This window comes from Balaenoptera physalus (genome assembly GCF_965194825.1).
Source record: "Balaenoptera physalus genome assembly, chromosome: 4".
Lineage (NCBI taxonomy): Eukaryota > Metazoa > Chordata > Mammalia > Artiodactyla > Balaenopteridae > Balaenoptera > Balaenoptera physalus.
Genome location: NC_138891.1, coordinates 101,705,783 through 101,777,871, shown reverse-complemented (window position 1 = coordinate 101,777,871; position 72,089 = coordinate 101,705,783).

Below are 72,089 nucleotides of genomic sequence, written 5' to 3'. Positions count from 1 at the left end.
CTATCTCACCTTTTGGGAAATAAACAATAGCATACTATTTGATGGTCTACCCACTGGGAGGATTTTGCTTCACCACATTCCATCAGGGCCACCCAAGTATAGGTCTGTAGTGTTTTAGCTGTCCACTTTCATATATTACCAATAAATCACGTAGAACCGTTACTCCTCATGAATCTATAGAACAGTTGAGAGGGAATAGTCTAAGTAGCAGGAATATGAGCCATGGGCTTCTGGGAAACAAGCTCAAGCATCTTATGCTTTCAACTCTTGCTTGAACTCCCAACTCATATAAACAACATCCAGCTGATGATGCAGTGCTACAGGCATACTCAACATTACGGTTTGGTGTGTGAGACAAAATATAATTCCTTATGGACACCTCACATTGCATGTTAATGTGGGGGTCCATTATCAGGCAAACATAAGACAGTGCAAACCATAAATTATGTCAGGAGAATACGTCTCAGCAAAGGATGGTGAAGTTTTCCTCTTAAAATTCTAAAGATCTGCACTATAATTCACATATAAGTAACCAGAAACAGGGATATTCACTAAAATATCTGTAGAAAACTTCACTTTTCAGGTAACTATATATAATGGTACTGCTGCTGAGGCCATCTCAACATAGAGATGTAGCGATTTCTCCTCAAATTGCTGGCCTTGAAGTTATCTCCTTATCTCCCCTTCCCAACAGTTAAACTTTTTTTAACTATCGGCTCTTTGATATCTAATCTGCATAAGAGAAAAAATATCTACCTACCTACTTATTTACTTCCTTTAGTCAATTTTCCATTACCCTTTAATCTTATATATAAATATTAAATTTTATCATTAATACACACTCTCTTAGATGGAGTCCATTTTTGACCACATATATGTTCATACATGAGAATCAATCTAAAAAGTAGTATCACTAAGCACCAGTGAAAAAAAACTTCTTCTGAAAAATAGAAGATAATTTATAAAGACTCTATATCTTATTTTCAGTGAAACTGAAAAATGTTCAGTTAGTAAAACTAACAGGAACATCTGATATGAAGAAAAGTTAACTATCATTAAAATGAGCAATCAGAAATATTGTAGAGTCCAGAATCAAAAACATCCTGGCATCAACATTTATAAAACAAGAGATGTTGGCACTATTCTGACTTCCACTCTTGTATTAATAAGTATTAGAGGGTCTGTCATTTTTTCCTCTTTTATAGCCAGAACCCATTGCTTTGTTACAAGACAAGGGCAATTACAATATAATGCTTGAATATTCTTTTATAGTATCCTTGCTTCACAATAATTTAAGGAGAAATGTCTTGTAGTTTCTGATACACGATGACAATAATGACAACAAAATAATGATATGAGGATAAGAATATTTAACATAAATTAACTGCTTATCATGTGTCAGATATTAGGGTAGTGTTACCAAGCAAGGGCTCACTGCCTGATGTACATACCAATAAAAACCAAAAGTATGGCACTGGCTTTTGAGAAAAGAAAGCTTTATTGCGAGGTTGACCAGCAAGGAGACAAGAGGGAGACCACAAATCTGTCTCCCCTACCTGGGGTTTGTTCAAACTTTTATGAGTTAGGGAGGATGGGTTGCTATGAGAAAGCACTGGCAGGGCAGGTTTTGATTGGAGGGCTTTGGAAGTTAGCCATTTATGGTAAAGAGAGCTTCAGCACCAGATCTTCCTGGACAATGGACCCTTTACTTCTGAAAGGGTTTGAGAGTTCAGGTTTATGTCATGTCCCAGTCCTCTGGTTCTGTGTGGTGGGGTTGGGACTTGATTCTGGGAGTTATTTAGGTCAAAATTGTCTCCTCTGCACATGCTACAGCTGAATGACTAGTGGTTTTGTTCCATTGTCTCTGGAAAACAACTCAGTATCTTGTTAGACAAAGGATAGGGCCGGTTTGGGCTGGTTCTGTGATTACAATAGGAATTTTGAATTTAAACTGAATATGTCTTTCCAATTTTATATCTCCCAAGTATATATTCTGATGTCATTCCTATGGGATTCTCAGAGGGAGTTTTAGGCAAATGCTTTTGCATTGACATCTTAGCTGCAAACAAAAAAAGAGTATATGTTTTTTATGTGTAAAAACTATTCCAGTGTGATTTATAGGAACAAAGCAAATAATAGTATGATGATGATAAATAGTGATTATAAAGCTAGGCTTACATTTGTATGAGGAATATAATACTTTCTCCATTTTACAGGTGTAGCTTGCCTATATATCTAATTACAGCTAGTAATTAGATAATCCAGACTCAAACACAGGAATTATTCTTTTAATACTAGAATTTTGGTTTTTGGTTAAAGTAACTCTTTGTTGGTGATAGCAGGTAAAACATCATGTTTACCAATTCATCACTTGAATGCAAGAATAAAACAGAAATCACATTTTATGTTTTGATTAAATTATACAATGGAGATATAGCTAGAGAAATTTATTAGCAGAAATATTCACTATTCAAATAAAATTTGTAGTGATATCAATACATTTTAAAAGCATGTCTCTACTGTCTGCAACTACAGAGATCTTCAATTATCAATTGCCACCATATATGGGAAGGCATACTACGGTTCAAAAATAAAAGAGAACAGTAGCTATGGAAGAAAATATGACATGAGAGTGAATAAAAATAAATATATAAAGCGTCAAGTTGTTTTCTATTTTTAAATGATTAAGAGGCCCTTGGTAACTATGCCCAACTTATAGATGATTGGCCACTCTTTGTAATCAAATTGCTTTTTGGTATAAAAACCCAGTTTGAGAAAAGCATTCTGTGGATTGCTGGCTTAATGTCAATAAGCCTAGCAAAGCTCCCCAAAGGGAACAAAAGTTATCTTGAGGTCTACCTGCCCTTGGTGTACATCTCTGCTCACGCTGGTATATGCCAGAAACTAATTCTAGAACGACTGGCAGCATTCCAGGTGAATTTGATTGCACTCACCAAAGTTAGCTAGGAAACTTATTCTCTTTTGACTCAATCACTACAGTGATTTCAGTTATAAAATATGCAGTATTTTGTTAATAAAACAATAATTAACTTCATTTGGATCTTAATGAAAATACGTAGATAATGAGAAAATGGGTCTGAAATATTTTATAAAGATGATTGACACTTTTCAGAGTCTGGGTTGGTATGTTTCATCTACCCAAACATGGAGAAAAGGACATTGTATGAAATATTTTTCTGTGGTAGTATTTTATCTGAGGCTGTACTTTTTACTTTTATTACTCTGGATACTTTTACAAAGGCATAAACTGTTAGCATTCACTTTTGTAAAATCAACGTGAGTATATAATGCGACTGGAAGTGAAATGTTAAACATTTTCTCATACATTTTATAATTTGTATGGAAAATTGTTAGTCTTCTGACATTTCAAATTTTATTAATAATATTATTTGGTCTAAAAATCCCATATTTATATTTTATAACTTTTTTCACTATAATATATAACATAATCCCTATAGGGTATTGATTGCCATTATATTATGCTGACATAATAAAAACAAAAAGAAACGGAAATATATGCAGACAGATAGATACAGAGATAGATAGTTAATTTTGTTTTTTGGACCTTCTGTAAAGAGAAGGTCCAAAAATTCTCCAAATTTCACAAAACAATATTATTATTTGTACCCTGTTCCTTTTACCTCCCTTACTCCAAGAAAACATTTTCATATGTTTTATGAATATCCTTTAGTTTGAATGTATCCTTTAAAATTTTTAATGCATATTTTAAACTGCATATAATAATATTACATTATGTATCGCATTGTTTCTTACTTTAAAAAGAAATAAGCTACATATTTTAAGATCCATACATGCTCTTAAGTTTGAGAAGAGCCCATTAATCTTAGTTCCTGTAGACCACACCATGATGTGTATCTATTTTGCCTGCCCACGCTCCCACTGCTGAGTATCCAGTTTGTGGATGCCTGATGTATTCTCAAATCGCTGACATCAAAAGCTTGCAAAGAACATAATAATATATGTTCTCTTATGGACTTGTGTAGGATGTCTTTGGGATGTATAGCTGAAGTAAATTTTCTTAGTCATAGATAAGGTGACCAAATAATTCATCATTAGATTGTGACACGCTGGAGAGTAAAAGGGGGTGCTGTCAGTAATCTCACAAGGACACGAATAAATCTGCAATATTCAAGCACACTGGAATATTGGATGTGCGTATATTTAATGTGACTGAATACTTTGAGATTGATCCCCAAAATGGCTTAATAAATCACTTGCCAACAAATACATGGCAATAACTAGATTTCTAAATTTTGCCAGTATAATACAAAGTGATATTTTATTATATTTTCATTATATATATTTTATATCAATAAGTTAACATATTCACATATATTACTGTTAGGCTTTTGGGTCACCTGACCTGTAAATTGCTTATTAACTTCTTTTACATATTATTCTTTGGAGTTCTTCTCCTTTTCTTGTTGGATTTACCAGATTTCCTATATATTCTTAACATTATTCTTTTATTCATTTTTTTATGATATAAATACCTTCATCTAATCTAGCATCTCTGTTTACTTTGATCATGGTCTATATCATAGAGATCTTATTAAGCAACAAAGATACATTCTTTCATTTTTCTTAATCAGTTCTATTGAGGAGTAACTTATACACAATAATTTTCAAAATTTGCAAAAAAAAAAAAATTGCAAATATGCAATTTTATGAATTTTGAGAAATCTGTGCACTTTTGTACCTTACAAAAAAAAGCAAGGTTACAGAACATTTTTATCATTCATTGAAGTTCTGTCCTGCACTTTTGTAGTCAGGTTGCTGTCTCATCTCTGAGTGCTTTCTTTTTGTCACTCTACTCTTGCCTTTTCTAGAATTTTCATATAAATGGAATCAGAGTATACAGTATTTTTTGTCTAACATTTCATTTAGCATAATGTTTTTTAGATTTGTCCATATTGTTCTCTGTATCTGTAGCTAATTATTTTTTATTTCTGAGTAGTTTTCCATTGTATGAATATACCAGTTGTTTATTCCTCCATATTTCAAAGATATTTGCTGGCTTCTCCCAACTGTTTTTGTTTAATAAGTATTAACAAAACTTCTATGAAATTTGAAGTACAAGTATTTGTGTTAACATGTACTTTCACTTATCTTGAATAAAAGCCAGGGGTAGAATCACTGTTTTATATTATGTTTAAAGTTTAATTTATGAATATTTTTCAAGGTGACTTTATCATTTTCATTTCACCAGAAAAATGTGAGTTCTATTTGCTTTACATACACAAAAATACTTGCTACTGTCAGGGGGTTTTGTTTTCTTGTTTGTTTTAGTCATTCTAGAAGTTGTACAATCATATATCATTGTTTAATTCTGACAAAAGACCTTCATTAAATAAATGTTTAGCAAATATTTTTCCCAGTGATTGACTTGCACTTTCAATGTCATAACAATGTCTTTTGAAAGGTAAGATTTTTTTTAAAAATTTTAATTATGTTCAAGGTGTCAATATTTTCTTTTATTTTTCATGAGGTTTTTTTATTTTAAACAACCTCTACCTAAGTTTCACTTTGAGCCTCTCCTCTTTTCATCTAGAAATTTTATATTGATTTCAAAAAAATTAACATTTTAACAATTTTGAGTTCTTTAACATCATTAACATAATATCTTTATCCATTAATTTAGATTTTCGGAAGTCTCTCAACCATATTCTATAGTCTTGAATGTACAGATTTAGCATCTTTTGAATAAAATTTATCACAAAAATAGATATCTAGATCAATGGAACAGGGTAGAAAGCCCAGAAATAAACCCACACACCTATAATCAATTAATCTACGACAAAGGAGGCAAGAATATACAATGGAGAAAAGACAGTCTCTTCAACAAGTGATGCTGGAAAACTGGACAGCTACATGTAAACGAATAAAATTGGAACATTCTCTAACACCATATACGAAAATAAACTCAAAATGGATTAAAGACCTAAATGAAGACCAGATACTATAAAACTCCTAGAGGAAACATAGGCAGAACACTCTTTGACATAAATTGCAGCAATAGTTTTTTTGGATCCATCTCCTAGAGTAATGGAAATAAAAACAAAAATAAACAAATGAGACCTAATTAAACTTAAAAGCTTTCGCACAACAAAGGAAACTATAAACAAAATGAAAAAACAACTCACAGAATGGGAGAAAATATTTGCAAATGGTGTGACTGACAAGGGCTTAATTTCCAAAATATACAAACAGCTCATACAGCTCAATATCAAAAAACAACAAACAACCCAGTCAAAAAAGGGGCAGAAGATCTAAATAGACATTTCTCCAAAGAAGACATACAGATGGCCAACAGGCACATGAAAAGATGCTCAACATTGCTAATTATTAGAGAAATGCAAATCAAAAAACTACAATGAAGTATCACCTCACACTGGTCAGAATGGCCATCATCAAAAAAGTCTACAAATAATAAATACTGCCATGTATTCTGGTATTGCTATAACATTATTTCTTTATGTTTGTGCATTTGCCTAATAAATCTTTGTCAATATAATTAAATTTGACCTTTATTTTTATGATTTGTTCCCTTGTAAAGAGCACACAGATAAATTTTTAACCCAAGCTGACAGGGTTATTTAGTAGGGTTATTAATTACATTAATTACAGATATTCTCTTTGCTTATATGTTTGAAATTCTGACATATTACTTCATACATTCTGTTTTATTGTGTCACCTTTGTGACATGAATAGACATTTTTCCAAAGAAAACATACAGATGGACAACGTGAAAAGATGCTCAACATCACTATCATCAGGAAAATGTAAATCAAAACCACAATGAGATACCACCTCATTCACATCAGAATGACAACAAATAACAAATATTGGGGAGGATATGGAGAAAAGGGAACCCTCATGCACTGTTGGTGGGATTGTAAATTGGTGCGGCAAGTATGGAACACAGCATGGAGGTTCCTCAAAAAACTAAATGTAGAACTGCCATATGATCCAGTAATTTCACTTCTGGGTATTTACCCAAAGAAAACAAAAACACTAATTCATAAAAATATATGCACTCCAATATTTATAGCAGCATTATTTACAATAGCCAAGATATGGAAGCACCTACATTCTTGAGAAGAAAATGATGGCAGCCTGTTCCCAGAGAAGTTTCAGGTATAACAAAAAGGCACTAGTAGATTTGAGTAGTGCAGAGGTAGTTTATGCCTTTCTCTACATTTGGTCAGCTCTACTTTCTTATTGGCCTTGGCCACTTGCTCTGTTTCTTGGCTGATGGTCAATTCCACAGTTAAAATCCTTCTCACCATTGTCATTGCTCTTCATCGAAAACCACTGCCTCCCTCATATGCTTTGTATGACAAGAGTAAGACTTCAGAATAACTCTCACTATTATACCTGAGTGGGAAGTTATATAAACTCCAGCATCCAGGTCTGACCTAATGCAACTCACAGAGACTATGTTTTTACAGAAGTACTGGATAACATAATCCTAAATCAGAGGGACTCTGGCTGCCAAGAGGGGCTGGATAACATAAACCAGATATGGTGAAGGTAAAGTGCCATGTGGTAAACATTTAACATTGAGAGACAGGTGATAAGAAGGAGCCAGCAGATTATTTGCTCATTCTTCTGGACCAGATGGATGTTCTGACATCTCACCAGGGGTGACAAATGTGACCAAGAAAACAACTAAGTTTCTTATGAGGCAGGGATAAATTTAGCTTTGCAACACTTTTTATTTGCTCTCTCTCAAGTTATGGTACTTCCTTTCTTCAATCACTCTTGCTTCACTGGATTGTAACCAATAAAGAAGAAGCATGTAAGCTTTGCCTCAAGCCAGTTTTTAAGGAACCTATGTGAAGAAGACGATTTTCATTGCATTATACATTATAGTAATAGCCACATATTTGACAAATACAATATTTATACCTTATTAATGATAAAAATATAGGAGATGTTATATTCTTCTGAACCCTCATTTTTTTAATTTTTGCTTCAAATCTCATTATTTTTTATTGAAAGCCATTAGTTTTCCAACCATTATTAAATTTTATATTTAAATGGTTCTCTTGTTTGAAAAATACAATATATGTCATCACTATTCATTTTATAATTTAAGATATGACACATTATTTTTAATTCTGAATTTCCTATACTTGGTACATTCTTCAGGTGCAAAATTTTTGTGTAAAATTGTGAACAGAATCTAAATCAAATATACTCCAATGATACATTATTCTGAGCCAATTAATATCCTGAATTGTATGAAATTTTTGCTCAAAAATGATATTTTGGCTAGATATCTATTTTTAAATTCAAATATTCTCATCTTAATTTCTAAAGATATCTCTTCTGATGTGCTTCTGCTGCATTTGCTTGGTACATTTAATTAAATTCCACCATTTTTTACATATTTTCTAAGTTTGCTCAAAGGATCTATTCTATCATCAATGCGTTTCACCACTATTGCATTTACTCTCATTTCTAAGTTTGTTAAATTTTCAAATTGTTGCCCTAATATAGTGATTCATAAAAAAATGCAATATCATTGGGACTATGAGAAGCTAAATGAGATAATATATTTAAAGCACTTAGCACAAAGCACAGCACACAAGAAGCCCTCAGTAAATTTTAGATATTATTATTACTTTTGTTTTTACTATTACCATTTGTACTAGGCTGAAAAATGTTTCCCCAAAATAACAGGCACTAATTTCCAGAATCTGTGAGAATCTTTTGCCATACCTTATATGGCAAATGACGTTATTAAATAAAAGACCTTGAGAGGGGATAATCCTGGATTATTTGGGTGGGCCCAAAATGCAGTTGCGCATGTCCTCATGGGAGAGAGGCAGAGGGAGGTTCACACAGACGGAGGAAGGGAAGAAGCAGACAAAAGAGGAGTAGGAAATGTGACAGTGGAGGCAGAGATAAGAGTGAAGCAGTCACAAATTAAGCAATGATGGCAGCCACCTAATGCTGCAAGAGACAAGGAACAAATTATCCTCTAGAGCTTCCAGAGGTAGCACAGCCCTATGGACGCTTTGATTTTGGCGACGTAATACTGATTTCAGACTTCTGGCCTCTAGAATATGAGAGACTAAGTTTCTGTTGTTTTATGCCACCAATTTTGCGGTAATTTGTTATTGCAGCCATAGGATACAAATACACTATTACAATTATTACTATTTCAGGTTACATAAAATATTTTATTTAAGATATATCTCAAACAGAGAAACATTAAAATATAAAAATAAATGCACTATTTATAATTCAACATGATAGTAGGAGTTTTTAAAACAGGACATTGTCTTTTGTTTTAACTAAAAGAAATTAAATAGCAGTGATACTATTCAGCTTTCTGTTTTGCACGTGTGAAATTTAAGAAAACTGGGCATATTCAGCTTTTAGGCCACATTTAGCAGTAGTGACAGAAATTGAAACATCCTAAATTTGTCAAGGTAATCGTTCCTGAATAGCTTAGATACAGTCTCAGAATTCTTGACACAGCACCAAGAAAACCATTATAAAGTGATACAAGACAGCACATGTATAAAACAAATGTACTATCTTAAGCAAAAATTGTGAAATGAGAAAATAGAAGTAGAGTATATTTTTGTGACTAGAGTTTTGATTTCTATTTTATTCTCACTTCCCTACCCTTACATTCTTATTTTTTATGTTTCTCTTAGCATCAAGATAAAAACCATAAAAAATTTTCCAGGAAAGATGGCAGCATCAATATATTCTTTTGCTGAATATTTGGGATTATACTTGTGGTTTCTCCTAAATAATGTCTCAGCTAAGTATGAATTTCTAGGGAAATGATATCTTCCTCTGAAATTAAAGAAGTGCAGAAAGATAGCTATTCAGCCTGAATTTTATTCTTTTATATAAACTACATTTGCCTTTTAAAAAATTTCCCCTTATTGGGTTGATTATTGTATATATTGCCTTAATGATTGGAGATGTAAAAAAAAAAATTAATCAAATACTCTATGTATCACATGGATATATAAACAGTGTGAGCCTTAAATCTACAATTGTTGTATAAAACTGAATACTAAACAACTAAGGCAGAATTTTAGGTAAAATCTGATATATTTTGTCCAATAGCCATTTGGTCACAACATACTATAATGACTAAGAGTATGGATTCGGGAGCTAGCTTCTCTCCATTTTTATTACACTTCTGCCACTTACTAATTATGTCTTGATTTTCTCAGTACTTATTGGGCTATTTAATACATGTAAAGCACTTAAAATATTGTCTGAAAACATAAAGTTTGTTCAGTAACTTTTATTAGTTTTTTATTATTATACAAACCTTGAATTTCTAGGGAAATATTTTAATGCCAGGAAGAGTCAGTTTTGTCAGGGCAATACAGAGCTAAGGTATAGTGCAGCTGCTTCCAAGCATTTGAGGGGCAGCAGGGGACTGAAGAAGCAACCATACTGGGTCATAGTTAGCTTTTTTCTAGCTTGTTTGACTTGTAATAGTAAAGACTATTACGCCAATAATCATGAGAATTATTGATCTGTAATTTTATTTTTTAAGAGCCTTGCCAGATTTTTCTATTAAGGTTATGCCAGCTTTATAAATTGAGTTGGAAAATATTCCCTCCTTTTCTACTTGCAGAAAAAAAAAGTAAGATTAACGCCATTTCTTACTTGAATGGTTGATAGAATTTATCAGCGAAAGCCTCTAAGCCTAAAGTTTTCTTTGGGAAAAGTTTAAATAATAAATTAAATTATCAACATATAGATGTATTTAGAGTTTATTTTTTTACATAACCTTTTGTAAATTATATTTTCAACAAATTGAAACACTTTAAGTTCTCTAAGTTTGTTGGCATGAAGTTGTTTATAGTATTCTCTGATTATCATTTTAATGTCTGTAGGGTCTTTGCTGACAATCCATTTATTTTATTTCTGCTTTTGCTGATTTGGGTTCTCTGTTTTTTGCAGGGGTATGGGGAAAGATTGTCAATATTGTTTATATTTTCAAAGAACTAGGCTTTGGCTTTGTGAATTTTTTCTGATTTTAGTCTTTTATCTATTTCATAGGTGTTCTACCTTCATCATTTTCTTCCTTCCATCTATTTTTGTATTACTTTTTCTTTTATTGTATCTTAAAATGGAAACTGAGGTCATTGATTTTAGAATATTATTTTCTCTTTTTATTTTAACTATAACTTTTCCTCTAAGTCCTGTTTTAGCTGCATCCTAACAAATTTTCATAAGTTATAATTCCACTCACATACTAGCTCTGTCTTTTATGGCTTCACAATGAAATTTTATATATATATATATATATATATATATATATATAAAATTATATATACTTATGTATATATAATTATATACTTGTATATACTTATACTTCATGAAATCTGTCACCTCTGCTTCTCGTCCTGCTTTTTACAAGGAACTTATCTTTCCTTTCCCCATTGGCCCTATCCTGCTAAATTTGGATTCTTCCCCCTGAATTGTCTCCATAGTGTGGAGCTTTCTGTTGGCAGGGGGTTGAGTTGTGTTAATTTAGAGTATTTATAGGGTTCAAACTGCTCTGGCACTTTAATTCCTGCTTTAGTCATGAAATTAATCTTGAGTAACTCTCCCTGGTTCCCACTGTTCTTTCAGAATGGCCCAACATTTCTCCAGTAACTCAAAATTTCAGCAGAAGCCAAGTTTGGTTCCTGTGCTTCTTCCCATACAGACACAATGTAAGTCTTGTAGCTGCCAGTGGTTTGTCCCCACTCACTTGTATTTATGAATCTTTAGAGATATTCTGCCACCAAGTTTTGCAACAGACATTTCTAAATGTCTTTAGTTTTACTATCCTAGTGGCTTTGTCTGTTTATATGGAAGAATTTGAGGAGATAAAAAACAATAACTATGATCATGCCACCACCATCTTCTCCAAAAGCTCTCTTCTTGTAACTCTTTTATCCCCATTTTATATAACTGACCTTTAGACATCTATGAATTATTTTATAAATTATCTTATAATCTATGCATATTAAAATATAGAGAGATTTCAATAAGCATAGAAAATTATAATTATTCTAATGAGTAGTCACTCAGTAACAGATTAATTTCTAATCTTCCTTAAGGATGTTAAGTACATATTTAATAAACTTACTACATTTCAGCTTCTTTTGAAAGTAAAATCTAGATGTCAGATATATAAAATGCCTACATTGTGAGCTTTATATTATACGAGTAGCTTGATGGGATTTTTCAGGGAATTTTCTAGGTAAACCATAACATTGATTGGGTAACAAATATACAGCACAGAATAATTTCTGAAACTAATACCTATTCATTTCAATTCAGCAGAAAATCAGTTGGGTCAGTGATCATGCAAAATAAATATACTGTGAAAACAAAGTGGCTTCCTTGTATTGGGTTTTAACTGCCTTTAGGGTTTTACATGTTTTGCTAAATTGAAATTTCATACACTAAGAATAACTCTGATAGCTCTATAGTTTCCTAATCCCATGCTTTTCTGACAACGCCCCTTCTAGAATAGAAAAAAAAAAAATGAGAAGTTAATTGCTTAAACTCTGAAAAATGCTTTTCTTTGAACTCAATGAAGCACAAAGATAAATAGTGTAAAGGGAATGTAGCTCTATTTGTGACTGCTTGTAGTGTGAAATTGGTTGTTTGGTGATCTCTAAAGACTTATTTTCTTTTCAAAACATTGCATGCTCCTCCTCGCTCTGACTATGAGAGAAAAATGGGAATGTAAAATAGAATTTGGATTAAGGGACATTCCTTTACTTAAATTTTAAATCGTTCTGTTTCATTTTTGTGGTGTTTTGAACTTTATGAAAACCTTAACTGAAGGCGTCTATCATGATGTACTGTAGTATAATTACACCATGTCTTTTTTTTGCCATTCTTTCATTTATTATCCATGATACTCATTCTATTTAATAATCATTTATTGTAATACAAATGTTTTGTTTTCTTTTTCCATGTGTATTTTGAAAATTTTCAACTAGGAATACAGAATCTCTTTGAAGTCAGTTTGCAGGTTTATCACAGCCCTCTAGCCTCTAAACATAGCTCTTGACATAGTTTATAACATAAATTATATTTTCACATGGATTTTATCATTTGGAAAAACACAAAATGTGTTTTATAAATAACGTAAATTATATACACAACTGAAATATGTTTTGAAGTATTTATTTCACTAAAAAACTAGAATGAAGTTAACTAGAGTATGTAAGTTAATTTTCTATGAATTTGAAGTTGGTAACATGTATATTTAATACACCATGGAGAGAAGAAGTCAGTAAATTACATCTTTTGACAATTTATATATAGGTATTTCATGAAGTACTAGATTAAATGTAATTTCTACTAGTCTATATTGCACTATTTTGTCACTGTTCTTATTTACCTGAAATTAATAGTTCAACAAGTCATAGTTCCTTAAAGAAAATATTTTTTCACATTCCTTTTTTGTCCAATATTTATTATGAAATAAATGTAAATATATAAAAATGTCAATACAAAAGATCAACTGATATTTTATGCATCTACATACACATACATATACCTTAACTATCAGGTTTATATTTGTATATACATAGGTCAACTCATTTGAAATAAGTTCCAGGGCTAAGATACATAAAAAGTGAATTTGCTTCTGGCCATATTTGAATAACTGGCATCTCCAATATACAAGGTTTCATACTGGGCACGACACAGTAAAACTACTGAAAATCGGTGAGAGAGTGACCATCTTGCATGTATCCAAAGTGAACAGACACATTTATACAGTTAAACATTGATATGAACAATGAATGATTCCTTATAGAAGTAATACTGACATGAAGATTCATATGATCCATAATGAGTTAATTTTTATATGATTCAAGGAAATAGTGGAGGTTTTAAAATTTTTTGTCTATTTCTGTCAATGATAATTCATATATCTAATCTAGGTCATCACTCAGTATGCCTCTGTTACTTTTCTTTCTTAACAATGGGTCAAATTACCTTCCCTTGCTTCTTGGTTTTTGATTAAATGCTAATATCTGCTTTACAAAATTAGAGACTGCAGTATGTATTATTTGTTCACAGGAAAAGTCATGCCAAGTTAATAAAATCTGTACGTGAGCTGAATCTGACTTTAGTATTGCCTTAGTTTGATTCAGCTCACCACTAGCTTCACATATTTTGAAGGCAGCATGAGGACTTATCCCTCAGTAGAGCACTGGATCTGAACACAGTGGAGATTCTGGTGTTCACTACCTCATCTGCATCCAAGGCACCAATGTTCCTAACTATGGAAGAGCCCTCTGCTTTGAAATGTGGACACCTGATTTGGGGGTTACTCTAGTTCTCCTTGTTCTATCATCCCACCAGCAGTTTTCTATCTCTCATTATGGAGGGGCACTTCCCCCTCTATAAACCTGCCTTACACAATGAGGACCTGACATTTCTTAGCAGGTTGCCCGTGGCTCTCTTTTCCTGACTGCAGCTTGTAGCAAGCCATTGCCTTTCACTTATAGAGGATGTGTTCAGACTTTGAGGATACCTCTCTCAGTTTTCCTGCCCTGATTCCAGTCTTTGGCCTACTATCACTATACACTTGTTAAAAGTCCATGGGGAAGTGTTGGCCAGTAGCTACAGATGCATTCTGTGGCTGTGGTTCCTGCAGTCTTTAATCTCTTATGCCAGGCCAGTTGCAGCTAGTTAAATATGATTAAAACATGGCTAGTTTCTCCTTAATCCCATCTGTAGTGTATTCCTCTTTGTCCCACTACTTTATCAAGGATGAAGGCCGAGGTGGATCACTTCTCTACTAGAAATGACAACTTACATTCTGAAATTTAGTTTAATTAATTTTCTTTCATGCTCAAGCACCTGATAGGCTTGAAAAAATATACTGTTTTAACTTGTCCAGTTTGCTCTTATGTGTAGGATGGGAGCAATCTTCTTTTGCAAGTTTCTACATCCTAATTAGAAGCTATAGTTTACTGGATTTCTCTTTAAGTTGGTAATTATAAAAGCATATATAATTCAAATTTTAATTCTACTTTCATGGGTATGACATACTTATAAAGGAATAAGCTCCTACTTATTGTTTTCAGCCCCCTTGTACATCATATTATGTCTAATTATCATCACTTCTTCATTAACTATCTAAATTCTATTGTTTGATTTAAAAACTATAATTCATCCATAGAACTCTGTTTCTTCAGTTTCCTGTATCACATATATTTGCTAGAGTTCATCTGTCTCATATATTGAAATTTTATATTGAACAGCTTTGATTTTGTTTATAAATTATTGTCCACTTTATGGTGGAAATGAGCGTATCAAAATCGACATATTAGAGAAAATACATAATAATATATCTTTCTAAGCATTAAAATGGGATAAGTATAGTACATCCACTTATGCGAGTCATCAATTTGAGTACATTTCCAATTGCAAGAATTCATTATATTGACACTCAGAAAGAGCCATTCAAATGTCAACTTCTTTTAAACTCAGAATCTGAATAGCTCCTGAGAGATGTGACAGAAGTGAGTAAAAGAAAAAAACAAAATTAAACAGATACACACAAAAAAGTCACAGTCAGGTAGCCTACAAATATTACTGGAAAAAAATCTAGGTCACTGAGTAAGTATCTTTTCTTTAGGGATACTGAGTAGTATTTAGATTAATCAGTGGTTGTCATGAACGACAATGATAAGAAATACATGCATTACCTAAAGAGTATATTAATTTTCCCTAATAGATTTGTTCTAATATATTAAATGTTGATTAAGAAGTAAATTACAGAAAAACTACTTAAATATACAATCTTGAATAAAGTTGTCAAACTAATAGAAATTCAAAATAACAGCCATAAAAAGAAAACAAAACTAAATATAGAATCAACTATAATTCTATTTATTAAGCTGAATCTTTAGAGAAAAACATTTATTTAAGAATAAACAGATGTGGAAATGAAAACTCAAGAAACCCAGTGGGACCAAAAACACTTAAGGTTTAGTCATTTCTACACCAGAGATTATTCCAAGACATGTTTTATTGTTACCACAGCAGTTTTCATGTTAAATAGTGACATTTATTCTTTTTAAATGACAATATGAAAAATCAGGATTAACTCTTCTTCCACTGAATAATAAAGTTGACTAACTAATCATTTCAACAATAAATATGAGAAATGGAGATTCCTTAAATGTAATTCAAATATGTGGAAAAGTTCCAATATCTACAGAAATGAATGGTACATTTTGATTTTAAAAAGATCAAGAAGCCAGAGCCTTGAACATGTCTGGTAAAGGTTCAGCGAATATGTGCTATGGAAGACCTGGCTTTCACTTAGACAGTCAAATAAATGCATTTATAAATGTTAGCATACTATGACACTGAGGAATACAGTTTAACTGGAAATCAAAATTAAGAAATGGAAAATAGAACCAAGCTGGATTTTGAATCTGAACTATACCTTGTTCATTTTTCTCTTTAGAAGAGAATAATTAGAAAGTTGTTTTAAGGTAAATAAACTGTTAAAAAGAAAAAATCAGCCACTGAAGAACAACAGAGTACTGTGTTTTGCCCATTCCAGAGATCTGATCTGGGGTGTGTGTGTGTGTGTCTGTATGTGTCTAGATCTAAGGACTGCACTGTAAATATAGAGATAGGAGGCTATGGGGTTTGAAGAAAGATGCAGCTGAAAAAGAAAAAATGGAAAGGAGTGTAAAAATCAAAAAGGGAACTAGATATGTTGTAATAAAAAATAACTTTGAGGGACTTCCCTGGTGGCACAGTGGTTAAGAATCCACCTGCCGATGCAGGGGACACGGGTTCGATCCCTGGTCAGGGAAGATCCCACGTGCCGCGGAGCAACTAAGGCCATGCGCTGTAACTACTGAGCCTGCACTCTAGAGCCCATGAGCCACAACTACTGAAGCCCGAGCGCCTAGAGCCCGTGCTCCACAACAAGAGAAGCCACCGCAGTGAGAAGCCCGCACACCACAACAGAGTAGCCCTTGCTCACCGCAACTAGAGAAAGCCCGCACGCAGCAAGAAGACCCAATGCATCCAAAAATTTAAAAATAAATAAATAAATAAATTTATTAAAAGAAAATAACTTTGAAGCATTTGACTTAAGTTCCAGTATATAGACTCTACTGAGAATCACAGGCTTGCAATGTCCTAGGCATTTCTTTCTGTAACATTCTTGCTCTATATTTGAAAAACCTCTGGTGATACCAAACTGTCACTCCTTCTCACTTTCCATTAAGACATAAAATTGCCTTCATAAATTATAAAAAATTGATTTGTTTTTATATCAGAAATTAAAAACAAGCAGAAGGACAGTGACGTCATGGAGAGGAATATGAATCTTGGAGAGGACAACTGTCTCAAATTATATACACAAAAGCTTTCACCTCCTGCCACATTCAGATGTGCCTGTTTTCTATCCCTACTGTTACTCATTGTATTAGTCAGGGTTCTTCAGAAAAACAGAACCAACAGAATGTGTGTGTGCATGTGTATATATCTATATCTATATCTATATCTATCTATATATATATAGAGAGAGAGAGAGAGAGAGTGAGAGATTTATTTTAAGGTGGCTCATGCAATTGTAGAGGCTGGCAAGCCCAAAATGTTCAGGATAGGCCTCAGGTTGAGACCAGGAAATGCTGTAATTCAACTCAGAAGACCATGTGCTGCCACAGTTCCTTCTTTTTTGGGAGAGGTAAGTTTTTGTCCTGTTAAGGGTTTCAACTGTTTGGACAAGGTCTACCCACATTATGGAAGGTAATCTTCTTTACTCAAAATCTACTAGTTTAATTGTTAACCTCATCAAAAGCCACCTTTCAGAGACATCCAGAATAATGTTTGAAAATATCTGGGGAATATGACCCAGCCAAACTGACACATAAAATTAACCGTCACACTCATCTTATTTTCTTTTGGGTCACACTTTGACTTCCATTTGTCTTATCTCCCACATGTAAGATAAATTGGGGAGATAAAGTAATGTGTCTCCATTCACAGTCAAACTTCTGAAAGAGTTATTCATTTTGTTTTCTCCACATCTTAATATTCTTTTCAAAAGTTATCCTTGTTTTCCCTTAAAATTTCTTATGTTAGTTTCCATTAAAACAAAATATATTTTCCCTTCTTCCTTCCGGATTAATTCTTAATATTATGCACTAGTCCTGTTTTCTCTATCCAATTTCTAAAAGTTGAAGTTCTTGGAGTTCAATATTGGGACATCTCATATATCACTTTCATCAGGAATCTCAGTTATTGCCGTGATTTTAAATTCCATCTGTAGGGTAATTAAAACATTAATATAGTCAAAATTATCTTTGCTTCTGCTCCACACCCACAAAGACAACTGCATATTTGATGTCACCATTTAGTCATCTCATGAATATCTCAAACTTAAGATGTCCACATATTTAAAATACTTCTCCTCCAGTCTCCCACACCTCAAATAGATGCTCCATTTACTAGCCAGTGAGACATTTTCTTGACACCATTCCTCTCCTTCATCTCCTACATTTAAAACAGCACCAATTTCCTCTGAGTTTCTGTATTAACTTCCTATTGCTGCAATAACAAATTACCACAAAGTTAATGGTTTAAAACAAAACAAATTTATTCCGTTATAGTTCTGAATGCCGGAAGTCTAAAATCAGGGACTTGGCAGGGCTGTGTTCCCTCTGAAGAATTCATAGGAGAATTCATTTCCTTGCCTTTTCTAGCGTCTAGAAGCTGCTTACATTCCTAGGCATGTGGCCCCTTCCTGTATCTTTAAGGCCAGCAATGTAACATTTCCTCTCTCCCTCTCTCCTTCTCTCGTCCCCTGCCTCTCTTTCTCACCTCTGCTTTCATCATCACATTCCCTTCTCTGACTCTGAGTCTCCTGCCTCCCTTATTTTCTTATAAGTACCCTTGTGATTACATTGGGCCACCCAGATAATCCTAGATAATTTCTCCATATTCAAGATGCTTAATTTAATCACATCCTCAAAGTTTCTGTCACTATGGAAAGTACCATATTCACAGGTTCCAGGAATTAGGATGTGACTATCTTGGTGGGTCATTATTTGGCCTAACACATTGTCCTTCCAAATCATTATTCAAATCTCTATTCTACTTTTCTACTTATACTTTCCAAGCCCAAGATAACATTAACCCTTTCCTGGAATGACTTCCTGACTGGTTTCTAATTACCACTATGCACTCTTCCAGTGCATTTCCTATTTAGTGACCACAATTGGTCTCATTAAAGAAAAATATGATCATATTATCTATCTTAAAAAATTTTAACAGCTTTCCATTGCATTTAGTGTAAATGTCATAATCTTCAGTGTGGCCTTGCATAATCTGACTCCTGTATAAAATTTCATACTTCATCTAATGCTCCTGCTTACTTAATCACTACACAACCGATACATGGCTTCCCATTTAGCCAAACTCATTATAAGTCTTTGCAAATTCTTCTACTCTGTAATGCTTTCGTCTAACTCTTTATAATGCAATATGGTAGTACAAGGTCTGTATTATAAAATAAGTTAAACCTACAAGGTCTTTATTATCCAGGATATTTATAAGTATAACTCTTGAACTGTATAGTACTTTGAAAAGAGCTCCAAATGCTTTCAGTGTCTCTTCTTTCTTTAAGTTCATGAATTTCAATGCAAATGTAAATCTTCTATAGCAGTAGTTTTTCTTTCATCTTAATAGGTAAGCAGTTCATCTGCATTTGCTTTCAGATTAACTCTCCACCCTCATTTTCTATGTTTTATGGTGCTGGTAAATAATTCTCCTGACTCCTTTGCAAACTAACTTCCAGTTCTATTCAGCCAATGGGAGGTCGTAGTGGATGAATGGAGGACAAGAGAAAGAAAGAAGCTAAGGTATTCTCACTCACTGCATTGGGTAGCATGTTTGGCAGAGACTGAGTCTTCTCCATCGCTCTAGTTTCTGATAGTCAGCACCTCCATCATAGTTCCAGCTACTCTCAGCCAAGTCTCCAAATTCAGTTGTGTGGCCACAGCTCCTGGTCTCTGTCCACACTAAATGCTCTAGTCATAGGGATGAAGATGGCTTCCTTACTGATTACTGAACCCTACTGATTACCTCCTTACTGAACCCTAAGTCAGGGTTCTCCAAAGAAACAAAACCAATAGGATGCACATATACAAATCATGTAATATATATGTATAAACATATATATATGATGCATATATACATACACTCTATATGTGTGTGTATATATACATATGTGTGTGTGTGTATATATATATATATGTATGTATGTATATTTGTGTGTCAACTGAAGAAAAATGCACAACCTAAAAGCTGTGAGTTAAGTTCTATTAAGGGATCTTACTGAGGACTGTAGCTTGGAAGACAGCCTCTCAGTAGCTCTGAGGAATTGCTTGGAAGAGGTAGGGGAGGAGCCAGGATATATAGGAGGTTTTTTTCTTTCTGGAATTGAATATGTAGTCGAACATCGAAAGATGACTGCTGATCACAAAAAACAGACATCTCAGGTTAATGATTTTAGTGCTTTTCTATGTGTGGGAAGATGTGAAAACCTGGGTTAATTGAAATTATTCCTTTGATATGCATCTTAACTATCTAGGGCCACTATCCAAAGCACAGAATGCTTCCTGTTTTTCTTCATTCTGAATTCCCCTCAGGGTGGGCAACTGCAGTGGCTAACGGGCTTAATCTTTGCAGAACTGGAATGGTGGGCAACATTCCTTGTTCACATGTGATTGTAAATATATACAAGGGTATAGATATACAAGGATTTATATATATAAGGAGACCATATCTATCTATAGATAGATAGATAGATCAATATACATATAGATATGGTCTCCTTATAAAGGCCATTCAAAGATTTGCAGGCAAGCTAGATACCCAGTAGAATCAGTGGTGTAGTTTTAGTCTGAGTCTGAACGCCTGAGAACCAGGAGAGCTGATAGGGTAGTTCCAGTCGAAGCCTGGCAGTCTCGAAACCCAGGAAGAGCCGATGTTTCAGTTTGAGTCCAAAGGCAGAAAAATTTTTTATATTCTAGTCAAAGTCTGTCAGGCAGAAGAATTCACTCTCACTCAGAGGAGGGTCAAAGTTTCTCTTCTATTCAGGTCTTCAAATGATGTGTAAGGCCCATCCTTACACATTGTCCTACATTAGACAGGGCAATCTGCTTTACTCTTCGACCCGTTTAAATGTTAATCTCATCCCAAAACCTTCTAACAGAAACACCTAGAATGTTTGACCAAATCTGGGTGCCCTGTGGCTCAGTCAAGTTGACGCATAAAATTAACCGTCACACGGATGTTGCTAATTTCTGGGTGGCATCACTACATACAGTGTGTATTTTCAGGTCTTCTTTCACATGAAAAAAAAAATTACCTGATATAATTCTTCTTTTTTACATACATAGAGTACTTTCCATTTTTCTGAATGGCTCTTGACTGATATACCAGGTTTCCTTTCTGAATGGGTAATTTCCCCTTCCTTGGGCTCTAATTACCTATCTACATCTACCCCAATTTATTCATCTTTTTAAAAACAACCCATGATTTGTAAATAAGTATATAAACATGATTTGTACTCCTCTTCCCAGTTATTTTCTTTGGTAAATCAGGGTACACATTTATGCACTCATTGCCCTTTCCCACATTTTCCCTTGCTTCTAAAGGAGCACTTTATGTACCTCAGGTTAAGACTTAAGAAAAATTTTTGAATAGTTTCTCGCCTTGATTCAAAACAGTCTTTTCCCTCATTTGTAAATTGTCTTATCAAGATAATTGTTTCAAAAATTAATGAGTGAAAGGTGAGGAAAACGGCATGCATTTATATAATAAATTGTAAGTTTATATATTATACAAAGACTTGTAAAATATTCTGTTGTTCTATATTATTGCTTTATTTAAATAAATATCTATAAATAAAATTGAAACATGGTAAAGCTAGTATCTAAATTAGCTGTTTTAAAATGATTCAGATATAGTTAAAATAGAAAGTTACCCTTAATAATGTGATTTCTCAAAAGAAAATTACAAGCAAATAACCACTGCATGTTAACATGAGTTAGAAAACACAATAAAGAAATGTGATAGAGTTTGGCTTGGCTAGAAAGTTTCTAATTGTCATTGATCAAAACCTTAGCTTTACTAGAATTTCACCTGCATCAGGAAGAAATCACTCAGGCTTGAAGTTCAGAAAGGAAATTTTGTAAATAAAACAGTCAGAGTAGCATGAGATACAGAAAACATATTTAACTAGATGTTATGTATAAACAGTGAATATCCAGAATCCTTCTGACAATTATTAAAGACCCACCCAGAACACAGATAGGAAGGCTCTTTGTAAATAAGATTCTATATTAAAACTGGTGATACATAATTATCACACAAACTGAACTCACTTGGAATTGCAATAGGTTTAATGTTTTCTTCTAGGTTTAATGTTTTCCAGATTAAATTGTTCATTAAAGATATTTAAGTCCAGATGGACAGACAAACAGTGGTAATTCTATAAAAACCTCTCTTTATATAAAAGGCTTAAACACTCCTCAAATATAAGACTTATGATAGAAATTTAGAGTTAAATATGACATCAAATATATTAATGTTTGAACAGAAATAATTTTCTCTTAGTTCAATTACAAGATTATTGAAAATAGCTTTTAATATTTGTAGGTAATTTAGATCATCTTAGAAATTACCAGCAACTTTTTTAATCAAATATTTTATGAGAGACTAATGTGATTGGAACATGTATTTTTCCAACAATTGAACAAAATTATTTATTAGTAACTCTGATTATTAATTATATTAATATTAATCAAATATTTTCATTTCTTGACTAATGAGAAATTTTTAATTAAGCTTTCACTTTCTTATTGATTTGAGGACCATTTTCCCAAACATATCCCCTGAGGTTTATTTGAATACTTGTCATCATGGCTACCTCTCTGGATTCATGTTCATCTTCTTAAAATCAAGTCTTCGCAGGAAGTATACATTGCTCTATAATTCCCATACAAAAAGTACTAATTTTCAGTGATCTCTACCCTGGGAAATAATTATTTCCATTCTATATTCTCTGTTTTCTGCTCAACTTTTGCTTATTCTTTATCTGCCTACCCAGTTTAGAGTAAAGGGTCTTGGTGTCACATACAGTAACCAGGCTTCTTTCCATCCTTTCTTCTCCTGCAGAGTACCTGACACCTGCTAACTACACCATGCTCAGATTTTATATCTTAACCCAGTTATGGATGCAATAAAATGTGATAATTAGTAAAAGGGAGTCTTCTTGTACTGGGCTGAGGAAATCTGCATCTAGAAGATGGGAAAATAACTGTGTGTATGAAATAATATAAAAGCATTATAAAAATACTAGAAAAGTGACTAAAAGACAGTGTGCAGCTTGTATGCTCTAAAGAAGTTCCAAAGAGTTCAAAAAAAGGAGACAACAATTATTTCCTTCTTCCCACACACCCCAAAAAATCAAGATTCAGATGGGCTAAAGGAAAGATTTCAGTTCTAAATAAGGAAGAAATTGTGTGTGTGTGTGTGTATGTGTGTGTGTGTGTGTGTGTGTGTTTGGGGGGGGGTGTAGTTCAAATACATAGAGTTAAAAGGTAACTGGCAACCAGTTACATACCCAAGTACCCTTCTTCCAGCAACCAAATCACTAAGTGGCATTTAACCAAGCATTCTTTTATTTTTGCATCTAGTCTAAAAATGATTATCTAACCATTCACTTTCTATAAAATATCACAAGTATCAGTCAAACTTTGGGCTACTGGAAACCAATTTAAAAATTTACTGTTGATACATTTTGTCTATTTGCCTTTCAAATGTGTTTTAAAAAATAGAGATGATATTGGGTTTGGTGACAATTTTTTAAATACAACACCAAAGATACAATCCATGAAAGAAATAATTAACCTGGACTTCATTAAAATTAAAAACTTCTACTTTTTGAAAGATATTGTCAAGAAAATAAAACAAACCACAGACTAGGAAAAAACTGCAAAAGACATATCTGATAAAAGAGTACTATCCAAAATATAAAAAGAACTATTAAAAATCAAGAGTGAGAATATAAAAACCCTGATTAAAAACTGGAGAAAAGATCTGAATAGACACCTGACCAAAGAAGATACACAGATGGCAAGTAAGCATATGAAAAAAATGCCCAACATCATACATCATAAAGGAATGGCAAATTAAAACAATGCTGAGATACGACCATACACCTATTAAAATGGAGAAAAACTGAAACATTCACAACACCATGTGCTGGTGAGGATACGAAGCAAAAGGAACTCTCGTTTATTGCTGGTGGAAATGCAAAATGTCACAACTACTTTGGAAGACTGGCAGTTTCTTACAAAATGAAATATATTCTTCCCATAAGATCCAGAAATCATGCCCCTTGGTATTCTTTCAAGTGGTTTGGAAACATGTCCACACAAAAACCTGCACAGGGATGTTTATAGTAGTTGTATTCATGGTTGCCAAAATTTGAAAGCAACCAAGATGTTCTTCAATAGGCGAATGGATAAACAAACCGTAGTATATCCAAACAATGCAATATTATCCAGTGTTCAAAAGAAATGAGGTACAATCCATGAAAAGATATGAAGGAACTTTAAATGCATATTAATAAGTGAAAGAAGGCAATATGAAAAGTCTACATACTGTATGATTCCAACTATATGACTTTCTGGAAAAGGCAAAACTATGAAGACAGTAAAAAGATCAGTGGTTTCCAGGGGTCAGGGTAGAGGGAGGGACAAATAGGCAGAGCTCAGGATTTTTAGGGCAGTAAAAATACTCTGTGTGATAATATAAAGGTGAATATATGTCATTATACATTTGTCAAAACCCATAAAATGTACTACACAAAGAGTGAATCTTAATGTAAACTATAAACTTGGTGTGATAATGATGTGTTGATGTAGGTTAATCAATTGTAACACATGTACCACACTAGTGTGGGATGTTAATAGAGAGGGAGGCTCTGAATGTGTGGGGGCAGGAGGCATATGGCAACTCTGTGTACTTTCTGCTTAATTTTGCTGTGAACCTAAAACTGTTCTAAAAGTAAAGTCTATTTTATTTTATTTTTTAAAATTTTTATTGGAGTATAGTTGATTTACAATGTTGTGTTAGTTTCAGATGTAGAGCAAAGTGAATAAGTTATATATATACATATATCCACTCCTTTTTTTTTTTAGATTCTTTTCCCATATAGGTCATTACAGAGTATTGAGTAGAGTTCCCTTCGCTATACAGCAGGTTCTTATTAGTCATCTATTTTATATATAGTAGTGTGTATATGTCAGTCCCAATCTCCCAATTTATCCCTCCCCCCTCTTATCCCCTGGTAACCATAAGTTTGTTTTCTACATCCATGACTCTATTTCTGTTTTGTAAATAACTTCATTTGTACCCTTTTTTTTTAGATTCCACATATAAGTGAAAAGACAACCCTCCCAATGGGAGAAAATATTTGCAAATGAAGCAACCGACAAGGGATTACTCTCAAAAATATACAAGCAGCTCATGCAGCTCAATATCAAGAAAACAAATAACCCAATCAAAAAGTGGACAGAAGATCTAAATAGACATTTCTCCAAAGAAGACACACAGATGGTCAAAAAGCACATGAAAAGATACTCAACATCATTAATTATTAGAGAAATGAAAATCAAAACTACAATGAGGTATCACCTCACACCAGTCAGAATGGCCATCATCAAAAAAATCTACAAACAATAAATGCTGGAGAGGATGTGGAGAAAAGGGAACCCTCCTACACTGTTAGTGGGAATGTAAATTGGTAGAGCCACTAGGGAAACATTATGGAGGTTCCTTACAAAACTAAAAATAGAACTACCATATGACCCAGCAATCCCACTTCTGGGCATATACCCAGAGAAAAACATAATTCAAAAAGTTACATGTGGGACTTCCCTGGTGGTGCAGTGGTTAAGAATCTGCCTGCCAATGCAGGAGATATGGGTTCGAGCCCTGGTCCGGGAAGATCCCACATGCCGCGGAGCAACTAAGCCTGTGCGCCACAACTGCTGGAGCCTGCGCACCTAGAGCCTGTGCTCCGCAACAAGAGAAGCCACTGCAATGAGAAGCCCGCACACTGTAATGAAGAGTAGCCCCCGCTCACTGCAACTAGAGAAAGCCCGCGCCCAGCAACGAAAACCCAACACAGCCCCAAAATAAATAAATAAATAAATTTATTTATTTATATAAAAAAAAAAGTTACATGTGCCCCAGTGTTCACTGCAGCACTATTTACAATAGCCAGGACATGGAAGCAACCTAAATGTCCATCAACAGAGGAATGGATAAAGAAGATGTGGCACATATATACAATGGAATACTACTCAGCCATAAAAAAGAACAAAATAATGCCATTTGCAGGTGGATGGACCTAGAGATTGCCGTTAGTGAGTGAAGTAAGTCAGACACAGAAAGACAAGTAAAGTCTATTTTAAAAAGTTAAATCCAAACTAAGTGAATTACTATCTCCACACACCTAACTCTCTAATGTGATTTTTTTTTAACACATGGACTCTAGATAAGAAAGTTACAATCACTAAGGTATTCAACGTATGATTTCTGCTCAACTAAATGAGGACTTCTATGTGTGAATAAAATGTAAATGCATTTTTAGATATATGATATCCTAAATAACTACTCTCCATGAAAATAAAGTAATATCCACGAATCACACATTTCAATTTTGTCGAAGAGAAATAATGAACCAACCTGTTATTGTGTTTTCGTGGATTGATTGCAGATTGTTTTTTTCTATATTAAGACATTTATTCCTAGTTTTGAATTTTCTCTTTTGTTTGGATTTGGTCTCTTTTCATAATTTTCCCCTAGAATATGTTTAACATTTTGTTATCCATATGCTTCTACTAGATGTTATGTATTGTCTTTGGGCCATTATGCCAATAGAAAGTAATTCTTATTCTGGCTCTCTCTCCCATGAGTGATTACTATCATTTCCTCCTCTCTTGTCATTTCCATCCTTTTGTTTCTTCCTCTGTAATCTGAATAAGTATACTAAAGTTGTTCTCCATATCTTTTTCCTCCCATCTTTCCTTCCTACTCTCCTTCCTTCTTTTCTTCTTAACTGCCAGTTCCCTGTTGCAATAGTGCAAGTACTTATGTGTCATCTGTCCAAACAAGAAAATTATAAATCATTGTATTTAGAGGACTCCAATGAAACAAAAAAGTCCCTGCCCAGTCACGCTTGATTTACTCCAATCAGTTAACAAGCCTATGTACTCTACTAGAACTTCTGATTAGCTTCTCATGAAACATAAATAAAAGTAGACAGACAAGGATAATAAACTGTCTGTGGATATCTCTTGTGGAATATCTCTAATATACAAGAAAGAGAACAAAACCAACAAGTAGAAGCAATGGAAATGTAAGTAAAGAGAGTTAATGCAGAAAGGAAAATAAAATTATAAATAAATATGTAATAATATCATTCTATCAATAAGAGAATACTTTGATCTGGTTCACAAGAACTGTGATGTTCTAATAAAGCAACAAAGAGAATCAGAAAAAATTAGAAATTAAGAACAGGCAGCAAAAGTTTAAAATTAATAGAACAAGAGCTTCCATTTCCAAGAAGAAAGAGTTGATATACTTTTCCCTATTCCACCTTCTAAGTATAAATAGAAACTCTGGATATTACATATAAGACATACATAAGAATACAGGTAGAGAGAAGACAGCAACCAGCTAGGAATCTCATGTCCAAAGAACAAAATGGTAGTGACTTGCCTAGGTTTTCCTTTTGCCTCCTATACTACAAATTTGATGCTAAAGAATCTGGAAATACAAAAATGGGCACAATATTATTTTAAAAAGCCCCAACAAAAGTCAACAGACTCAGGAAGAGGCAGCACAGCATAGAAAAAACAGGAAACTTTCAGGAATAATTGTGCTAGCTAACTAAACACCACAGGACGGGAAAACTGTGTCTCTTCCTAGCCTTGCCAGCAAAGACCAAGGAGGTAGTCTACATTTCCACAGTTGCCAGGCTGTAACAAAGAGCCCCAATTCCCCTACCTCCAGCTGTGGTGTCAGTGAAGGTAGAGTACAGAGTGGGACTTTCATCCCCATTGGGCTGTAACAAGCTCCCAAGATAACAGTAGAGACCATGCAGGGAATCTGGATTTCTATCCACATCTGGCAGTAAGGAGGGGTACTTCCCCCTTCCTCTGAGGTCATGTCAGAGGGGACTAGAAAAGGCCTCCTCATCATTATCCAACAGTAAGGAGACCACTTATCCCCAGGACTCCCACCTGTGGTGTCAGTGGAAGCCATATGGGGTGCTGTAATGAGGCACTCCTACACCTCTTGTTCAGGAAACTGTCAGAGGTGAGCCAGAACTCCCATTGAACTGAGCAATAATGAGGAGTGCCTGCCAAGGTAACAATGGAGGACAAGGGGATAAACTGGACTTCTACCCCCACTTGGCAGTAATGAAGTGGTAGCTCTGCCAGAGAGGTGTCAGAGGAAGCCAGATAGAACAAAGTTTAAATATGATCCAGAGTCTCATAACATAGTACACAAATGTCCAGATTTCAACTAAAAATAATTTATCATACCAAGAAGCAAGAAGATCTCAAACTACATGAAAAAATATTATCAATTATATATGAACATTAAGATGACAAGATTAGAATTATTTGACAAAGATTTTAAAGCAGCCAGAATCTTAGTTCAGCCACCTTCCAGTTGTGACTTTAAGGAAGCTAAAAGATAAATAAGAAGAAGAACTATCAAAGCATTACAATGATCATATGAAAACACAAAAAAAAATATTTGGTACCTCAACAAATCAATCAATCAATAGGTCAATCAGCCAGCATATAAATGCTTCAATGAATAATTATGAACATGCTCGAAACAAATGAGAAAATAGAAAAACTCAGCAAGGAATTAGAAGATATAAAGAAGAATCAAATGAAAATAAAATAACTGAAAAATTAAATAAATAAAATTTAAAAATTCAAAAGATAGGCTGGACAGCAGAATGGAGAGGAGAGAATAAACATCAAATAAATTGGAAACTATAACAAAGAAAAAAATACAGGGAAAAAACGAATAGAGACATGGTGATCTGTGGAACTATAACAAAAGATCTAACATTTGTGCCACTGGAATCCCAGAAGGCAAGCAGAAAGAGGACAGGGCTGAAAAACGTCCTGAATAAATCATGGCTGAAAACTTCCTAAATTTGCCAAGAAATATAAACCTACAGATTCAAGAAGTGAGCAAACCTCAAACACAATATACCCAAAGAAATCTATCATAATCCAGGGCACATCATAGTCAGTCTTCCAAAACTAAAATAAAAAATCCTGAAAGCAGCAAGATGGAAATGACACCTTATCTACAGAGGAGTAGCAATTCAGATAACAGATTCCTCTTCAGAACCAAGGAGAAAGTATTATCAGAGCTGTGAAAGTAAGTGGCAAACTTCTCTCAAATGCTAAAAGAAAAAAACTACTAGATGTTTCAGAAAGAGAGAATAGGGAAAAGGAAGAAGACAGTTATTCAAATACATAATCATAAGTTTACAGTGTGGAAGGAAATATATGAAATTTTAAAAAGCTCTGAGTAGCTTGGGACAGTGAATGTGAAAATATCAACTTTAGGCATAGCAGGGAGAAATGTAGAACAAAGAAATAATGGAAAAATCCTAAATTCTTCCACAAGAAGAAGAGAAATGTCCTATGTCAATGATCAGATATCAGAAGCACATAAAATTTTTAATATTATACCTATTTCATAAATTTGTAACACCTATTTCAGCATCTGTCCCTAAAACAAGTAGTTGCATTTTATTAAATGTTTTAAAATAAGCAAAAAGAAAAAAGTTCAACCACATAGGAATAATAAACTCACTCAGAAATTAGCCTTCTTAAAATCTCAATTTTTAAAAGCTACTAAACTGACATATTATAGAGGGCAAATATTTTATAATTTCATTTTAAATATGAAAACTAGTATTGCAAATAAGCAATAAGTTTTCTTCCACTTTGTAAACAATCAGCTGTTTGCTTATTTGTCAGAAATAATTTGAATTTGAATGCAAAAAAAAAGAAAATAGGTATGGTGAAAAATTACTATGATATTTAGTAAACAAACAAAAAAGTAAAGAATTTAATGCTATTAAAATTGGATGGAGAATCAATTGTTATATAGTTATTAGAAAAATGAAAATCTATCAGTTGGACATAAATGTCACATCCTAAGGAAATGAGAAACACACAATGGGTGAACTTAGTTTATTTTGACTTTGTAATTTATCTTGGGTACCAAAATTAATGGAGAAAACTTGAGATTACACAGGAGAAGCCCAAAACAAATGCTTAGTCTAAGAGGAACTAAACATAGTTGGAAATTAACAGAGCAAATCTAGGCCAAAAAACATAGAACAGATGTACAAGTGTAAATGACATCGCAGTACATTAACATTTTCCTATTTTACATTTGTTGTTGCAATGATAATATTATCGGCTACAGTTCATTCATTTTGCAGAAAAAATGCACACATTCAATGAGAGAGTAGCACTGAACGTTACTTTTATTTAACATTGTTCAAATGATATAGCAAAATAAATAGAAAATTTTCTTACTATGATATTATCTGTTTGTCTACTCTTTTTGCTGGTTTTCCATTCAAGAACAGTGGTGTTGCTTTAAACACAGACATACATATACACATACACATGTCAATAGATTAATTTATCAAACAACGCAATTTCTATGGTATTTTTTCCCTTTCCTTTTTTCTTTCAGTAGAGCAAAAAGTATCGATGCTAAAAGAAACCTGTATTTAATGCTTGAAAAATAAATAGTCATGTATCTTTAAAGTGGAGTGACCTGGGAATATTGATTCTGGTTATAAAAGGAAAAAAGAGAGATGTAACACACTTTTTTGCCAATATTGCAACACTCAACAGTACATACACCACACTTTCTGGTTTCAAAGTGTTTTTTATGTCTTCTTCCATGCCATGGTCAAGGGATTTGGCTGGTCTAGCTCCAAGCATCAAGGATTCAAGTTTGAAACCATATTGTGCACAGCTTAGAAATCAAACTTGCCTGGGCAAGAAGATATGAGTAGCCTCCTATGAAGAAATTCACCCTAAGGAAAAAGTAAGTAGAGTCTCACAAATTAGATTCATGGTCATTATGTCAAAGTTGAAGAGAAGGGTGATTCTAAATAAGGGTTTACTATCCCAAAGATTGTTCTATACATAAGTTCTCATGGGCGCATAGTTCAGTCACAAGGTAACAAAAAAAAAGAAAAAGAAAAATCCCCATATAAATAGAAATAAAATAAAATGAAATGGAAAACAAAGATTTAGCACACTGAGTGTCCATGCATCAGCCCTACTGGCATTGAGATATTTACCCCCTGTGAAAGACATCGCCCAAACTCAGGCACTAGCATCAACATCAAGAGGCAACAGCTGCATTCCTACTTTACATTTTCATCACCCTGCCACCACTGTTAACATCAACATTAACAGGATAAAATAATTATTATGCCCCAATGGCCCCAAACTGGAGACATAAAAGGTAACAGATATAATACACCAGGTAAGAAAACCAGATTGTGAAGCACAGAAGAGTCATAGTCACAAGTTTCTAGGAACAATTTGTATTATTATCTCCTAACAGATATGTCCTGGGAACAAAGGTTTTACAGTCATAACAGGGAAGTATGGTGGTGAAAAGTTTGAGAGACCCTGACCCTACTATCATGAGAGGCATTATCAGGATCTGTTACCTGGTTCAGTTAATAGGAGCAACAATTAACAACTTTACTTACGAAAAACATGTTCATGTTTTCTTATTGAGCGGCCAACAAATAGCATGTCCATGCTACTGAAAACGTACTGAAATATCAGAAAAGAACTGCAATACATAGGAATCATAAAGTGGTCAAGCTAACCAGGGAGACCTTAGCCAAATAAAATATTTAAATGAGTCTATTATAATGATATTGTCATAGTTGGTGTTTTTACCCAGTCAGGGAGTGTTGTTTTGTTTTGTTTTTGTTGAGAATGACACCAAATTGTGTGAGACCAGCCAACTTTTAGAATCCCAGGGATATAATCACAAAATAAAATGTTAGTAACACAGCATATGTTGAGATATTTCCAATTATGACCTCATTTTAAACACACATGCTAAAGAATTTCAAAATCTGTTTGGTAGTGCACAGATATAGCTCTGAAATGTTTCATTCGTTTTCAAAATCTTTGAATTATGATTATCAACTTCGTTTTGTTAACAGGGGAAAGACCATATGCTAAGACCATGACCTTCTAAGAATAAAACTGGCTTCCACCTTACTTATCCCCAATCAGCACATACATACTACACAGTCTGCTTTTTGTTAAATATCCGTCCAAATGTCCATTTAGCAATCATAGATATTTTCTTAAACATCTTTCTAAATGACTAATACTGGATTGATGAGGACAAGAATATGTTAAACTGTACATATTCATATACTTTTTACCTGAACTAAATTATTGATCATATCTTATGTTTCATCATTCCCAAGGTCTCTGCTACTCACATTGTTATTTGTGTTAATTCATACTTATTTTATTTATATTATGTTGGTGAAATAACAAAATAACTGAGAAAATCAAAGCATTTATTCATTTTTCTTCTAAAATAGATTCATAGAGTTTTAAAGTTACATGAAACACAATTTTTCTTCTTTATTCAGGTGTACATATAAAATACATGTGATGAAAACACATGTATTAGTTTTACTGGCGTAAATATGCTCTTTGGGTAGAGATAAATTAGCAAGTACATCTGGATACACTTTATAAGTTGCAGACTATTTCATGTATAGTGTCAACCCTCTTACTCATAACACTATTTGTAAGTAAAAATGAGAAATTTTGCTCTTTAATCTCCAAGATCAAATGCAGTAAAATTACAAAGGAACTTGGCCAACATTGGCAAAACTTCATCATTCTAGATAAAAATGTCTTAACAAATTTGTTTTTAATTATCTGACAGGAAATTCACAAACATTTCTATTCCTAATTATATTATGCCCAATTTTTTAAATGCCAGACTAAATTTCAATGAAACACTTCAGAACAAAATGGCATTATTAGTTTGAATTCTGACCCTAAGGAAATGCCCTTAAAGTATGATTTTTTTTTAACATCTTTATTGGAGTATAATTGCTTTACAATGGTGTGTTAGTTTCTGCTGTAGAACAAAGTGAATCAGCTATACATATATATATATCCCCATATCTCCTCTCTCTTGCGTCTCCCTCCCATCCTCCCTATCTCACCCCTCTAGGTGGTCACAAAGCACCGAGCTGATCTCCCTGTGCTATGTGGCTGCTTCCCACTAGCTATTTTACATTTGGTCGTGTATATATGTCCATGCCACTCTCTCACTTCATCCCAGCTTACCCTTCGCCCCTCCCCGTGTCCTCAAGTCCATTCTCTGCTTCCCTCACTAGTTTAATGAACATTATAGCATTTTGTCTCAGTTGATTCTTTTCATAAATAATCCTTGCCCAGCTAAATCCATTTTTTGGAACTACCCTTCAGTAATTTTCAGGCCATTAGTGGTTTAACTCTTTTTTTTTTTTCTGTCATTGATTATTAGTACACACTGTTGAGCTTAGCCAGTTAAGCAATATGATACATTTTCATGAATCACTAATTTCAAAAAAGCATATGTTAAAACATAACCTTATTTTTTTATATACTTCATTAAACCACAAAGTAATTTGTTTTAATATTTAAGTTTTGGGATTTTCCCATATATAGTTTAAAAAATGACCAAAAGTATGTTTATTCTTTTATATTTTGCAGGAGTACAGACAAAGCAATTTCAAAAGATTAATAAAAAACTCCATTCTCTACCATTTCAATCTGTCAGTAAGAAAACATACTGCATTTTTATCATGTCCAAATTCAAGGCAAGACACATGGTGATGGAAAATGTCAATTTTCATATAGTGCAAACATTAAAAAAAAATCTAACCATCCTTGGAATGAAGCTTTCAACTACTGGCTTTTGAAAGCAATGACCATTTTTTATTTACTGTTACCAATTTGATCAATAAGTTAAGAATAAACACTTTATACACTATAATTTTGTGGGAACTAAGTGTACAATAAAAAAGAGATCTGGCTGGAGGAGGATTTAAGGTGACATGTAAGACAGACACAGGGAACATCAAATTCAAATACCATGAGGACAGAAAGAGTTTGGATATTGATGGAAAATAAAATATATTTAGCTAGAGACTGGTAAGTAAGGGACAACTGGTAGACATTGGAGAGGTAGGTCAGTTGAATCTTTTTGGTCATGATAAGCAGGAAATTTTTTTCTTTTAATTAACTGAGAATCCATTAAATAGAATTATGACCTGAATTGATTTACACTTTACAAATATTTAGGGCATATTTAAATGTACAGTGGACCACTTATATGTGGGTTTTTTTCAGTAACTACATACTATGGTACTACACAATCCTCGGTTGGTTTAATCCACAGATGTGGAACCTCAGATAGAGATGGATTTTCCACTGAATGGTGGAGTGGTTCCCCTCACCCCCACTGTTGTTCTCGGGTCAACTGTAATTATTTTCCCTGTAATTCAAAATTATTTTCCCTTAACTCATAATATTGTTTAGAAACAATTATTCTGGGAAATGGCCCATAGGCTTCACCAGACTTCAGGAGAAATGTTAAGACTGCCCAAATGAATTAGGAGGTTGGAGAAACAGTAAGCATGGAAAAAGCAAAAAAACAAACAAAGCTAAAAGACTACTCCAGTACACCAAAAATGAAATGAGAGTTTGACCTATGATGGTGGTACTAGAAATGGATATAAATGGATAGACTGAAAATATATTTCAGAAGTAATACCAAAGGACTTGTTAGTGGGTTGAATGTGGAGATGAGGGGGAAAAGTCAAGGATGACTCACAGAATTTGGTTGTGAGCAGTTGTGTAGTGACACTTATAAGGTATTCTCTCCTTGCATTCTGAGCCCTACTTAAAATTAACTCTTACTGATAAAAAAGAAAAAAGTTTTACTTGATATTTCTTTAAATAAAAATAGAACAGAGGAAATATGTTTTGAGAAACAGATAAAATTATTTATTTTATTTTTCTGTATTCTAAAATGATCAGACCCAGAACAACATGATCTGATACGATGATACTCAGATTAGGATTATCATCATATGAATGGTTCATTATGATGGAATTTTCATATGTGAATTAGCATTTGAGTTAGCTAGAAAACAAACATGTCTAGATAGAAAAAAGGTAAATTTAAGTTTTTCAGTCACACATTCAATTATTTTATACTTGGCATACAGTAATCATGTGGTTCTTTCCATTAATTACTGGTATTTGTATTGCTCTAGGAAATTTACATTTATATTTAGATTATTTTTTCTTGTTTTCAAATAGGGAGAAAGAATAGGTGCCAAGAGAAATTTAATTTTAATTGTAAATCACAAGGGAGAAATGAGAGTTGCTAGCTGGAAAAAGAATAGAAATCAAATTATAAAGTTAAATGTTAATGCTTTAAAGTGAAGAAGACAGAAGAAAATCAGACGAAGAAGGAAATACATGGAGATTTGTAAAAAGCATGAGAATTGGTAGGTGGCAGCAATCAGTTTTCACACGCAAAAAAGATGTAGGCTGTAATGATGATGTGACAAAATGACAGGTGTGACAGGCACAAATCAGTGATGGAGATATTTACAGAGGTATATTATAGCTGTAGGCAAAATTTTGAAATAGGCCAAGTTTGTTTTCAATGCCCTCTCACTTCCCTTCCAGCATCCCTGGATCCAACTTGAAGCACTCAGTGTCCTCACTTTGACCTCTTGATGTTTATGCTTTCCCTGCTCTGGTGTCCATACAAGTCAGCAATTTTGCATCAACACTTCATAACTGATACAGTAAATTTACCTAGCCTGTATTATATTCATTCAGGTCCTGACTCCCTCATGACCAACTAATTTAGGAAATTATACTTGTTGCTAGTGGCCAGATGTGTTAGCAATCTAAATGTCATATTAGTATCTCACTTCATGTATCCAGAGACAAAATAATTGCTTTTAAAGAGTGATGATTAGAGCAGGAAATGGGGACAGAATGTTAATCTAGCAGGGCAGGTGAGATTATCTGTACTAGGTTGGATTTTGGGGAATGTAGAAATTATACTAGGTAGATGTTTGATGAGTACACATATACATAATATCAACCAATAAAATAATCATGCTCCATTGTGTGACTGTCCAATTAAGAATGATTTGAGGAAAAAGTGTAATCTGTAAATTCTGCTTTTTGAAGAGTCTATCAGTGGTGAGATGAATTATATGAGAAACATAGCAAGAGAAAGGACTAGCAGAAATTTTCCTAGAGAAATAATTAGAATATGTACAGACATTTTAAGAAAACCTCCATTTGTGCTAATTCAAATGTATCAGTTTATTAAAAATCATATTTTACACTGAAACTGTTTATTTAATGACATGTATTTTCCAAGCAAGCATGTAATTCCAAGTTTATTTTTTCTAAACTATTATGACATAATAAACCAGCACTGATACATGCATGCACAAAGTCGAATGAATAAAATAAAATTGTATGTCAATGTTTTATAGAATAGCATGTTTGTGCTAAAAAAAATACTGTAAATACCATTATTGTGTAAATCAAAATATGATTTAATCATATATTTGAAAATGCATTGTATATGTAATTCAATACAGTATTGAAGAAAGCAAACATTTAAATAGCTAAATAAAATTTTCATTACCTATACCAAAATAGAATAAATGTAAATAAATATTTGATGAGCTATAATGGCAAAATCAACATAATCGTTATATGAATTGGCCCCATATTTATCAATAGAATTCTTAGTTTTAAATCCTAATAATTTAATTTTGAAATTGAATTGCCCAATTAGTTCAAATTCTTTATTTCACTAGTTTTACAAAATATAAATTTACAGCACATACTTAGTCCCACTGTTTTGGAAACTTAACTGTTTCTAACAAAATTTATCCAGAAGAGCATTTACATAAGTCTCAGTGACCTATTCATAATAAATAGCAGAAAAACAAGAGAAAGCAGAAGATTGTGGAGTGGTAGAAAAGTATGTCTATTATAATCTGGAAAGGAGATGAAATACTTAATATACTATCATATCTAGATAGGAATATTTGCAAGCAGAGAGTTGAATGTGCCATCTCGTCTCCTCTTGATGTGTATAGTAAAATGCAAGAGAATGATTTAAAATAAAATTGTTGAACATAAGAGAGCAACAACCTTCTGGGTTTGAAAATTCCCAGCCTCTCCAGGTGGCAAAACATTTTAAAAGTAAGCAATGCCTTCTGGGCAAAACCAAATCCAAGGCATATGCAGGAAAATGTTGTATTAGTTTCCTATTTCTGCTGCAACAAATTACCACAAACATAGAGGCTATAAACAATACAAATTTAGTTTCTTACAATTTGGTGGTCAGAAGTCCAAAATGGATCTCAGACAGCTGAAATCAAGGTGTCACCAGACACCTTTCTTCTAGGGGCTTTAGGGGAGAATCTGTTCCTTGCCTTTTTCAGCATCAAAAGCTATCCACAGTCCTTGGCTCATGGTCACATCAATTTGACCTCTGGTTATGTCATCACATTCCCCTCCTCTGACTGTGACTCTCCTGGATATCTTATAAGGACCCATGTGTGTGTAGTTCTCTCCCACAGTGAACAAGGCTGATTTGTGGCCAGTTAGATATTTTGTACACCATACTATGAGACTTTTGAGGTTAGGTCAAAAAATACGTTAAAATTTCTGCCTTCATTGTATCACTTGCTCTTGGAGAAGCCATCCAATATGTCACGTGGATGTTGAAGCAGCCCTGTACAGAGGCCCACGTGCAGAGGAACTAGGACCTCTCACCAACAATCAACACCGATTTGCCAGCCAGATGTGTGAGTAAACTTTGTAGTAGAACTTCCAGACCCAGTCAGTCCTTCAGAAGACTACAACCCTGGTTAATGTCTCTTAGAAACAGACCCAACCCAGTTCAAGAACTGCCCAATCAAGACACTTCAGATCCTCAAAATTATGAGGGTCTGAATATAACCATAAACATTTATTAACATAAGCAGAAACATTTATTATGCTTATGGTTATCTTAAGTCACTTTGGGAAAATTTGTTATGCAGCTATAAATAACTAGTACATGCAGTTTTGTCCCAAGATGAAAAAGGGTAATTTTATTTTCCATTACGGTTTTCACCAAGGAGTCCTTGCACATGCATGCACACAGTAACAATTCCATTCTATTCCCCACATAAAAGAAATATAACTCATACCAGAAAACTACTATATATGACAGAACAATTTATTCTGACTTCAGCAGTCCCATTACAAAATCCCCTTATTTCAAATACATAAGGAGATGTGATGGCCAGTTGCACCTCTTTGGTTTATACAAAGCTTCAATTTCAGAAAACATTTGTTTTTGATGTGTATCCAAATTTAGTTCTATTTTCTTCTATCCAAATAAAATATAGCAATTCTAGTAACTACATCCTCCAACATGTGACTCAAAGAATTTTAATAGTATACACCTCTAGCAAAGTTATAACTAGCATCCATTAATTTCTCTAGTCAAATATACACAGATTCATCATGTATCTATCAAAGAAAGACAGAAATCAACTTAGCAGCAAAATTGAGCTATATTTCTCAAAAATGGAAAGATTACCCAGAGTCCAGATACAATAGCCACAGCATATCATTCCCAGATGTTGAGCCCTAAACAAGAATCTGGCATTTTCAAAATGCGGCTTTCAGAGAAGCTTTCCCATTTTATCCTTTCATTGTTGCAGTATGCCTGAAGTGAACTATACTCTCCTAATTAAGAAACCTGAGCTTGCAACTAGAGATTGTCATACTAAGTGAAGTAAGTCAGAAAGAGTAAGATAAATACCATACGATATCACTTATATGTGGAATCTAAAATGTGACACAAATGAACGTATCTATGAAACAGAAACAGAATCACAGACATAAAGAACAGACTGGTGGTTGCCAAGGGGGAGGGGACTGGGGGAGGGATAGTGTGGGGGGTTGGGGTTAGCAGATGTAAGCTTTTATCTATAGAATGGATAAACAACAAGGTCCTACTATATAGCACAGGGAACTATATTCAATATCTATCATAAACCATAATGGAAAAGAATATAAAAAGTAAAAAGAATGTATATATATACAGCTGAATCACTTTCCTATACAGCAGTAATTAACACATCACTGTAAATCAAGTACACTTCAATTAAAAAAAAGAAATCTGAGCTTATCATGCTTTTAAAACACGTGATAAATGTTTCACTGATGATACTAGTAAAAATACTGCAACTCCTACTGTTTTCAATTTTATTCATTGAGTATATCTAGGAGAAGTTGAGGCAATAAAAGTATTGCTGGAATAATCTAGGATTCATGAGATTTCACTGCACATCAAATTTCAGGAACCTCTATATTATTTGCTTCAAGATATAACATTTTTTAAAAATTTATAACATATTTATATTGTTTGCTTTGTAGGCAAATGCCAGGAATTAGAATGAATACATCGAATTTCAATTTACCAAAGCAGGATTTTAAAGGTGGTGGTGGAATTTATATGAAAATGAATTTTTACTCTCTGCATATTGCACAAAGGTCTATAAAATATGCTAATTAAAGAGGCTTTCAAGACAAAAAACTGAATACTGTCAATGTTCCTATCTTTTTGGATGCTCAATTATCTCACATAAAACATGAAGAAAAAATAGAAATTTCTACTGTAGTTACTATGAAAATCAAAGATACAAAGATTTGTAACCTAATGTCTAAAGTAGAATTTTAATAAGAAAGGTAAAACAAGTTACTTGAGTCCACAGAGACCTTATACCCATTAGTAAATATTTCATAGTACAAAATTTTGCCCTAAGTCTTTGAGACACAAACTTTTCTCACAAACTAAGGATATTTCCATTTTAAAAATATTCTGGATTGACATATAAGCCATATGCCAAATTACCATATTCAAGAACTGCAAAATAACAACTTCAAAGGAAATCTGGACACAAGTTTTCTTGTTAGAAAATTATCTCTTTGTAGGTATCTTACATTGGCAGCCAATATGCAAACAACATTTTGTTTGGGAAGAATAGAATCCAAGTAAATGGGGATAGCAAAGTAATCTGAAATTTGAATATCATCAGGTTTGCAAATTCTGAGGAATCCATCTGGAAAATCAAAATGTATTTGCCATGGCAACCAAAAAGGTCAAGTTCTTGGGCCAGGACACAATATTTTTGTCACATATTTTATACTGACAAATTTGGTCTTCCTTCTTCTGTGACTATTGAGTAGGAAGTTGAGATCATTTTCTATATCCAATATTGTATCTGAAATCAAAATTACTTGGTGACAAATTAATATAATATTATTTTTATATCTCTAAATATTGATCAACATTTTCCTGACATTTAGTCTTTCAGAGATGATATCTGAATATAATCTGATATGATTTTTCTGTTTTGTTTTTTGTGTTTTTTAAGTAACTTGGCAGTTTTTGTATGGATATATGTTGATTATTATTTCCTTTATAATTATAACTCAATATGTAATAAATGATTATCTTTTCACTAATTTTGTCTGGATTCAGCAAGCACTTTGGTGACAGCTATCCAGGTAATTTATCAAATCAGGAAGTTGCCTTTCTTCTATCATAAGTTTGATTATTTTTTTTCCTTCATGCAAGTAAGTTAATATTATAAGTTTGTATCATTTTTTTTTTCCTTTCTCCTCAATGCCAACCATCTCATTCTTGGAAAGTTTGGCTTATATGCCTTATACTTGATATGCTAGGGGACTTTCTTAAAATGTCCTGAGAATCACTGTTGCAATTTTCCTCAGTGCATTTTTTCCAGTTTCCTAAGTAAATGAATTATAATTTTGCTATTACATTTTCAATTAACTTTTAATTTCTCTGTCTTAATTCAAGTGCTTATACCTCAATAGGATCTTATGAATCCTTGGTCTGCTATCATTCTTCTAGATTGTGCTTTATGACCTCTCACTTTCATTTCATTGAGGTGATGTTTTCTTGTACCTTTTAAAGAACATAAATCTAATCTGTCTAAATATCTTTCCTTTATTTTATTGATTGTGAACAGCTTCTCCTACTATTCTAAATATTCTCTTTTCTTCTTTTTCAAAATATATTCCATATTTTGGATTTTTAAATATTTTTTTCTGTTTACTTATCTTTGACAAAATATATGTCAAAATAAACCTAATATTTGCCAAGGAAGAAAATATGGGACTATTCCTTCACTATTACCACTATTCATCTGGGAGGTTAGAGCATCCTGCTCTCCAGGCTACAGCCTGAGATGGATGAACACATTTCTTAACACAAAGCCTGACATCTTTAGTACCTTTATACAGGACATCTCTCCTAGACTTGGGTGTTATTGCTTCAGTAAGGTCTGCCATTCAGATATCTTAATTTGAAAACATATTGCCCTATGGCTCCTCCTGATTTGGTTTTGCCTATAAATCTTATGTGGTTGAGCTATAACTCCCAAAAGAAAACCACGGCCAGCAGCCTCTACTCAGCATTCTGACAGATTGAACATGATTAAGGAAGACTCAGGAAGTTTTTGGAAAGGATAAAGGATAAGGATGAAAAGTATAATTTATTTCCAGTTTCCTAGGTTTTATAGTTGGTAAAATAAGGCATCTGTAAACCTGCAAGCAGTAATCTGTTGGGAAGCCTTAAGCCTTCCCTGACAGAAGGGAAGCCTTGCCTGATAGACACACGTAACATCTACAAGTCACCAAAGATCTTTCTTGATATTCCTCCAACTGTTTTTACCTACCAAAAAATCTTTTCAGATTTTAGAAATAGGTTGGATGTAAGTCTTAATTTTCACTGATTTAATTGTATAATTTTCAGCTGGGGTCTATTTTCCCTGCCAAAGAGGTATTTTACAGGGATATTGAGAAATAACACACTAGGAAATCATAAGAATACTTTGTAATCCACTGATTAAGCTTCATTTCCTGAAAATTTCACTAACACCAGATCTTTGTGGTATTTGATTAAGCCATTTTCTTTGATTTATATTTGCTGACAAATTTTCATTGATATTAGCTCTTCAAAAAAATAGGCAGCATGATAATATATATTACTATATATTTCTAAATAGTTAATTCCGTAAATAATTTTCAAGGTAAGAACAAAAGTTGAAAGGTCCATTTAAACACACTTTGTGCTAGAGATATTTATTCATCTATTTTAAAAAATGCATCAGTAATGTCACAACTACCAACTTTTTTCCTTTAAGCTCACTTAAAATTGAAGTGCCCATAGAAATCAATTTATGGGGGGATGGAGTCAAGATGGTGGTGTGGGAAGACATAGAGTTCACATCTCCCCACAACTAGGGAGCCTGCCAGACGCTGGTGAAAAGACCTCAATGCCCAAGGAGATAGGAGGAATCCTCAAGTGAACTGGTAGGACGTGGGGGGACTGAAGGAGGAGGAGAAGTGGAGGCCAGACAGGACCAGCACCCCTGAGGGGTGGCTGAGAGAGGGGAGGGTTTCACACATCTAGAGGGACCCTTGGGGGCTCAGATCGGGGGGAGCGCACCCAGCATTTCCCCTGCCCAATCAGCCAGGGAAGTCTGCTCTCAGGCCAGGTCCTACACCCTCAGAGGCTCACCCTGGGCTGCGTTGGTCCTGGGGGTATAGGAAGAAGGCAGGGAAGAACAGGAGAGGCAGGTGGGAGGGGCCCTCCAGGATGGGAGGAGAAGGAGAGGAGTGGAGGGAGATAGCCCCACACACTCGAGCCCCCGGGAAGCCTTCTGGACTCCAAGAAGGGGTCCCCCACCCTCTGAGACAAGAGACAGGAGAAAAGCCTGGGCCCCTTCTGTTCCGTTGAACCTAAGCCCCACCCCTCACACCCCCCAGGGCCTTTTCCAGCCCTGTGGGTCCTAAGTATAGGTCCTGCCCAATGCCCAAACCCAGCCCCTGCTTAGGCTTCCCTCTCCACAGCCAAGGCCTTGTCCACCTTTTTTTTTTTTCTCCTCCTCTTTTTTACTATTATGGTTCTGTTTTACTTTCTGGTTGTTGTTTCACCTATATTTTTATTTTTATATTCTTTCTAACATATCTGTTAGTTTCCTAGTCTACTTTATTTTTTACTTTGTTATTGTTCTCGCTTTTTTTTTTTTTTTTGCCACCCAGCACCACTTGCAGGATCTTGGTTTACAAGCTGGGGGTCAGGCCAAAGCTCCTGCACTGGGAGCTCCTCGTCCAAACCATTGGATTAACAGAGAACCTGAGACCCCAGGGAATAGTCACCAGGAGTGAGGTCTCCCAGAGGTCTGCTCCTTGACACCAAGACCCAGCTCTACCCAACATCCTACAAACTCCAGTGTTGAAAGTCTCCGATCAAACAGCCAGTAAGACAGGAACACAATCCCACTCATGAAAAGAAAAAAAAAATGAGATGGCAAAAAATATGTCACAGATGAAAGAGCAAGGTAAAATCCTACAAGACCAAATAAATGAAGAGGAAATAGGCAATCTACCTGAAAAAGAATTCAGAGTAATGATAGTAAAGATGATGCAGAAACTCGGAAATAGAATGGAGGCATGGATGGAGAAAATACAAAAAATGTTTAAGAAAGATCTAGAAGAACTAAAGAACAAACAAACAGAGATGAACAACACAATAACTGAAATGAAAAATACACTAGAAGGAATCAATAACAGAATAACTGAGGCAGAAGAATGAATAAGTGAGCTGGAAGACAAAATGGTGGAATAACTGCTGAGGAGCAGAATAAAGAATGAAAAGAATTGAAGACAATCTCAGAGACCTCTGAGACAAAAATAAACACACCAACATTCCAATTATAGGGGTCCCAGAAGAAGAAGGGAAAAGGAAAGGGTCTGAGAAAATATTTGAAGAGATTATAGTGGAAAACTTCCCTAACATGGGAAAGGAAATAGTCACCCAAGTCCAGGAAGCACAGAGAGTCCCATACAGGATAAATCCTAGGAGAAACACACACAACACATATTAATCAAACTAACAAAAATTAAATTCAAAGAAAAAGTATTAAAGGCAGCAAGGGGAAAAAATTAACATACAAAGGAATCCCCATAAGGTTATCAGCTGATTTTTCAGCAGAAATTCTGCAGGCCAAAAGAGAGAGGCAGGATATACTTAAAGTGATGAAAGAGAAAAACCTACAACCAAGATTACTCTACCCAGCAAGGATCTCATTCAGATTCAAGGGAGAAATCAAAAGCTTTTCAGACAAGCAAAAGTTAAGAGAATTCAGCACCACCCAACCAGCTTTACAACACATGCTAAGGAAACTCCTCTAAGTGGCAAACACAAGAGAAGAAAAAGACAAACAAAAACAAACCCAAAACAATTAAGAAAATGGTAATAGGAACAAACATATCGATGATAACCTTGAATGTAAATGGATTAAATGCCCCAACCAAAAGACACAGACTGGCTGAATGGATACAAAAACAAGGCCCATATATATGCTGTCCAGAAGAGACCCATTTCAGACCTAGGGAAACATACAGACTGAAAGTGAACGGATGGAAAAAGATATTCTATGCAAATGGAAATCAAAAGAAAGCTGTAGTAGCACTACTCGTATCAGATAAAAGTAGACTTTAAAATAAAGACTATTACAAGAGACAAAGAAGGACACTACATAATGATCAAGGGATCAATCCAAGAACAAGATATAACAATTATAAATGTTTATGCACCCAACATAGGAGCACCTCATTACATAAGGCAAATGCTAACAACAATGAAAGGGGAAATCGACAGTAACACAATAATAGTAGGGGACTTTAACATCCCACTTACACCAATGGACAGATCATCAAAACAGAAAATAAATAAGGAAACACAAGCTGTAAATGACACAATAGACCAGATAGATTTAACTGATATTTATAGAACATTCCACCTGAAAGTGGCAGAATATACTTTCTTCTCAAGTGCACATGGAACATTCTCCAGGATAGATCACATCTTGGGTCACAGATCAAGCCTCGGAAAATTTAAGAAAATTGAAATCGTTTCAAGCATCCTTTCTGACCACAATGCTATGAGATTGGAAATCAATTACAGGAAAAAAAAACTGAAAAAAACACAAATACAAGGAGGCAAAACAGTGTGCTATTAAATAACCAAGAGATCACTGAAGAAATGAAAGAAGAAATTTAAAAATACATAGAAAAAAAACAGCAATCAAAACATGACAACCCAAAACCTATGGGATGCAGCAAAAGCAGTTCTAAGAGGGAAGTTCATAGCAATTCAATCTCACCTCAAGGAACAAGAAAAATCTCAAACAATCTAACCCTACACTTAAAGCAACCAGAGAAAGAATAAAAAAACCCAAAATCAATAGAAGGAAAGAAATCATAAAGATCAGAGCAGAAATAAATGAAATAGAAACAAAGAAAACAATAGCAAAGATCAGTAAAACTAAAACTGGTTCTCTAAGAAGATAAACAAAATTGATAAACCCTTAGCCAGACTCATCAAGAAAAAAAGGGAGAGGACGCAAATATTAGAAATGTAAAAGGAGAAATCACAACAGACACCACAGAAATACAAAGGATTATAAGAGATTCCTACAAACAACTATATGCCAATAAAATGACAACCACGAAGAAATGGACAAATTCTTGGAAAGGTACAATTTTCCAAGACTGAAGCAGGAAGAATTAGAAAATATAAACAAACCTATCACAAGTAATGAAATTAAACCTGTAATTAAAAATCTTCCAAAAAACACAAGTCCAGGACCAGATGGCTTCACAGGTGAATTCTACCAAACATTTATAGAAGAGCTAATACCAATCCTTCTTAAACTCTTCCAAAAAATTGCAGAGAGAGGAACGCTCCCAAATTCATTCTACAAAGCCACCATCACCCTGATACCAAAACCAGAAAAAGACATCACACACAAAAAAGAAAATTATAGACCAATATCACTGATGAACATAGATGCAAATATCCTGAACAAAATACTAGAAAACAGAATCCAACAACATATTAAAAGGATCATACAACATGAACAAGTGGGATTTAACCCAGGAATGCAAGAATTCTTCAATATATGCAAATCAATCAGTGTGATACACCAGGTTAAAAAAATTAAGGAATAAAAACCATATGATCATCTCAATATATACAGAAAAAGCTTTTGGCAAAATTCAACACCCATTTATGATAAAAACTCTCCAGAAATGGGCATAGAAATCAAAGAAGAAATTTTTAAAAAACATAGAAAAAATGACAATCAAAACATGACAACCCAAAACCTACCTCAATATAATAAAGGCCACATATGACAAACCCACAGCAAGCATCATACTCAATGGTGAAAAACTGAAAGCATTTCCTCTAAGATCAGGAACAGACAAGGATGTTCATTCTCACCACTATTATTCAACATAATTTTGGAAGTCCTAGGCACAGCAATCAGAGAAGAAAAAGAAATAAGAGGAATACAAATTGTAAAAGAAGAAGTAAAACTGTCACTGTTTGCAGATGACATGATACTATACATAGAAAATCTTAAAGATGCCACCAGAAAACTACTAGAACTAATCAATGAATTTAGTAAGGTTGCAGGATACAAAATTAATGCACAGAAATCTCTGGCATTCCTATACACTAGCAATGAAAAATCAGAATGAGAAATTAAGGAAACAATCCCATTTAACATCGCAACAAAAAGAATAAAATACCTAGGAATAAACCTACCTAAGGAGGCGAAAGGCTTGTACTCAGAAAACTATAAAACACTGATGAAAGAAATAAAAGATGACATAAACAGATGGAGAAATATACCATGTTCTTGGATTGGAAGAATCAATACTGTGAAAATGACTGTATTACCCAAAGCAATCTACAGATTCAATGCAATCCCTATCAAACTACCAATAGCATTCTTCACAGAATTAGAACAAATAATTTCACAATTCGTATGAAAACACGAAAGACCCCGAACAGCCAAAGCAACCTTAAGAAAGAAAAACTGAGCTGGAGGAATCAGGCTCCCTGCTTCAAACTATACTACAAAGCTACAGTAATCAAGACAGTATGGTACTGGCACAGAAACAGAAATATAGATCAATAGTACAGGATAGAAAGCCCAGAGATAAACCCACACACATATGGTCACCTAATTTACAACAAAGGAGGGAAGAACATACAAAGGAGAAAAGACAGCCTCTTCAATAAGTGGTGCTGGGAAAACTGGACAGCTACATGTAAAAGAATGAAATTAGAACACTACCTAACACCATACACAAAAATAAACAAAATGGATTAAAGACCTAAATGTAAGGCCAGACACTAGAAAACTCTTAGAGGAAAACATAGGAAAAACATTCTTTGATATAAACCACAGAAAGATCTTTTCTGACCCACGCCCTAGAGTAATGGAAATAAAAACAAAAATAAACAAATGGGACCTAATGAAACTTAAAAGCTTTTGCACAGCAAAGGAAACCATAAACAAGATGAAAAGACAACCCTCAGAATGGGAGAAAATATTTTGCAAATGAAACAATGGACAAACGATTAATCTCCAAAATATACAGACAGCTCATGGAGCTCAATATCAAAAAAACAAACAATCCAATTAAAAAATGGGCAGAAGACCTAAATAGACATTTCACCAAAGAAGACATAAGGATGGCCAAGAGGCACATGAAAAGATGCTCAATATCACTAATTATTAGAGAAATGTAAATCAAAACTACAATGAGGTATCACCTCACACCAGTCAGAATGGCCATTATCAAAAAAAATCTAGAAACAATAAATGCTGGACAGGGTGTGGTGAAAAGGGAACCCTCTTGCACTGTTGGTGGGAACGTAAATTGATACAACCATTATGGAGAACAGTATGGAGGTTCCTTAAAAAACTAAAAATAGAACTACCGTACGACCCAGCAATCCCACTACTGGGCATATACCCTGAGAAAGCCATAATTCAAAAAGAGACATGTACCATAATGTTCACTGCAGCACTGCTTACAATAGCCAGAACGTGGAAGCAACCTAAATGTCCATTGACAGATGAATGGATAAAGTAGATGTGGCACCAAAAACAGAAATATAGATCAATGGAACAGGATAGAAAGCCCAGAGATAAACCCACACACATATGGGCACCTTATTTTTGATAAAGGAGGCAAGCATATACAGTGGAGAAAAGACAGCCTCTTCAATAAGTGGTGCTGGGAAAATTGGACAGGTACATGTAAAAGTATGAAATTAGAACACTCCCTGACACCATGCACAAAAATAAACTCAAAATGGATTAAAGACCTAAGTGTAAGGGCAGACACTATCAAACTCTTAGAGGAAAACATAGGCAGAACACTCTATGACATACATCACAGCAAGATTCTTTTTGACCCAGCTCCCAGAGAAATGGAAATAAGAACACAAATAAACAAATGGGACCTAATGAAACTTAAAAGCTTTTGCACAGCAAAGGAAACCATAAACAAGACCAAAAGACAACCATCAGAATGGGAGAAAATATTTGCAAATGAAGCAACTGACAAAGGATTAATCTCCAAGATTTACAAGCAGCTCATGAAGCTCAATAACAAAAAAACGAACAACCCAATCCAAAAATGGGCTGAAGACCTAAATAGACATTTCTCCAAAGAAGATATACAGATGGCCTACAGACACATGAAAGAATGCTCAACATCATTAATCATTAGAGAAATGCAAATCAATACTACAGTGAGATATCTCACACCAGTCAGAATGGCCATCATCAAAAAATCTAGAAACAATAAATGCTGGAGAGGGTGTGGAGGAAAGGGAACACTCTTGCACTGTTGGTGGGAATGTAAATTGATACAGCCACTATGGAGAACAGTATGGAGTTTCCTTAAAAAACTACAAATAGAACTACCATACGACCCAGCAATCCCACTACTGGGCATATACCCTGAGAAAACCATAGGTCAAAAAGAGTCATGTACCAAAATGTTCATTGCAGCTCTATTTACAATAGCCAGGACATGGAAGCAATCTAAATGTCCATCGACAGATGAATGGATAAAGAAGATGTGGCACATATATACAATGGAATATTACTCAGCCATAAAAAGAAATGAAATGGAGGTATTTGTAATGAGGTGGATGGAGTTAGAGTCTGTCATACAGAGTGAAGTAAGTCAGAAAGAGAAAAACAAATACAGTATGCTAACTCATATATACGGAATCTAAGGGAAAAACAAAAAACAAAAAAAGGCCATGAAGAACCTAGTGGCAAGACGGGAATAAAGACACAGACCTACTAGAGAATGGACTTGAGGATATGGGGAGGGGGTGGGGTGAGATGTGACAGGGTAAGAGAGTGTCTTGGACATATATACACTACCAAATGTAAAATAGATAACTAGTGGGAAGCAGCCGCATAGCACAGGGAGATTAGCTCGGTGCTTTGTGACCACCTAGAGGGATGGGATGGGGAGGGTGGGAGGGAGGGAGATGCAAGAGGGAAGAGAAATGGGAACATATTGTATATGTATAACTGATTCACTTTGTTATAAAGCAGAAGCTAACACACCATTGTAAGGCAATTATACTTCAATAAAGATGTTAAAAAAAAAAAAAATGTGACACAGAGACACGAAGTGAGCAAATGCTGGTAGAAAAATGGTGCTGACAGACTTGCTCAAAGGAGGCTTTCCACAAACCTTCAATTTGTAAAACACACACAATATCTGTGAAGTACAATAAAACAAAGCACAATAAAAAAAAAAAAAAAGTAGATGTGGCACATATATACAATGGAATATTACTCAGCCATAAAAAGAAATGAAACTGAGTTATTTGCAGTGAGGTGGATGGACCTAGAGTCTGTCATACAGAGTGAAGTAAGTCAGAAAGAGAAAAACAAATACCATATGATAACACATATATATGGAATTAGAAAAAACAATCATACTGATGAACATAGTGGCTGGGCAGGAATAAAGACGTAGACATAGAAAATGGACTTGAGGATGTGGGGGTGGGAGGGGGAAGCTGGGGTGAAGTGAGAGTAGCAGCAACATATATACACTACCGAATGTAAAATAGATAGCTAGTGGGAAGCAGCAGCACAGCACAGGGAGATCAGCTTGGTGCTTTGTGATGACCTAGAGGGGTTGGATAGGGAGGATGGGAGGGAGACTCAAGAGGGAGGGGATATGGGGACATGTGTATGCATATGGCTGATTCACTTTGTTGTACAACAGAAACTAACACAGTATTGTGAAGCAATTATACTCCAATAAAGATTTTTTAAAAAAAAAAGTACGAACAGACCTTTAAAATAGAAGAACAAAAAAAAGAAATCAATTTATCGTGAATAACATTTTCCAAGATCTTACAATATTCTGCAATAATCAGCTTCTATTCAATATTTTTTCAATATTTTCATATATGAAGACTATTCTGTACTTTAAAAGACATCAGTGAGTTTGACTCACTATTTGGTTCATTAATGTGTCTCCACAGACTAGAAATGTGCTCAGTAGATACTTGTTGAGAGAATGCTTCTAAGACTACATGGACAACATGACTAAATCAGTCTCATTAGGTCAGTGGTAGACAAAAGTGGTTTGCTAACTGAGAGATGACTCTAAGTTTCTTTTGGGGAGACTCAAAGTGGAAACTAATTTCATAATCATACCAAGGCATGATTTGCCTTTTTTCACTATGCTAACATCAGCACTCATGTTCCAAAGGAAATGGTGGGTAACATTTCTGACAGTGGCACCAAACTATGCTCATAGTCACTATATTCTACAAAGCCATCTACTCACAGCAAAATAAAAATGCCAGTTTCACTTTTTAAATGTCCTTGATGAAACGAAAATGTAATTAATTGTGTTCAATTTAGACACTTATATACACATCTTTTTTCATGTTCCATGTGATGAAACGGGAAGAATGCATAAAATACATAAATTCTTTTTCCTGCAACACCATTATTCTTAAAATGACTGACAGATAAATGGGTTATTCAGATTTGTTTTTGGACACAGTATAGTAAAATATACCAATAATACTAAAATGTCAATAATTAATGAAAATTAAAGAAAAGCTAGGACAATATACAAATACAAAAAACATGTTGTGTATGCTACAGATGATATTTCATGTAAATCATTTTGAATACCTGGTTAACCATATATAAGATGGCTATTTGTAAATACTTTTGTAAATCTGAAAACAATTTAAGGTCCAGAATAGGGGTCTGCATATCAAAATTATGGAATATTAAAGCTATTATACTACATACAGCCCTGCAAAATGAAAATGTAGTTATATGCTTGATAGAAATAGATAAAAATATTTAGTAACAAATACAGATTATAGAACAGAGTGTGTTGTGATGCCAATAGTGTATCAACATAATATCATGAGAAAAACCTGAAAGACTATACAAGATGATAGGAGTGCTTAATTTTGTGTGGTTAGATTTAGGGTGATGTTTTTTCTTTTTTTTTCCTTTTGTTTTTCTTATCTGTATTTCCTGATTTAATTTTTAATATGATGAATGACTGAGTCTTGGGTAATTAAGTATGTACAGTGAACAGAAGAATAAATATTCAATCAGTTTAAGTTTTATCTCCTCAACTTTGTGAATTTTAGCCTATCGAGGAGGGAATGTGGCAGCAAAAGTTTTGGAGATTTTTTGGGATAAATCTTGATGTAGTCACTGAAAATCTTATTGGACTCTGCTTTCAGGAGAAGGGCTTCATTTTAATCTATCATATGATTAGTTAATGCCTTAATTGGTGAAAACAATTTTCCTTCATTTCCTAGGAAAGTGGTCATCAAATATATTAATGAATGGAAGAATGTCACTTATAAAGACAGGTCAGCTAATCAACCAGTAAGTTTTCTGAATGCTTATTAGGTGTTCATTTCTTTACCATGAAACCATTCTTTTTCTGAAACCCAAGAGGAGGCATGCCCTAAGATCGCTGAAAATACTTGTTAAGTGTTTGGCAGAATACAACATGAAAAGATGTCAAACAACTACTTCTCCCTAATGAGCATTCTGTTTTAAAGGTACTGTGACTTGCAATGATTATTTTCCCCAAGTGGCATATTGGTATGTATTAAAGAATATAATTTCTGTCAATTTCTAAAATAAGCTCTATGACTTTATGTGTTGCTTAGTAAAATGCATTACTCTACAGAAGAATCATGTTGTTTAAGGGACATTTACTGAGATATATTGTCTCTGTCTCCTTAGATAATTCCAGCTATGTTCTGAAAAAGAAAGCTAAGATGCCCACTCAGCCAAACATATATTTTCCAAGAGGGCTGGAATCATTTTTAAAAAAATTAAGTGGGAAGAGGGGATGCCCTCAAACCTCTCCTTTGTCCTTTATTCCTTAAAAAAATACAGTTAGTATGGAGTGGATAAAATTACAATATCTGTTTTTGACATCAACATAGAAACTGCACCTGTGACTGTGATCTAGCTTGGGCGATTGTGAGCTGGCTTGGGTCAGAAAGGTTAAGACAGATAAATATATTTTTGTGGCAAGTAGTACTTTCCTAGCAAGAGGCAAGGAAAAGGCTGAATGACAAATAAAATATTCAGCAATTATGTGAACTATAGCCCTTCACAGTCAGAAACTATGATAACAAGCTTTCAAATCCCAAGGGCTTGTCTCAGTCAAGAAGAAGGTAGTGAACAGACAGATCAAAATTAGAGTTCAGCTAATTAGGTGACAACCATTTGACTAATTATGGAGCATATCTCCAGGGCAATGGATATAGAGATGGTAGTAGAAGGAAGGTGACTTTTCCTATTTAAAGGTAAATTTATTATTTGAGAAAAACAGGTTCTCAAGATAAACAAAACTATAAAATTGCAGTGTAGATGCAAGAAAAATGTCTAAGAAATTTAGAGTCTTTTTTAAATAGCAATGCTGACCATTAGAACATCTTCTAATAGTAATGAGTACATGGCACAAGTAGACAGGATATGGAAAAAGAGGATTTAAAAGAAAATCATTTCCTAATATAGTAAAGTCATGACAGGCAGAATAATGTAGTAGAAAGTGAAAAATCTAAAAGTTTAGAAACCAGTATGCCATTATTCTAGGCTGTGCCACTATTCATTCTGGGAATTTAGCCCAGAATTTCATCTTTTTGAGCGTCAGATTCTTCCTCTACAGCATGACATGGTAAGAGTAGATAACTTAATGACCTCTGAATTATTTTCTTTATGTATGCATGTTTTTGTCAATAAAATAAGAATGTTTTTCTCTGATTAAGCTAGTATTTTAAGTAAAGTCATTTTTTAATTCTTTGGATAAAAGTACTTTAAAAGTTGAGTAACTATAAATACAATTTAATACTTAATTTAATATAATATGGTATTTGGGGTTTATAGCACAGAACTACGGTATGAGGAGATAATTAAGAAGAGAGCCTTGCAAACAAGTCTGTTTTGCACAAGGCCACTGCAATGTTCCCTTAAACTTTTAAATGCAGTTTAGCTCCTCCCTCGTACAAGCAATACTGATGGAAAGATATGTACTTTATGTTTAAACTTTTAATAATCATAAAAATAGAAGAGTATGACTAAAAATAGGTTACAAGCTACATTTACTTGGTACATCACATCTCTCTATGTCATATTAAATAATAGTTGGACAATTGTTAGGAGATAAAAAGTTAAACAATGGCTTTCTTCTAAATTTCATAGTTTGCCAAAAACTTTTAAAAAAATGATTGATTGAGAGTGACAAAATATTCAGTTTATTAAGAGTATCTAACATTTAATTAATGATAGGCCCCTAAAATATTTTCTAAACAAAACTTACTTATCATATGCTTTTTTGTAAAATGTAAAAATTATCATAAGCGTAAGAGTATTATAAATTCCAACTAATTAACTCTATTATTTTAAAAGCTAAATTAATTGATTCAAATATAAGTGTCTGAGAAATACTTTCACTGTTATAAAAAGAATCTTAAATTTCTATGCATTGGATAAAAAAATAGAGACAGCACATAACTCATCACACTGAAGAGATATCTCAATGTCACATATCAGGCCGTTTTGCATCATTATTCAGAGTTCAGTCTCTGGAGTGACTAAAACTTTAGCGTAAGCTTGGCTTAAACTTGGCTTAAACTTTAGCTCTAATATTGACTGCTGTCTGATCTTAGATGAATTATATAACCTCTCTGTCTTAGTTTCTTCAGATGATAGTACTATCATGTAACTGTGTATTTGTTTGCTAGGGTTACTATACCGAAGTACCACAGACTGGGTGGTTTAGAACAACAGAGATTTATCGTCTCATAGTCTGGAGGCTAGAAGTCTGAAATCAGGGTGTAGCAGGGCCATGTTCCCTCTAAACTCTCTAGCGAATGACTGCTCCAGGCCTCTCTCTCTGGTAGCTTCTTGTACTTCCTTGACTTGTGGTAACCGAACTACAATCTGAACCTGGTGTTCTCCCTGTGCCAAGTATCTTCACATGACATTTTTTGTTTGTTTGTTTTAATAAGGACACCAGTCATCATTAGATTAAGGGCCCATCCTATTCCAGAATGACCTCATCTAAACTTGACTAATTACATTGGCGACAACCTACTTCAAAATAAGGTCACATTCTGTAATACTGAGGATTAAATCTTCAACCAATGAATCTGGTCAGGGGGTGCACAATTCAACACATAACAAACTCAAGGGGATGTTGTAATCATAAAGTGGTGATATATAAATGAATATATATATATATGCACAAATATATATATATATTTGTATAAGATAACACTGGCATGTGAAAGCACCCAGCCAGGAAAAAATATGAGCAAGCCTATTATTCCCTTAGAGAATCAGAAATCAAATTTTATGGAATCCAAGAATAAAACATAAGAGAGAAACATCTTTTCCTTTCACTCTCTATGAAAACTACCCTAATCTGCCTCACCATTACTTTTTTTTACCTATACTACACCTGTTGTCTCCCTACACTTATCTACATAGAGTTTCCTACATAAAAAGCAATGAGAGTAATATTTTTAAAACAGAAATCAAATCGTGACCATTCCATTACTTAAATTCATGCAAAGAGTTTAAGGGAAAATTCAGGCTTTCTGCCATGTTCTATAGGCCCTTCATGAAGGGTTCTTACGGCTCCAACTTTATTTCAGATTTTTACTAAAAGCATACTGACTTCATATCTGTAACTCAAAAAATACTCTTGTTACTTCAAGGATGTCTCAGTTGCAACTTTGCTTGGAATATTTTTTACTCCAGTCTTTGCATGGTTGACTTTTCATCTCTCAGATTTTAGCTCAAACGTGTAATCTAGTATGTATTAGAGTCATAGTATTAGCAATAGATGACATTTATTGACTGCTTACTACTACTCTAGTAGCTCTACATGCTCAATTTTAATTAAATCTCAGCACAGCACTCTAGGTTAGATCCTCTTATTGTCATCAACTGAGGCGTCATTAGATTATTAATTTAACCAAGTTCCATGATATACCCCGTACTCAAACACAATTTTTCTGAAGCAAAGCTTATGTTGTATTAATGACTGCTGGATACTAATTCTCAATTACAAAAAGAAAGTTAGTTTGGTATTGTCTCATTCAACAAGATGCCAGAGATTTTGAAAAACTAGTACAGAATTTGAAAATCATATAAGTTTAGGGCCTTTAAGTGTAGGAGTAGATAATTTTATATACTTCAGTAATTTAAATATTTTTATTTAAAAGAACACAATAACATTCATAATTATATCCTTGAGCATCAAGAAAAATTTTTCATTAGAAAATTCTTTCCATGAAAGCATAAAATAGTGCAATTTTAGAAAAATGCCTATGTTAAAATAAATGTTAAATTTGGTGCTTAAAGGAAAATGTTTCGGATACTTGATAGTTACTCCATTACCTGATTTAAAAAAGGAGTGAATGGAATGTTTGCCAGTTCACCATCAAACCTGCTTTCTTAAATGTGTTTTCCTCTAAAATGAATCATTCACAACAAAGCTCAGATGATGGCATCTTGTGAGAAATGTCAGGAAGTGAAAACTCAGATTCAGATTCAACATTTGTAACTGAAAGTAAAGCAAGTTTGTTTGTTTTTCTTTCTAAAAAGGCATAAAAATGTGATTAACATTGACTCTATTTATTGTTTATAAATGAATACACATCAAGATAGCAATTTGATCTGCAATATATTGTAAAGATGAATAATTAATTATGGTTAATATAGAAACAGAATTTTAAAGTCCTAATTAACACAAGTGTGTAAGAAACATAATGAAGAACACATTTTTTGTTAATGAGGAAAGAATTTATCTCAAGGCTTTATTTCCCAACACACTCTGCTTGAGTTCCAAGAGTTAGAACCAATCCCACAGTATGCAGTTTTAACCATACCAAGAATCTTTAAAATTTGTAGCCAGAATCATATTGATAAAACTGGTTAACCTTCTATAAACCTAGCTCCACAATTTCATAGGCATCTAAGGTAAATATGGAAGGGCAGCTTAGCATTTTTTTTCTTCTAATAAAATTATATTAATTAATTTTATTTCAGAGGTTATTTTCTTATCCTTGAGAGTATTAATTATTAAATCATATTTTGCTTTGCAACATTTGTAAAGCAATGTCAAAATATGGCTCTTTCTAAGGAATAGAATTATTAGAAGGGATGTCTAGTCCTAGTGCAATTTCCTGGTAACTTCCTACTAGACATAATCATAGCCTAGGTTTTTCAGAAATATATATTTATTTTATTGTTGTTATTGCTATTTGCCCATTGTTGGAAAAGCTACAAAGCTCATGTCTTGCCAAATAGGCGCTAACAATATAAATATAGATCTAAACCAATTCAGATTTCTACTGTTACTGGCACAGCTGAAATAGTAATATCCTGGGTTTTCAACTAAAGTAATAAGGTTTTATGAATATATTTATGACCAGAGATTCTACTGTCAATTTTGTTTTCTCTTGGTCCTTCTCAACAACCTTATTGTAATAGGATAGCAATGACCTTTATTTAGATTAAAGTCATCAGGGAATTGAAGCTGGTGACAATTTTACAGTCTTTTAAAATGGAAATCATTCCTTTTTATTGAAAAGCCCCATGGGCAAATCATGGAAAACAAATGCAATTTTGAAAATTATTTTATTGATGGGATTTTAATGACAATGTTTGATATCAGTTTGAAGGGAGTTAGCATATCTACTCAGCTTGTGAAAGTCAGAAGGGAAGGGCAGAAGAACAGTTTCCAGTTCCAGAGAAGGTCATAAGGGACTAAAACATTGAGACTGTGAAAATGGTAATATCAACATGGGCAATAAATTATATTTTCCTTAATGGCATACAATACTATCACTACTGATCTAAGTAGACAAGAGGTGGGTTATACAGTAAACTGAATTCTGAGATATCTTATTTCCTGGATAATTTCTTCTCCAGTGCTGGAATCCTTATAAGAATTGGGGCAGAATACATTGATAAACAGTCATACCTATGCTTTGCAAATGAAATTTATCCATCTCTATATTTCCTTGCTTGGTGGGGACTAGGGAAGTATAACTGAATAAAACTAATCCATAGTTTCAAAGTTTTTATAGATAAGTGACATAAAGAATACTTTCTGAACTGGATGCCACCAGTTGGAAAAAAATGGAATATTCAGGGCCTGTAGAATTGTCTAAACTGTAACTTTTGCATGAAACAACCATGGATTAATCAGATTTAAACATCTCAGTTAGGTAGCAAAATACCATTACCTCTCACAGACGTTTCAAAAAAGCTTATCAAATGATTATACACTTATTCAGAACTAGAGTACAACTTCCTTTAACATTCATTCCTACTTATTCCTGAAATTTAAGGAGGGAAATTTGCTTCATAATTATATCTAGTACATTCTATGCTTAAAAATTAATCAGTTCCTCTTCTAACATACCAATTGATTGGAAGATGACCTCAATTAGAATATAGTGGTTGTCAGGAGAGTAATTTAGTATGGATAATCTGCAGTGTGGATATTATAGTGGCAGATACAAATTTTATTAAATACTGTTGAGGGCTGTTGGCCAGCTTAGGCCAAAGATCATCTTTAGTGAGTAAAAGATCATTCATAGTTTTCTGTCAATGTCTTTGTTTTCAATGTTTAGTTTAGATAAAAACAAACAAAGGTCTAACTTGTTGTCAACATGCAATTTTATTTTCTGAGGCAAGTCACTTAACCTCTTTAATTTTAAACATTCTTATAAACTGCAAGGTTGTCTAGTTGAACTCTATAGGTGTGCCAGTAACTCAGGACCCAAAGATAAATGAATCATATTTTGTCCTTATGTTATTCACAGACTAGGGAATGGCAGAGATATAAACTAACAGTTGCAGGAGAGTGTGCAGTCTAAGCTAAAAAGTGTAACCAAAGAGTTGGGAGAACAAAGAGGTATAATAATGTATACAGAGTGACCTAAGTGCTTCCAAATTAAAAAAAGGATTGGTGATATTTTTGCCTCTAATGACAAATTTGACTGCAAATTGCTACACATTTCAAATCCTATACAAAGAAAATTTGAAATATCTCTTTTCAGCAATGGTCCTCTCAAATATAAACACTAATATTCTAGATATTACCATTATGCCATATCTTTATAGGCACAGCATATATGTAATAGTACTATCTATTGAAGACTTTGTTAGTCCTGCTTAGTAAATGTTTAACAGTTAGGGAGAGTTAAGTCATTATACAAGTTCATTCAATGACTTTATTATTATGGTAAAGAATCTGAGTTTTGTCAAATAGTTCCAGTTTTAAAAATATAAAAATAGGTTTATATTTTACAACCAAATACTGTCAAAAAGTAATGACAGTTAAATCAGTTCTTAAATGGTGGGCATGATTAGGACTTGTAGAAAGGAAGTAAAATGTGATCAAAAGGGAATTGTGAGGTACAGCTGACAACAGTGAGGGTGAATATAGAAAACATGGATTTTGTACTGGGTCGGGTCAGTAGCTGTCAAGGAATATATAAGTGAATCTTTGAAACCTAGATATGATTCTTTCATATAAATAATTTAATAAAGTATAATTAAACCAGAGTATATAATGTAGTTATAATTTAAAATTATACCCCCAAAACACAAATACACAAACATATATCAAATATTGTATTTCAAGGCCTCATTGACTTAGGAGCTTCTAATGAAAATTCTAAATATTTTCTCCCCATCATCACCACTCCAAAAACAAATTTAAATGTGAATAATTAACATTGTGATAGGTTTTAGTTTGATGCAGTAGCGATGGTAGACGTGTAAACATTGGATGCTAGCATTAGAAGTACTGATTAAAAAATAACTTCAGTTTGGAAATACCAACAGACCATCATCCCAGCTGCTATATTGGTGATCTGATGTATGGTGTAAGAGGCACCTACTCTTTCTCTAGACGGAAAAATATTACAAATTGGGCCTAAAAAACCAAGAATCCTCATCAGAATTACATTCTCAAGGCTAGGAAGGCAAGCATTCTGATTCCAATTAATTATTCTATCTCTTCATCCTCATTAGTGCCTCTCATGTCAAGTGTACTTTTGAAATAATCTTTGATGAAAGAATGAAACATTTTCATGAGGATAATTCCTGAGAGATTCAGCCTTGTGGAATATGGCTATCTGCTTTTACCTATCCATATGGAGCAGGTACTCTGTGCAAAGAGATGGTATATATTTGGCAAAGGAAGCCACATAAGACCTTAAGACTCAGGTCCAAACACAGAAAACTTATTGCAGTTGGTAAGGAGAGCTAAAACACCAGTGAGGACAAGAGTTTTAGAAAATAGTCTCCAAAGTAGCACTTAAGATAGAATGTGATAACCTTCTTGCTGGGGGCCAAAGTCAAGAAAGCACCCTCTAGTTCCAACCAAGCCTGGAGGAACTGCTCAAACTGCAGAATAGTACATGGACAAAAGTGTTTGGTTCCCTGCACAGATTTATTCAGTAAAATTTAGAAAATAAAAATAGTGAATAGGAAAGAAGAGGATCGTTGTGTCCTTATGCCATAATTTTTGGACTAATCATTGCACATTAGATACAGAGGGATAAAACACTTTTCAGTACACACGTCAGCAAGTGATTAATCCATCTGGGGACCTGGAAGTATTAATAAATAATTCATACAAGAACAGAGTAATTAAAAATTAAGACAATTAAGTGATCCAGGACAAAGACACAACTCTCTTCTTTAAACCTCTACTTTAGGCCAGGCATTCCAGCAATTTGCTTCTATGCATACATATATTTATTACACATGTATGGCTGTGTGTGTATACATACACACACATAAATACAAATATAATAGACAACTGACAGGTGCAATAATCTTGTGGCATATATATGTATACACACAGATACACACACACACATACACACACATGTGTACTCATGGTAGCCATACTGTCATACTGTCTTATTTTAAGATAGGAGCAACCAGAATACATATAAAAGTGGTATTAACTTTTTTCTCATATTCTTACAACTAAAATATTGATTTTCTTATACCTCGTAACTTTATGTCTCTATCATTCAGCAAACTTGCTTATTTTTGTGATTTACAATTGTCTATGTGCTTTTTCTGTCTCCTCTAGAAAACTGTAAATTCCTCAGGTACCACTTAATCCTATTCACCTCTGCATCCCATATGCCTTGCTCAATTCTTTGGGAAGAGTAGACTCTGGCAAATTCTTTTTGTAGCCAAAGTTGATCAAATATAAAAAGAACTTCCCTGTTGTACTACCTTTCTAGGACTACCCCTGACAAAGTACTACAAACTGGTTGGCTTAAAACACAGAACTTCACTCTTTCTGGAAGCTGGGAGTCTGAAATCAAGGCATCAGCAGGGCCATGCTCCCTCTGAAGGCTGTAAAGAAAAATACTTCCTTGCTTCTTCCAGCTTCTTGTGGCCCCAGGCGTTCCTTAGTTTGTGGCAGCATAACTCCAATCACTGCCTCCATCTTCACATGGCTTTCTTTGTGTGTCTGTGCCCTTTCCTCTTAGAATGACATCAGTCATTGGATTTAAGCCACTCTAAATCCAGGAGGATCTAATCTCCAGATCCTTAACTAATTACTCCTATAAAGTCTCTATTTCCAAATAAGGTCACATTCTGAGGTTTTGGATGGACATGAATTTGGGGAGGACATAATTCAACCCAATACACCTGTAAATCAGACATTTCTATAAGACAGTCAATAAGTACATCATTTCTTCATCCAGCAAATATTTACTGAACTTGCTATGAATCAGATGAAGGAAAATGTCAATGAACCAAACACATTCTCTGCCTTCAAGGTGCTGCTCACTTTTTATTGGGATGGGGGGGAAGCAAATATAAATAAATAGGTGATAAATAGGAGGATGTATACATATATATGGAGGTATACAAAGAAATAGATACAGAAATAGAGATAGAGGTAGAAGTAGAGTTAGAGATAAAGAGATTATCAGTGCAATAAATAGAGCAAGAAAGGAGAATAAACATTACATCATTAAGGTTCTACTTCTTTGATTTGTATTAGCAAAGTCCATATAAGCCTCTAAGTCATATTTTGAATAGGAGTCTATTTAGCCTAGTATTATTGTAGCTTAAATAGCTCCTCTAAATGAAGTCTTCTCATTCTCTAGGACTTTTTTGTGTAATGAGTTATGGTAGATGTATGGTAGAATTATAATTTAGCATGCTATTTTTAGTGGTCTTCCATGTAAACAAATAGATAATAAAAATTTTAAAGAAATGTAATTCAAACTTAAAAGAGTCACTGACTAAGTATAATAGAGAAAAATTACATATTTGCCTTTTGATAACTATGATGTTGAGATTCGGTCCCGTCGCTTAAAAATGGAAACAAAATGGATCCTTCAGTAGATAGTCATGAGGATTACATGAGATAACAACATATGTCAGGGTGGTAACCCAGCACATTACGTGGCACATACTAAGTTTTAAACAAATGTTAGTTGAAGCTAAATGACTTTTTAATTACTCTTTCTCCTAATATTCATCATAAAATTGTAATATAGTTTTTGCTGTCATCATACAGCTATTGACTGTTTTACTGTAATTGAATTGAATTTATGGCCTCACCTGAGTTCATAATAAGAGGTTTTATTAAGGAAACCTGAAAGAGGTCAGAAAAATGGCCTTCACTATTAAAGGGAACTTTTCAGGCTCTTTTTAATTATTTTAACCCCGCTGAATTTAAATCTTCCTTTAAATATCTAATCATATTCCTCTATAAGTTAAACATATCACAATGTAAATTATTTTAGTGCAATTGACATAGTTTTATCATACCTCCAGGAAATTAATTTACCATACAAATGTCATGGGTTGCCTCCTCTGATAGCTGCAAGCAAATTGATACTGAATAGCACCCTCAGTGGCACCCTTATGCTACGATGAGTAGTTTGTTTATGAATAATATCGGTAATCAGAAGAGGGAATTGCATTAATTTGAGAATAGGGGACAATGCCATTCTACCTTTAAAACCGTGTCAGTCTTCTAGATGGAAAAACTGCATTTGGTTAGGAGTACGTGTTTCTCTCCCATCTCATCTGCTTTTGCTCTAATCAAACTATTGTCAATCCTTTTATTTTTAATTCAAGTCTAGGTATTCCTCTACTTACTGTCGAGAGATTTAGATGAAGTATCTTTTCCTTTTGACAGACTAAATCTGTAAGACCACTTTCCTTAGTTTGTCATGCAGTATTTAATAATTCTCTCCTTGAATTCAGTTTCTTGAAATGGGCTGAAATCTAAAAATATTTCTGGCAGAAGCAGTTATACCAGACATCTTAATTATTATGTTTCCAAGGAAATGACAGGCTACGTAAGGGAAGCTGACAATGTCTCCCTGCAGGTATGTGCTTTTTATATTGGAACTTTAGGCTATTATAAATTACCTGGGCCTGAGACTGGCATGAGCACAAAGCCTCAGATATAAACCAGCTGCCACATAACGAAGCTGATGTTAACCCCTTCAGATTTCCCCTTTTTGCCTTGTGGTACACTGCCGTATGTAAGACTTGTAAGAGCACACAGATTTCTAAATGGGCCGTAAACGTATCTGACTGTCTCATTTTATTTTCTTGAACCCTTGCTGTTTATTCTCCACTGTTGGAATCATTCCTAAAGATCAGATTGAACAGGAAGATGGAGTCAGCTGGAGGTGAAGAGGTTGGAATCTGAGGAGTGCAGGAGGTTGGCAGTTATTCTGTAGGGTTCATGCTCTTGACACCTATTGTTTGATTTGAGTCCCTGCCTACTCTACTGAATGCCATGTTTCCACATCAGGAAAGGAATGTGATCTTTGCACCTGCTGTCTCCTCGTTAGAAGGGAGGGGAGCTGCACTTGAGTGATCTTTGAGTTAAGCAGCTGACATAACCGCACTGCGCAGTAAACTGAACAGAGCAAATGTGTTAAACTGCTTCCTGTTGGGAAGGTATTTTGAATTGTACTGCCACACTCTTTTAGCTTGCTTCCTGAATTTGGGCCACTTTGCTAAATATCATTCCATTGCTAAAATCCTCCGTCAAGTGTAAGTTCTGCTGCTAACAATTGAAAAGGTAGTGATTAGTAAAATTGTAATTCTCCAAATACAGGGAAGTATCAAATGGAGCCTACTTAACTTTGTGTTATTAAACCTCTAGGATTATGTGACTGATGTATTTCATTCATAAAGTAAAAATAATGATATGTATTTTTTACAAACATATATTTATAAAATGCTTCATTACCTATTGAGAGAAAACACTGTACCATTATAAATTATAAAAAGCTTTGGAGATATCAGGAAATGGACTAGAGTCTGGTTTTGGATCTAACACTTCCTTTCTATATTACCTTGGATATGTTTGAACGTCTGTTTTTCACCAAAAACAATAAAGAAAAAATGTAAAACAAATAAACCAAAAATCCAGCTATGTTATGCCCTGCCAACTTCATAGTGCAGTTGCAACAATCAAATGAGAGGAAAAATGTGACAGTGGTTGAAAAACTGCACAGTGTTATAAAAACGTACATTTTTATCACCATTTCATGGGCTTTCTTTTATCATTAGAAATTGCTCGTCCTCTTCTGGGAACACAAATCAGCAAACAGTCCCCGAATGAAAAAATGAGTGGTATGATTTTGTTAATGAGTGCCTGCTTGATAAATCTGGTGGTGAAGAGGACCTTCATTCACAATAGAGCATCTTGTCAGTCTCTCACTACAAATAAAATCCAGTGAGATCCATCAGGACACTGACAGAAGCTGTTAGTAGGGACTCCTGCCTATAGACAGCTCAGCCAGATTGATGAGTTTATAAAAGTCCAGCCTCTACACTGCTTCTTTATTAGTTATTCCAGAAGGTTTTCCAAAAAATTTATATGTAGCCTCATTTATATATTGTGTTTTATACGTGGTTTATCTTAGCATAAACCTCAGACATAAGGGAATGTCATTTTCAAATAAGATATATAACAACAATTATACAAATATGATATTATAATCAAGAGTATTCTTCCCTTGCTTCCACGTTAAATTTTTTTTATTATATATTTGGTTTTCTACCCAAGATAGATGATTTCAAGTGTTGATATAACCAATGATTTAGCTACTTACTAGAGTTAATTAAATACTATTTTATTGCTAATTACAATACAGGTAATAAATAATCTTAGATTACAAAAATAAGGAAAAATTATTATGTAATACTATTTTGAAGTATCTTTATTTCAGTTCTTGAAAGATAATAAAACATATTCATTGCAGACATTTTTATCACTTTTTGATAAAATATCAGTTACCAGATAGGTTGCAGGTTATGAAATTATATATCAATTTCAAATTTTAACTGTTCGCTCTTGCCATAACTCACTTCTTATAGCAGAGTTACCAGCCCACTTTTCTGAGCCAGTGCATCCATTTCCCAGCTGTTGTGAGAGTTGACTTCTAATGGCTCAAAGATTCCCTCTTCTTTGTAAAACTGCCCTTGGCGAAATAGAAGATGCCTCATTGAGAGGTTTTGCCCATCCAGGGGAAGCCCACAGCCAAGGACTGACTAAAAGGGGGCACAAATTCCTACTCCTTTTGCCTCAAGTTGGGATCAACTTTGTGCTGCAATGTATGCAGTTTAGACCTCACCTGAGACCACCCACATCCTTGCATGGGTCTCCACTGTGTCATCCCTCTTTCTTTATGTAAATCTTTTCTCCTAAGAGAAAATCCTTGATAAATCATGTGTTCTCAAATCCTTGTCTTAGTCTCTATTTCTAGGAACTGAATCTGAGACTTAGTACAGGAATGGCCCTAAGAAGCAGATTCTAAGGATTCTGGAGTTCAGTCATGCATCAGCTAGCAAACAATAAGAATCCCATCTCTCCATAGTGGGATATTGATATTTCTTAATGTCCTGTAGAAGGCAATTACTAAGATTTTTACCCACAGTGAACTGGAGGAGTGGAAGGAAATGGACTGGCTTATCTCTAACATTAGAGAGGTATAGGGCACATAAGAATTATAAAGACTGTTTAATCAGGTGCCTATTATTGAGAACTATTGATGCTTTTAAGAGAGAAAATTACCAGTTTAAGCAATTAAATACTAATTAAAAGAAAAGCATGAAAGCCAGAGTTGCCTCTGTGGAAGCATGTGATCTGTTTATTACCCTCTGCTGGAGAACAATCATCTCCTAATGTTCCATTGAGCCTGTGCCTCCTCTAAACCATCCAATGCCTCTGGAACTTAATTATAAACAATATTTTTAAGAGAAGTTTCTTTCTTGCTCAGGCAATGACGATAGCTCTCTAAGCAAAGGCTCAGCTAATATTATGAGCTTGCAGAATTATTCATGGTTTTGAGGCTAGTTAATACTCAGTTTCATTCCTCTGCATGCTATGCCCCAGGGCCAAGTACCTGGAAGGATACATATCAAACAGTATAAAAAGTGTGATATGGAAACCTATAGTAGATGCTATGGGCAGGCTAATAATAAGGTTTATTTTGAAATAGATATTCTTTAATTGCTTTTCAATATAATATTGAATATATTCAATATTATCTAATAAGAATGGAAAGAACTTAATATCTATAAATAAAATTTACATTGAGAAATAAATTCAATAATTAACTTCTAACTGATTCATAGGAAATGTCTTGAAAAAATTAGTAAAACATTTCGCACTTTTCTGTAATACCATATTACTCCTTTTTTGGTGTGTGTAGATGTGTATGTATTTATCACAACTGAAGCATTTTCAGTTTTCCTTTTTGCTAGTTAAATAAAGAATTACTTCTAAAAACTGTATTTTAATCCATTCCCTTGATGTTTTAGAAACTTTTATATATGGTCACTTTAGGCAGTTACCTGTCTGTTCTACCCAATCAGCAGGCTCCGGATTAAATGGCTTGGAAAAGAAGTAAAAGGAAATGGAAAATCCTAGAGGCAATATTTCTTTACTCCACAATTGTTCATGTGTCCAGCCCAATTATTTTTTTTATAAATGTTCCCCATTGTTGAATTTTTATTAGGAAAATATGAATTATTTAAAAAATATATGTTACCCGGAAGTTTATTAGTGATATAGTAAACAAAATGACTTTTACTTACATGTGCAAAAAAAAAAAGAACTTGCTTAAGCAATTGTAAGGTGATTTCCCCTTCCCTATTTTTAGTGTATTGTTAAATCTTTCAGTTCATCCGTTGTTATATTAGAGTCACTCATCCTTTCCTCACTACAGTTTTACTCTTCATCAGTTAGTGACTGAATATAATTTCCTCAAAACAATACTGAATTATAATACTTTGGTTTACAAAATCTATACAAGAATAAGTAGGGGAATGTTTTAAGTAAAATTTTGACATTGAAATACAGCACACATAAAAAGTACACAAATAACAACTGTACAATATACATGAATGAGGACAAAATTAATATACCCAGTTAACCCCCAAACATGAGAGAAAATAGATCATTACTTATTATCTCAGAAGCTTCTCAGTTACCCCCATCTAATTACCTCCCTCCTTCCTCTTCAAAGTTTAATCATATTTTCTGCCTTCGCTCATCATATATTTGTTTTATCTGCTTTTGAATCTTATATAGATAAAATTACTTGTGTCTGAGTACTTTCACTCAAAAAATTTGCAAAGTTTATCCATGTTTTTGTATGTAATAGTTCATTCATGTTTATTGCTGTATCATATCCCATTGATTATATAACAATTTATTTATCCAGTTTTCTGTAGATGAACATTTGTATGGTTTCATTTTTGGCTATTACAAAAGGGTGCCACTATGAACATTTTTCACATGATTTTAGTGGACATTTGTATGCATTACTCTCATGTATATACATCAGAGTACTAAGGGAATTTAGAAAAAATGCAGTATACAAAGTTAAGATACATACATTTACTGTAGTTCTCTGTACTAGCAACAAAAAATATGAATATTTTAAAAATCCATTTACAATAGCATCAAAGGCCAAGTAATTAGGAATAAAGTTTTTTTAAGATGTGTAAGATGTGCACTAAACTATAAAATGTTACTAAAGGAAATTAAAGAAGACCTAAAAAATGGAGAGATATACATGTTCATAAGTTGGAAAATTCAATATTGTTAAGCTGTCAATTCTCTGCAAATTTTTCTATATTTAGAGCAATTTAAAAACAATGTCAGCAGGACTTATTTTTTGAAAATTTCAAATTTTAATCTGAAATGTATATGAAATACAAAGAACATAGAAAATAAATATCATTATTGAAAAAGCAAATTTGGACGTCTTGTATTACATGTCTTCAAGAAATAATACAAAGCTACCATAATCAAGACAGTATGTCACTGACATTAAGGATCAACAGGCAAAGAACCCAGAACTGAACACAGACTTATATAATTATTTGATTTTTGACAAAGGTGTGTAATTATCCAATGGAAAAAGGAAAGATTTTTCTCAAAAAATGGGCCAGAACAATTGAATATTCTTTTGAAAAAAACATTAACCTTGACATCTTTCTCACACCCTATATCAAATTAGTTTAAGATGAGCCATATGTGTGCATAAAAGCTAAAACCATCAGCTTAAAAAACTAAACATAAGAGAGTATCTTTTTGACTTAAGAAATGAAAAATGTTTTCAGACAGATCACAGAAAGCAGTAACCATTAAAGAAAAATTGATAAGTTGGATATCATCAAAGTTAAAACCTCTGCTCATCTAGAATATATTGCCAGTTCTTGCCAACTCAATAAAAAAAACTCAAAAAAAATGAGCAAAATTTTGAGCAGACACTGCAAAATAAAACATACAAACAATGGTCAAAAACAGGTTAAAAAAAATTGCTTAACATCAACTCACCAGTGGAAATCAAACTAGAACTATAATGAGCTATTACTAGAAGATTTACCCCTTCATAAACAGTTAAAATTTGAAGTTTGATTTTATCAAACAGGCGAGATGTGGAGTGATAAAAAATCCATTTTTTGGTGGTAATATAAAATGGTGCAACTACTTAGATAAAATTTAAGCAGTTTCTTTGAAAACTAAATAAATACTTACCCCAATCACCCAGCAATTCCAATTCTAGATTTACCAAATAGAAATAAAAATATATGTCCATAGGTGACTCATACAAAATTGTTCATAACACTTTTATTTACAACTGCCAATGACTGGAAACAAACCAAATGTCTAGCAACAGTAGAATGAAAAACAGCTATTATATATTTATACAATGGACAAATACTACACAATAAAAAGGAATAAAATACTAATACATGCAATAACATGGATAAATCTCAAAAAATCACTATGATAAGTAAAAGAATCCTTATAGACAAGAATTCATTATAAATAATTCCATTTCCTTGTTAGAACATGTTAAAAAAATTTTTAATGGAAAAATCAAAATGGTGATGACCTCTCGGAGGATAGGGCTGGAAATTAAATGGGAAAGGGTATGAGTGAGCTCTCTAAGTTGATTGTAATATTCAATATCAAGATGGGGATTAAATATAGCATTCATCAAAGCTCAGTGAACATACACTTGAGATTTGTGCATTTCATTGTATATAGAAATCTGCATATATTTAAAAAATCTGTAAACAAATATAGAATTCTAATTAATGGTATGCATGCTGAAGTATGTAACAGGAAGTGTATGGATGTCTGCAATTTATTTTAAAATCTATAAAAATAAATTATATCAATGGATGGATACCAAGGTGAATATATGGACACATGTGAGATAAAAAATATGAATGGTAGAATCTAGATGGCAAGGATGCGAATGTTAACTGTAAAATTCTTTACTTTTTTGTATATTTAAAAATTTTAATAATAAAATGTTGAGGAAAAACTGACCAGGACTTTTGCTGCCAGCCATATTAGAAAAATTGCTACCAGACTTTCTCTCTTGAGTAGCAACTAGAAAACAGAGAAAAATATATGAAATAAAATTTTTCTGACAGTGGACAACAGACAACTGTGACCCCAGAGAAAAGGGAAACAAATGATAGAAATGTAACTTTGCTTGCTTTCTGGCTGGAGTCATTTCCAGAATGAAGACAAGGGTGGTGGATACTAAGCAGTGTACGCTGCACTCTCTGAGTTAAAGAGATAGAAATTCAGCTTGCAATAGCAGAGTCAACTGGAACTTATTGGACAGAATAAAAGAGAGAAGGGAATAATATAGAAAAAGAGGTTCAGAATATTGGCTATGGTCCTCTTGATTTCACCACTGAATCTGAAGTGCAAAGGCATAGGGTGAAAGTACACAAGACTAGTCAAAGAACCACTAGGAACTGTAAAGTGAAGTTATTTTAGAGCTTACACCTGTGAAACATTTGCAGTCCCACCGACTAAAGTAAAGAAACTCCACTGACAACTCAGAACATTAGCTAGAAAAGTTCAAACATGATAAAATTCAAACATGATAGAAACCATGGAATAAAGGCTACTCTAAATCTGCTCTACAAAATCTGGATTACAAGTCCCTAAAGAATCAACCAGATATGAAAGTAAATTATATACCTTCCAAAATGAACTTCAATACTCTTTAAAGTGGGATAAAAAAAAATTCAGACCCCAGAAAATCTAACATTTACAATGCCATGATGCAATAAAAAAAATATTAGATGTGTACAGAAATGGAAAACATGGCCCATAACCAGGAAAAAAAATCAACAATGAAAAGAAACTCAACAATGGCAGAGATAACAGTATTAGTAGCTAAGGACTTTCAAAAAGCTACTATACCTCAAAAATTTTAAGGAAAAAAGAACTTAATGTGGGGAGAAATAAGATATATAAAGGAATCATATAGAAGTTTTATACTTAAAAATATAACATATCAAATTTAAAAATTGCTGGGTATTTAAGAGCAGGTTACACATTACAGAATAAAAGATCAGTAACCATGAAGACATAGTAATAGAAAGCACATGGAAGCACAGAAAGAAAAAGACTGAAGGGGGGAAAAACAGTCTTATTGGCCTGTGGGGCAATATTAAGCCTCCTAATACACATGTAATTGGAGTAATAAAAGGAGAAAAATGTGGACAGAAAATTTTTTTTAAATTCTCACAAATTTTCCATATTTGAGGAAACTTTTAGACCTACACATCCAAGACGTCAACAAAATCCAAGAAGGACAAACAAACAAACAAACAAAAACTGCACTAAATAAAGCACATTAAATTCCAGTTGCTGAGCGCCAGTGATAAAGAAAAATCTGAAAAGAAGCCAGAGTAGAGAGACATATTATATACAGAGAACAAACAATTAGAAAAACCCCAGAATCTTTATCAGAAATTAGAGAGACATGGAAATGGGACAACACCATTAAAGTACCAAAGAACAAATATTAAAGTGAAATTAAAATGCTATATTCATCAAGGGAGAGGAGTGGCCAAGATGGCAGAGAAGGAAGAATCTGAGGTCACCTCATCCCACAGGTACACCAAAATTACAACTATTTACAGAGCATTTGTTGATGAGAAAGACCAGAAGACTAATGGAAAAGATTTTCTACACTAAAAGATATAAGGAAGGAACCACAACAAGATGAGTTGGAGGGCTGGAGACATGTTATAGTCAAGACCCATACCCCAGGGTGGGTGACCCACAAATTGGAGGATAGTTATAATAATAGAGCTCCTTTCTAAGAAGCAAGGGGTCTGAACCCCACATCAGGCTCCCCAGCCTGGGAATACTACTCCAGGAAGATGAGCCCCCAGAAAGTTTGGCTTTGAAGGCCAGAAGGGCTTACTTTCAGGAGAGCCAGAGGGCTGTGGGAAATAGAGACTCCGCTCCTAAAGGGTGCACACAAAAACCTCACACTCTCTGACACCCAGGGCAGAAGCAGTAATTTGAAAGGAGCCTGGGTCAGACACACTTGCTGATCTTGGAGAGCTTCCCAGAGAGTCAGAAGGCAACTGGAATTCACCCTGGAGACATAGACACTGGTCCCAGTCAGTTTTGGGAGATTGTTCTACCACAAGAAAATGTTACTGGAAAGTGCTATTTTGGAATCTTCCCTCTAGCTTATTAGCACTGGTACCTGGTCTCACTCATCAGCTTCTTGGCACCAGTACTGGGACACCTCAGGCCAAGCACCTAGCTGGGATGAGACAATCTCACTCACCAGCAAGCCAGCTGCCTTTAGACCACTTGAGCACACACCACCCCAGAACCTGTCCCTGTCCACCAAAGAGCCAGGGCCCAGCCCCACAGAGCAGAGCACT